This window comes from Electrophorus electricus, chromosome 25, assembly GCF_013358815.1.
Source record: "Electrophorus electricus isolate fEleEle1 chromosome 25, fEleEle1.pri, whole genome shotgun sequence".
Lineage (NCBI taxonomy): Eukaryota > Metazoa > Chordata > Actinopteri > Gymnotiformes > Gymnotidae > Electrophorus > Electrophorus electricus.
In genome coordinates this window covers 5,504,239-5,576,327 of record NC_049559.1, presented here as the reverse complement: position 1 = coordinate 5,576,327, position 72,089 = coordinate 5,504,239, and the positions used below count along the sequence as shown (strand labels likewise).

The following is a 72,089-nucleotide window of genomic DNA, read 5'->3' as shown; positions in this document are numbered from 1 at the left end:
TGCACTATAGTGACTTGGCTAGGACTTTGTCAGGAAGGTTGAAAGCCTGTGACTCACCAGGCCACTCACAGTACACTCATCTGGAACATGTGAACATGGGCAGGTGAACATGACCAGTTTGGCAGCACAGTCATCAGAAATCTCAGTCCTCCACTACAACGCACATTTGCATAGTTGTTCCATTTGTCTCTTTTCGAATGCTTGATTTGGCTGTAGCAGGTATGCCGCTACACACAATGCAATCACAGCGATCAGGCAACTGCAAAGACTAAAACGATGGCCAAGGTGAACATGGGGTTGATTGGACTCCTGAAGAGTGGTTAAAAAAATACTGGTGCTTCCACAGACCCAAAACCCAGCTGTATCATCCAGCGCCAGAAACACATAGGAAATCCAGCTGCTTTGATTCATAGTGGAGTGGACTGGACAGTAGGGTCACCACTGCACTGAATGTCTGAGCATGCACAGAGTACAGTCTTTCCCAGTACTGTCGGGTCCCGGTCCTCGTCCTCGAGTATGTGCAGTGATTTTTTTTTTTTTAATACATCTGACTTGACAGTTAATTAACAAGCCCGTGAATGAGTTTAAAATGGATGTAACACCATGGAACATGCTACAATATGCAGTGCAGTGCTGCTCCAAGCCAAGGATGGGGGAAATGTGATGTAGTTAGTAGGGCTGCACAATATTTCATTAAATAATCATTACTGTAATGTTGATCTTTGCAAGACTGATATTGCAAAGACGTGGGGTATGAAAATTAGCCCTTTAAATTTTTTATTGTGTGCTGAAAGAATGGGATCGCGATGTCAAATGTTCCTGATGAGTGTTCTGTGGGTGTTTCATGAAATCAAGGCATTTACACAATCCAAAAATGTAAATAATTATCAACATAATATTGATATTATTATACTTATTCAACAAAAAAAAAAAAAATAAAAATAAATATATATATATATATATATATATATATATATATATATAAACAAAAAATCATTTGGTTAAAACAATGCTGGCCTGTACCACATCACACACCAAGGGTTCGTCGGTCAGGCACATTTTAACATATCGGAAGTCAAATATCAGATGCAATATGTAGCAATATAATCCCACAGACTATTTTACTCATAACGTTCACCCTGACTGGTGGTGCTCTCATGCAGTCTGCACTCAACACTCAGTCTTCATAACTTCACATACAAACGTGTCATGGAGCGTGTCCCTTGCCGCTGGTCACGTGGCATGGCCTGCCACCTGCAGTGAGAATTCGGTTTGTCTCGTTTGTAACCACACCCATGTTGTTTAGCCCGCACCTGCACCTGGGTTAGTCTCGTTATGTCTGTATGTATTTAAACCCTTGTTGGTGTGTGCATGGTTGTCAGTCATTGTTCATGTTCACGGTTTATTTTATATGTGAGTGCCGTTGTCTTTAACGTATGTTAATAAATGTCTGTCTATGTCGAGAGAGCCTGTGTGTTCTACTCCTTGCCCTGCGGTACTCGGGCCATTACAAAATGTGCGCTCTTATGCTCAAAAAATACTAGTTATGGGTGCACATAAAGCATACGTCAGTTTCAAGTGTGCTTTTGACTATCCTAATTCACCGTTTTATTTACTTTAGAGTATCAAAACTGACTTTCTAAAACACCAAATGCAAGTGATTCTAGTTTCTTTCTTTTTTTTAGAATTGTGAGAAGCATGCTCTGTTTCATTTTTGAGGTAACAGTCCATGGTTTTAGACTAGTACAGCACTGTGGATGCCAGTAGCACGTGCCAGTTGCCTGAAGAAATGGGTTCTGATTCTCCAGCCCATTATCACTCTCCATACGTAAGAGAAGGAAGGAACAGTCCTCGGCTCAGGATGGAATCGCTCAAATCCCTGAATGCACCAAACAGGAAATGTTTAATTCTATGGAATAAATGTTTATATGAAATACAATTGATGTAAGTTAAATGTCTTTAAAAGTATCTTAAGAATGCTAACCATGTGGGATTTTCGAGGTTATTAGCCAGCAGAAGCACAATGGACAATAACATTAGATACTCTGTAAGCCCAGAAATTAAAGGTTTTTTGTTGTTTTTTTTTACATTTTAAAGACAGTCTTACAGTATCATTCTTTCTTTCAACTTGATTGACAGTACTGATATTACAGTAAACCTCTTCCTCTTACTCCAGAGTGAAAATAACAAATCTTCAAAGAGCAATGCATGAATGCAGTGCAGAATGAACTGAGAAAAGCTGCTGTTGTGAAAATGGAAGGTTTTGTTAATGACTGTATGGATAGAGGAGTGGTCATTGCAGGGTTTTAAGATTTCTAATAAGGTTCTGACAGCTGATGGCTATGTTAACTTTGCTTAGATTCATATACATAGAGATGTTAATGTTTGACACACACGTCGTTTATATAAAACGGTTTTAAAGGTCTTTCCCCTACACCTGTGCATGTATACTAAGAACTCAGATTTGGTGAGCATGTGGAACGAAGCCGCTTGCGAAGGTGTTCCCTTGCTGGCAGCCTCCTTCGGACAGTAGTGGCGTTCCACGTGGCTTTTTGTTTATATTTCATTTTCCGTTACGTGTCTGTGTTTTGGTTACATGCCACGTGCCACTCGGGTGGTGTGTGCTGTGTTTGCACATCACCTATGTGCTATTATATTGTTTATAAGCCCTTGAAGTTCGCATTACCGATTGTCAGTCACTGAAGTTACGTTGGCTTTCTTTAACTGTGGTTAGCGCAGATTGGCTTCCTTTCTTTTCCTGCATGTTCTATGCCCATGACACCATTATTTTCTATTAGCCCACAAATATCTATATACTGTAAATTGTCTTGTCGCTACACCCCACCTTGTATATCTACCCTAATGTTTCTATATATATTGTGTTCTTGCCCTGTGCTTGGTGTATTTATCTCATAGTTGTCAGTAATGTCAGTGCACCTGTGGCTTGTCTGTGCTATAAATACTGAGCTGTTTCCATCATACGAAAGAGCATTCCTGTCCTCGCCTCTCGTGAGTCACGTGGTTTGGCCCACCACATGCAGTGGGAGGGTTTTGTTTGTAACCACACCTGCACCTTGTTTTGTTTGTGTATTGAAACCTTCGTCATTGTGTGCAGTGTGGTTGGGCATTTTTGATGTAGCGTGTTGAGGTTAATGTTAACGTCATTGTTAAATGTATTCGTGTTCATCAATTTTGTTGAATGTTAACCGTTTCATGTTCATCGTTGTGTTATGTATGAGTGCCATTGTCTTTATGTATCAATAAATGTTTGCACGTCGATGGAGTCTGTGCATCCTGCCCCTCGGCCTGCGGCACGTGGGCCAACTCGTTACAATTCCTGTACCTGACAAGTACTGGGGAATGAAAGTGGTTCTGAGTCTGATTTGAAATGACCTTTTCATTCCTTTGCCCAGCGGACGTCCATGATGGAGAAGGACTCAAGCCAGTCATGGTGTACATTCATGGCGGCTCTTACGTAGAAGGCACGGGCAACCTGATTGACGGCAGCATTCTCACCAGCTATGGAAATGTCATTGTGGTCACTGTCAACTATCGCCTGGGAGTTTTAGGCAAGTTCCTTATTCCTTCACCTTAGTTTAGATACTGTGGTAACAGAATTATAGCGAATGAGATCAGATTTGATCGAATTACTTTTTCATATGTGTTTAGAAGATTGAATTGCTTAGTTTATATTTAGTTTTAAACAATAAACAAGACTGTAAAATAAGGTCTCTCTAGCAAATAAATTCACCAGATATTAGAAATGCAAACCTGTACTTACCCCTCCCTTATACCTTATAGATGCAAGCTTTTGATTACAGACTGTAGCCCATTTGTTGGCATGCACAATTAATCAGATTTGACCTTCCAACCTGGTCATCACTGGTCAGTTTCTTACCACAGGACCACTGCTGACTACATATTATTCAGGTGGTACACAATTATCAAGTCAGCAGTAACACTGACATGACAGTTGTGCAGTTGTTGGCATTGAGATAGCACAGATTTGTCTGGCACAGAGGTTTTTTACACACATCAGTGTCACTGCTGGGTTGAGAGTGGTCTGCCATCCAAAAATATCCTGCCAACTGCAGCTCTGTGGTCAAATTCTGACCACTCGTGAAGGGATAGAGGATGACTAACTCAGACTGTGCATGGCAACAGCTGGACTATAGACTCTAACTTTACACCTACAAAATGGGTCTTTCTGATAAAGTGACAGGTGAGTGCATCTCTGGGGTCTTTTTCCAATTAAATCATGGAATTATGGAGGATACCAACTCAGTCAGACCTACTCAGAATGTAAATTTAGTTTGTTCCTAGAGGATTTTTAATCTTTTTTGAATGAATGAAGGATCTTTCTTTCCTTTGCCACACTGAGACATATCACTGTAATATATCTGTTGCAGAAACTTGAAATTATATAATTTCCTCAGGGGAAATCCATAACTGGGCTTTAGAAAAATTTCAACAAAGCATATTAAAAATGAAAATGAGGTTCATAAAAGGTATGCACATTTGAAATGCTACACCACCTACAGTTTTTATATTTTAGGACAAAATATGAAAGCGTTTGAAGGTATCTTAAAAATGGTTGAATAAATAAGCAAATGGAGCCTCACAGTGTGGCGTAATTTACTGAGGCACATTATAAAATAACAACACTAATTTGCTTGTTCCACACCTCAGCATGATAGTTTGTTCGTGGTATCATTTTTATAAGCATTTCATGGTCTCCAACATGTAATAATCAAATATGTAATGAAACAGTAACAAACTATCATGGCTACATATCTAAAACTTCGTAGCATTTATCCAGCAACAAAAAACATTTAACAATTCTTCTCTGATCACAGAAAAATATGTTTAGTTTTCTTTTAGGGCATTTTTCTGTAAACTAATGCTAGCAACATATCCTGTTCTATCATATGATGCAATATGATTAAGATATCATACATAATCCAGAATCTTTAACTCAGATTTTAGGAAGGAGGAGTTTGCTGAGATCTGTGGTTGTTTGGGGGCAGGTGGATTCATGGGTCAATGCCTCATTATAAGATTGAAGAAAAAAAAAACACAAGCATGCGACGACCCTGGAATAAATTGTTTGGGTGAAAGTGCTACATCACAGAAGGGGATTTCAATTAACCTTTATCAAGGGCAGGCTTGGGAGGGGTGATTTATGCAGCATGGGCGAAGCTTATACAGTCCTGATTTTATTTGGGTGCTTGGCAAAACAACATCTCTGGAATTACCAACTAAGGATCTGGAATTACCAGCCAAGGATCCACTCAGCATAAGAGCTACAAGCAAGGAGTGGATCATTTGTACAGCCCTTCAGCCTACCGTATAAGTAACATCACTCATGATCACTTGGATTAATAAGAAAGTCATTAAAGATGATCACTAGTATTTCTCCCTGCTGGGTAGCTAATGTTTGCTGGATAGCTACATAAATAAGCATAGAACATGCACTCTCTCATAAGCAGCATAATGGTGAAATAAATATGGCCAGTAACATTATACAGCCATAAATACATTTATATGCCAATGCATCCTCACATTGTTTCATATAAGATACAATCATTCTTAGAATTCTACTAAATAGTACTTAGAAAAATACTGCATACCCAAATCAAACCAAATTTTGTTTCATATAGTAAGACTATTTTGGCAAACTCTATGTGAGTGCATAATGGTACTTACTGGTATTTGTTTTGCTAACTTTGGTAAATTATAGCTTAATCCTTTATCTATAAATCGTTGCTTATTGCTTACTTCACTTGCTTATTTTTTTTAAATGATTCTTTATTGAAATATCAGGGAACAGGGGAAGGAAGTTATTCAGCAAAGCTATAGAGAGAGTTGCCATCTGGTGAGACAGCAACATCCGGCATAATTGATCATACAGTCACATCTTTAAGAGGCAGATTTATCAAACAAGTCACCACTGCAGCAGTGTAGATTACTGCCACTGCACCTCCCTGATTTAGCCTCAAATCTATTAAGGGTTGTTATGCAAATGAAGAGTGCCGCGGCCAATTTGCGGCGCTGCTGTTGAGGAAGTGTCACCGCATTTTACAGCCAAAAAACCCCCCACAGAACTACATTAAGGGCAAATATATGAGAAAATACAACAGGAAATATATACATGGGTTAACTATAGGCCAGAATCATCTAAGCAACCTTTTGTAGAAAAAAGTCTGAATAGCTATTATAATTTATGCATATGACAAGTGACTAGTGTATGACTAGGGTAGTGACTATGCTCAATAACAAAGACTGGCATTAAACACAGATTAAAAACCAAATTTGTATTTATGATTTTGAATAGATAAAAGAAACAATCTCTGGATATTATAAATCAACATGTCACGCTACTTTCACTAAAATTACTATATCTACATTCAATATGTGAAAACATATTGCCAGATATAGTGAACTTGTTCAGTTGTGCAGGGCTTTATTAACCGCTTATAAGCTCTTGAACAAGGGTTTTTGTCATATTGTCAGTGTAGTCTGTATGTATGAAGTCAGTGTAATTCTAGAACCACAGATCTCAGTCTTGTAATAATTACAGGTTAAGATTTTTGAAGAGGTACATTGAATTATTTCAATGTCAACCTTCGTTTTGCATTGTGGGAATATTTGTGGCATTATAGAAATCTCAACTATTTAAAGTTTACAATTGTTCAATTGTTTTTCAGGGTTTCTAAGCACAGGAGACCAAGCTGCTAAGGGGAACTATGGGCTGCTGGACCAGATCCAGGCTCTCAGATGGGTAAAGGAGAACATTCAGGCTTTCAGTGGAGACCCTCGGAGGGTGACTATATTTGGCTCTGGAGCCGGAGCTTCGTGTGTCAGTCTGCTCACCCTGTCACACTACTCAGAAGGTACACTACTGTTAACCTATCTTGGTATGCTTTAGTTCTGGGACTTTACTGCAGTACTTCACAACACATTTGAATCACACCACGTTTTGAGAGATAGGGTTGTTCAGATGTGAAATTTTAATAGAGATTACAATTTTTCCAAAAATGTTCCAAATTCACTCTGCAAAGAGTTGAACAATATTTTGACAGTTTTGTTGAACTGTACTCCAGATCTTTTCCAGAAAGCCATCATTCAGAGTGGGACAGCCCTGTCCAGCTGGGCGGTCAACTACCAGCCAGCCAAGTACACACATATGCTGGCTGAAAAGGTGGGCTGCAACGAGGACGACTCAGCTGAGCTGGTCCAGTGCCTCCAGAATAAGAATTACAAGGAGCTCATCGAGCAGAGCATCACACCTGCCAAGTATCACATTGCCTTTGGGCCTGTGATTGATGGCGATGTCATCCCTGACGACCCCCAGATACTGATGGAGCAAGGGGAATTTCTCAACTATGACATCATGCTGGGGGTTAACCAGGGTGAAGGGTACAAGTTTGTGGATGGCATCGTGGACAGTGAGGATGGAGTTGCCGGTAGCGACTTTGAGTTCGCCGTGTCAGATTTTGTCGATAACTTGTACGGCTACCCGGAAGGGAAGGACACACTGAGGGAAACTATAAAGTTCATGTACACTGACTGGGCTGATAAGGAAAATCCAGAAACGCGGCGTAAAACTCTGGTCGCACTTTTCACGGACCACCAGTGGGTGGCGCCTGCTGTGGCCACGGCAGATTTACATGCTCAGTATGGCTCACCCACCTACTTCTATGCATTTTACCACCACTGCCAGAGTGAAATGAAGCCTGCCTGGGCGGATTCTGCCCACGGAGATGAACTACCATATGTGTTTGGCATCCCAATGATTGGTCCTACTGATCTCTTTAGTTGTAACTTCTCTAAGAACGATGTCATGTTGAGTGCAGTGGTTATGACCTACTGGACTAACTTCGCCAAAACTGGGTGAGTGAGCTATTCTGTATCACTGCAAAGGCAGCATTGAACTAATGACCTATAAAACAGACTGACAGTATAGCAGTGATTTGTCATTCATGCATGAATTAAAGATTTTGACCTAAAGCATTTTTCTCCTTGTAAAACCTTTATGCATGCATAGCTTTTAATATTTCAGGCTCATCCCTTATTAAAGTATCTTTGTTGTACTTTTCAGAGACCCAAATCAGCCAGTTCCCCAGGACACAAAATTCATCCACACAAAACCAAATCGCTTTGAAGAGGTTGCCTGGTCCAAGTACAATCCTAAAGACCAGCTTTACCTGCACATCGGCCTAAAGCCACGTGTGCGTGACCACTACAGAGCCACTAAGGTGGCCTTCTGGTTGGAGCTGGTGCCACATCTACACAACATCAACGAACTCTTCCAGTATGTATCCTCGACCACTAAGATCCCACCTCAGGACACGACTCCTTTCTCATACACCAAGCGCTTGTCCAACAAACACTGGCCGTCCACCACTCGCCACCCACCTGTTCCTCCAGCCAACACCAAACAGGTGCCAGACCAGCAGAAGACAGTAGGCCTGGAGGATGGCACTGTCATCATCGAGGCCAGAGACTACTCCACCGAGCTGAGTGTGACCATTGCCGTGGGTGCCTCATTGCTCTTCCTGAACATCCTGGCATTCGCTGCCCTCTATTACAAGAAAGACAAGCACCGGCTAGAGTCGAGCCGCCGGCCAAGTCCTCCGAGAAACCTTGCAACAGCGGTGGCGCGGGTGCCAAGCGAGGAGCTGATGTCTCTGCAGATGAAGCAGCTGGATCGCGAGCGCGATTATGAATGTGAGTCCCTGCAGGGTCACGACATGCTGCGGCTCACCTGCCCTCCAGACTACGCCCTCACACTGCGACGATCCCCAGACGACATCCCGCTCATGACACCCAACACCATCACCATGATTCCCAACTCTCTGACGGGGATGCAGCCATCCTATCACCCCTTTAGCACATATGCCAACAGCACCCCCAGCAGTACGGCCCTCCCTCATGGACACTCCACCACCCGAGTATAATTCAGCAATGAGGACTGGGCTCTACAAGTGACAAATTATTTAAGTCAAAGAGAGCGCACCCAGGTATTTGAATACAAATGCTCTAGGTGTTATTTTGTTACTGACTCTATGAATAACGCGATGTCATGATAGTTTAACCTGTATAATGTGAACAGTGAATGTAATGATTTTCAAATTTATGGTGCAGCAAGCGGATCTCGACAAAACTAAACATTGTTTAAATAAAGAAATCTTCTTCAGTCTATAGTATACTATATTGTGTAAGAAGACCCACAGTTTGCATCCTGATCTCTTTGGTTAGATTGCAGGTGATGTGGTGACGAGGCGTATATAATGCATTTAAAGCTAAAAGAAACTTCAGTACAATTCAGTAATGCCTTCAGTTCTTGAATTGACTGCTTCTTACTAAAACTCTAATGACAAAACATTAGATCAATAGCAGCATCGGCCATGATTGCTAAGGCTATGGCGATTGAGATGATTGTCTCATCTTTTAATGAAAAAATGTACATACAGAATAACATTTCTTGTTTGTTCTTTATAATAATAGTGAATGATCACTGCTTGTTGTTTCTCATGTCTAAACATCTAAACTCTTTCATGTTGGCGCATTCTGTGATTTGCACATTAAACTCAAGATCAGATACAAGACCCTAAAATCATAGTTATGTTCCAGAGCCATGACCTCACACAGCTTAAATCCTGGCAAAGAGATCAGAGTGCAGTGTAAATATCTGTGCCATATATTGAGCACTTGTACTGTAAATCTTAAGAGCTTAGCTCCTAAGGGTAATTGCCTTCAACTGGCAGTAATCCCATTTCTCAGTCCAAATAGTGTTATTTTAGAGCCTAAAGTGATGTATATAGCATAGGAGAAACGCAAAAAAATACAGCTGTTAGTGATGTTCTGCTTGGGTTTTTTTTTTTTTCTTTCCCCAATTTACTTCATGTGCACACTTCAGGCTGTATACTGACATGGCTGTTCTCTCCCATTCTATACATACAGCTGGTGTTTTCAATTTTATTTCACACCTTATGTGCAAACGGTATGTGTCAATGGACCTCAAAATAGTTTTCATCTTTAAAAAAAATTGAAAATGAGAAATCATTTGTAAGAATGTCAAACTTCACCAGTCCTCAGGAAGTGTCAGCAGAAAATTTATTTACCAATATAAATTCTAGTGAAAACAAGATAGCAGCAGCGTTTCCTAGTCCAGCAGCGTTTCCTAGTCCAGCAGCGTTTCCTAGTTCAGCAGTGTTTTCTATTCCAGCTAATTTTTATTGCCATCCCTATTTGTAATTCATGATATTGTCATAGATTCTATTTAGGCTTGGTCATAATTATAGTTCCAACTTATAGTACTGTATATGCTTGTATAAAATTCCAACAGTCATCCCTGAACAAATTCATTTACAGAGAAGTTAACACGTGATGGTTGTTCATCATTCATGTTTAACTGGGCAAAGCATCACAGAGATGTTTTCAAAATCAAAGATTTTTTTCTTTGCAGGTAGTGTGTTGTTGTCACACAACACAACCCTTTAAATCCTGTGTATCTACTCTGAAATCCTTGAATGCAACCAGTGAAAGCTCAGTTTCAGAAAAGGATCACCATACCTGTTAGTGGATCTGAAGTGATACAGTCCATTTTAAGAAGATTTTTGATGTGTGATGATTTGGGAAAATGTAAGAACTGATTTTTTTTTGTCTTTCTGAAAATGTATTTGTATATATTTATTCAGATTTTCTTTTAGGCTTAGATCTGCTCTCCATACAACCACTCTTATTTTTTATTTATTTACAAAACAACGAAAAAAGAAATATTACTTTTTCTGCAATGAGGTATCAAAAAACTCTGGCACAGAGTGTAACAGCGGCTTATTATGATTAGATGTGAACTCCATGTTGAAGTCATTTGTTAGGAGTACCAGTTAAGAAATTATTTGTAAGCTGGTGTCTGAAGTTTTCAATCAACCACAGGGCCAGCAGGGTAAACTCATTATTTTCAAAGGTTTGCTTTTGGCTCAACATGTATCAGACTTTTCTGCTGTTGTTTCTAAAATAAAGGATCATAGATTTTAGTTATTGGCATTTTGTTTACTGCTATCTAATTTCCATAATAGCTGCAAAAACATTGGTTTCAGATGAAGAACTAGTAGCATTAGTGCTGGACCCATTTGCCAGTCATCTTTGCTCAAACACATAATTCAGTGGTGTCGGATGGTGCAGGAAATCCACTACCATTTATACCTACTTTAGGATGTATGACTCGCTGAGGCACCTTTGCACATGTATTCTAGCACTGAATCTTCGCTGTGGGAAATAAGAAGCCATGAGAATCGTTAGGTGTTTAGCTGGTCCTGTCCAGCCTAGATATTATCTCCTGCCCACAAAAGTCAACACAAACAAAAAACTCCATAGCATGATGGTTTATTTAAAAAAAAAAAACTAGCTCATTATAAATCTACAATAATATCTGTAATGTGTGCACTACTTAGTACTAGAATTTATTAATAATGATGGGGGTGGAAGAGTCACATGGACATTATGAAATGTGTCCAACAGAGTTGAAGTTAACAGTGCTGAAAACAATGCGGATGTTCAACATCAGCATCGCATTATAAATATGTCAAATGGCCTTAGTGCTGAAAAAGTCACATAGCTTAGAGGCCTAGAAACAGGCGGCTGAACATCTAATTTTCTGTATCTTTTATATTGATTTCAGACTGTTCTCAGGCAGCAAGTTGCAAATTCGAATTGAAGCAGTTTTAATTAGTCTGGGTCTGCTGTCCAGAAAGCAAGAGATCACTGCATGATGGGGGAGGGCGTATGGACACACACACACACACACACACACACATACACACACACACACACACACACACACACACACACACACACACACACACACAGATGTGCACTGAACTCTCCAAGTTGCTACATGTTTTCCTTCTTCCCTCCAGATCTACTTTATAGCACAGAACCGACATAAATGAGAGGTGCACGTAAGGTTTCTTAGTAATGTGTGTGATGTCTGGGTTACATTTGAGCATGCTGGAGATGATGTGAATGCGAGGAACATTCTCTGATGCCCGTGGCATTGACTTCTGGGGCAAGGCCTGTTGGAAGGATAGACATAGAAATCAATTGCCATTTCTACTCAGTGGGCGTGTATGCATGCTTAAAGTACCTTCCTTAGTTTATTTCATCTGTCACTTGAAATAGAACTCACTGCTGGTGAACACCTGGAGATGATAATGGAGCTATTTTAAGGTAGTTTAGCTGTGTTGCCTTGAAGAAGCAGTTTTTTTATGGCTCAGATCTGACCTCTCCATTCCTCATTGCAGTATTGATCAGCACTTTGCTATCGATCATCTGTCCAGCAGTGGGCGGAGCTATACATTCACAGGTTCTACACATTGGCGCAAAGTGAAAAGCTGCATTAACCAAAAATGTTTCTTACCTTTTGCATTTACATTTAAGGAATTCGGCACACACTCCTATCCAGAGTGACTTACATGGGTTTCTTTAGTATATCATATATTTTACATCTGCTAGAGGATGTTTTCTTTGTATTTATACCTATTTTAATTCTCATGTATGAATCACAGTTTTATTTCACTTTACGCATAATGACATTTTGCTGAAGCTGTGTCATTTCATGTGTGCCCTTGCTTGAAATATTAATTTAATAATTGGCATGAATGTGTTTGCAGGAATATAATAATAATTTGACATTTTCCATAGCTGCCTAATGTTAAGCCGGCTTTACACTGCACAGTAATCAAGATGATTATGCTCTCAAAGATAACCATCGCAAAACCTGGAAAGAATTCCTTGGTCATGTGGTAAAATTTGTAGTTGTTGAATGACCAATGACAACTGATTTATTGTCTCTGCATCCAAAGACAGCCTGAAAATATCATCTAGCAGTGTAGAAAATGTTACTCAAAAATGTCAGTGTGACCATTGCTAGGACACATGTCTGTCAACAACCAGTAAAGAGCAGTCTGGAGTAGAACTACAAATAAACTACAAGTAAATGGCAGCATGGCAAAAGGAATACAAAGAGTCTTGTGTGGGGTTCAAAAGAAAGTTTTTATGGAATTGTTGGAGAAGGGAAAATGCACTTTTCATGTTTCCCTTTAGCAGAATTGAAAACACATGAACAACAAAGTCTGAAAATCCTAATTATCTAGAATCATGAGTTTATTACCAGAAAATGCAGAAAATGTGAATTTCCAGAGTTTACTTCCAGACTTTGCAAACTCACATAAACATGGATGTGAGAACAGGAATGAAAGAGGAAAGATCTGCTGATCTATAAAACAGAACTAGCTAATTATGTTAATGACATAATCATCTTGAAGCCACGTTGCCACCATATTGGTATGCCTAATAAATAATAACAATAAATGTCATTGATAGCTACCGTGTTTAAAATCCAATCACTCTCGACAATATATCACTTGTCCAATACCCTTTTTTAAAAAACTGCCATATCCACCTGAAAACCTTAGTTTAGCAGTTGAATTTATTTTATTTATTTATTTTGTTGAAAATGTGAGAACATAGAAAATAGAAAATAAAAGCTGCATTTATGATTATCTCTGACTTTATTCTGTTGAAGAAGATGTCAATACAATTCCCCAATGGATACATGTTAAAATGAAAAACTGATTTTTTATTGTGGGGGATTTGTACATTTAGATTGAATATGAATTATATTCCCTTAAAATGTAAGAATTAATAATCTTGCCCAATTTTCTTTGTTTGCAAAACTCCCGAGACCAGCTAGCAAGCTAATGTTAGCTACTAATGAAAATAGAACAAGCTTTCAACATTTTATGTAATATAGCTATCTATCTACCTGTTAGCTTTGATTAGTCTGCTTGCCACATAGGCACAATCAAAATTACAATTATCAAAGAAATATGTCTCTTTAGTGTATGTGTAGAATAGAATTATACATAATTATTAATGATAAAGAACAAACAATTCTGCTCTATACAAATAATCTCAATATTATCTCTTGATAGCTAGTTAGCCAAGTCAGACCAGTTTGAACCATTTTTAAACCAGTTTAAAACTGACAATTGCTGCCTTAATAGCAGAATGGTTGGTAATTTTCAAGTCTGCAAATTAGCAAAAACATAACATGCACATCCATAATAAATGAACAACACAGACATAAATCACCCTCATTAAACTACCACATGTGGACCTTTTTGGCACATCCCTTACAAAAGGTTGATTTGCACTGAAAGACTGCACAGTGTGGCATTCTCCATAGAAGAATCAATGTTAAAATGTTTTTGCATTGGGCATATCAATAAGTCAGACAGATCACTTCCAGTAGCCGCTCCTTTTGCTGGAGAGTTTATAATAGCATCAGCTATCCAGTTATTTATCAGTGTTTTGATCATAATTTAAATTTAAATTTTAATGAACATATGTTACATATGGAGTGATTTGTATGTTGAATTGTAACTGTTTAAAATGTATTATAACTTCTAATGTACTGGCTTATGGCTGTGTAAGATTTTCTGTACTCAGATTTTAATAATAATAATAATAATAATAATAAGTTACATTTAGCAAGTTACATAGTGCCTTTCACAAAACCCCATGGCCACTTTACAAAAAGGACCAAAAATACCAATATACAAAATCAGCCAGTCAAAAATAAATCAGGAGAAGTGGTAGATGGTGATTGGAAACACTGAGAGAAAAGGTTTTTAGGTAGAGGGAAGGGAGTTCCAGAGAGAGGGTGCAGCAGCAGTAAACGAGCAGCTACCCACAGTGGACAGCCTAAACCTGGAGACAGCAGACCAGAACCAGAGCACCATAATGTGCAGGTTGGGATGCAGAGATGGAGTAATTCCGCAATATATGCGGGCGCTAGGCCTTGAAGTGCTTTAAAAGCTAGTAGGAGAATTTTACATTCGACATATTTAACTATTAAGATAAACGGCATTTTTCAGATCAGCCCTAGAGGGCAAGAACATGAATGATGGGTTAAATAATAAAAGCCTCTGCCTCCAGTGCCAGTGATGGATATTAATTGCACAATATTGTAAATTAGAGCAATGGTGATAACTGTGTTTTGCTTCCAGTATCATAATTTCCCACTGATGTTAACTATGGAAATGAGGTGAGCTGAATTCCCATTGCACATTTTAAATTCTTGCACGGTCTCACAGATTCAATGTGATGTTGACGAATTTGGTAGCAAAAATTGCATAACTCCAATCCAAGGGTCCAGAGACTAGAGATTTAGATTGGTCCTTTATTGTATATAGTCTGATTTTAAGTGCAAGTAAAGATGGTACAGTTTGTCATGGAGTTTGTTCAAGATTTAAGCCGCAGCATCTCGTATGGTGTATCAGGAAATAAAGGTTTAAGACTGAAGTAGTTGCACAGTGTAAAGCTGGATTTAATCACATTTTAATTCATCTAACTTTGTGTAGCAAGTTAGTGATACATATGTATCTGTGGTATTTGTTCTCAAGTAGTATAGAGATAGCTATCCAACTCATTTCAATAGTTTGCCAAAATAGTCTTCCTCTATAAAACTAAATTTGGTTGATTTGGGTATGCAGCATTTTTCTAAGTACTATTTAGTAGAATTCTAAGAATGATTGTATCTTATATGAAACAATGTGAGGATGCATTGGCTTGTAAATGCATTTATGGCTGTATAATGTTACTGGCCATATTTATTTCACCATTATGCTGCTTATGAGAGAGTGCATGTTCTATGCTTATTTATGTAGCTATCCAGCAAACATTAGCTATCCAGCAGGGAGAAATACTAGTGATGTGATGATATACATGCATCTTCTTTATGTTTGTGCTTTCACTAGACACTAGTCATTTACTGAATGATCTTAGGCAGAAAAGTGTATTCACAAGGTTCTCAGGTAAGTGTATTTCTGTAGAAATTCTTGTGATTGGAAAGATTACAAATGCACATACCTCTGTTGTATTTTATTTTTATTTTATTTTTTAATTTATACAAGAGGTGCTAGATCCACATAAATACGTTTTGGAACATGGCTGCTCTGAGAAGTACTGGATCTTGTTCCACCGGCCAAACTCTGAGAGCGTCGGACCCACATTAGGCACTGGTAACACCAGGGCTGTCCCAATGGTGTTAGGGGCACTTGGGCTGTGAGCCCTATGATGGATGGGTGGCTCCAACAGATCCCAGGTATGACATCAATCCTAGGAACAGTGAACTTACTGTGCCATACCCTCAAACTCCCAGGCCTTGGCTAGAAGTAAAGCAAGTAGAATGTGAGGAAAAGTGATCCCCATCCACTGGACGGGTGATATAGGATTCCTTTTTCTAGTGAGTCACCTCAAGCTTGTGTTGCAATAAAAGCCTTTACAGCTACGACTTTACTTAGACTTTTTTTTTCTGTCATTTAGTTTTTTCACTGTTAATAGCACACAATAACATAGCTGTCGTCTCACTGTCTTCTGCTATGTCTAATGTCACGTTAGGTCATGAAAAAATTCTTAAAGATTCTATGATTCACAACCAACTGGTCAGTCATATCCATTGCTCATGGAGACTTTAATCTATGGAGACTTTAATCTATGGAGACTTTAATGAAAAAAGCATGGATAAGGACAAACTATCGGTAGAATTTGTCATATCTGTGGGGTCTCTTATGTTTTTAAGATCTGTTAAGATTAAAAAATAATTCTGTAGCGTGGGCACATTGTTGCCTTTGAGGAGTCATTATCGTTCTCCACTTAATAAAGCAATTATGGTAACACTTTATTCTGAGTGGTCCTTTGTAGATGATTAATAAACTCTCAACCGACTGTCAGTAGAATATCAACAACACATCAGTGAAGTGGCTGTAGTGAATCGTCTAATACAAGTTAATATCTTTATACAGTCTCTAGTTGGAGAAAAGTTATGTATGATTAATATACATATTTTTAGATATATTACTTTAAGTAGAAATATTGTTGATAGATTACTTACATTAAGTAGATATATTGTTAATACCTTATTTATATTAAGATGATATTTTGCTGATACATTAGATTAAGTAGGTACATTGCAAATGTACATTGCAAATCATTTACATTAAGCTGATGTATTGTTAATGTGTTACTAACATTAAGTTAGTAAATAACTTTTGTCTATCTACAGACTGTATAGAGATATTAACTTAAATGTTTTAGATGATTCACTACAGCCACTTCACTGATGTGTTTTTGATATTCTACTGACAGTCTGTTGAGAGTTTATTAATCATCCACAAATAAAAAATAAAGGGTTGCTGTAATTAGTTATACAGATAGGACATCCAAGAATTATGTTCACTAACATTAGCTAGGGGCCCAGAAAATAGCTTAGGCTAGTATTCCACCCTGTAGATTTTCACTTCTCAAGACTTGCAAACATGATTCACTATTAGCAGGCCAAAAAGTCCAATTATATGCTTTTAGAAACGTTTAAGTATTTCAAATGGCTTACTGTTGACACATAATCTGCTGTGGATAAGATGTCTGGCAAAATTATGCTTCTCCAAAAAACAAAAAAATATTGCAAAATAAAGAGAAGAAGTAAATCAATTATTTCTTTTAAAAAACACTTCCATTTGAAAGAGCATTTAAAATAGGTCTACAGTCCTGCTCTGCAGGCATGATTGTGGCAATGCAATAGAGCAATTCTGTCTTTTTGAGCCACTTAAAAAATGATTTAAAGTGATGTGGATTAATGCATGTCCCTGTGTGATGGTAGAGGCTAATACTGTGTTCCTCTCTCATGCTCTCCGTCACTCTGTCACACACACACTCACATACACGTCCTATTCTAAAAAGAAAATATCTTTTCCATTTGGAAAAAAAAAGGTATTATGGCAAGGTGCTTGAGTCAAGGCTAGATGATTCGTGACTGTTTTTCATTCAGTAGATTTTCTTTTTTCCTGTTATTTATTTATTTGTTTTTCATATTATTCCTCTCAAACACTGAACCTTGGTTTGTTTTTCAGATGCAGAAGGACAGGGACATTTGTCATTAACATGCTCTAGAACTCCAGTCCTTTATAAGTGCATATCACAATGGTACAGACAAACAGGCATACGTGTGTGGGTGTGTGTGGGAGTGTGTGTATGTGTGTGTTTGTGTCCGCACTAAGAAAAGGAACTGTTTGATCACCCAAATACTCACAATAATACTCAAACCAAAGTAAAAGACAAGTTCATATTTTGATTATTTACTTAGGTATAGAGTCTTATCAATCATCAGGTTATTGAAGTTAAAACGGTAGAAATTAATGATCTTAAGATAAGTATATTAATGCATGTGTTCCTTTGTTCATTTTTCTAAAAACATTGCATACACCTGCAATAGATTCATGATAATATGACATTCCAGGAGATTATTGTGTGTGTGTGTGTGTGTGTGTGTGTGTGTGTGTGTGTGTGTGTGTGTGATGAAATGTCTGAAATATTTTGCTCAGCCTTTAGATTATGCATAACCACCCTTGCAATAGTCAGAAATAACAGAAGCGGATCAACATTTTTACAGCTGATCTGTTGACTTCCGTCCCACCACTGTTACCATTTGTAAGATGTCAGGGTGAAGTTTAGCCGCAGACTTCAGATCAGTCGCCTCTAATGACAGCATGCCAGTCAAACACATTTTGTCATACCTTCCACAGCTGAAACCCATCAACACAGTTCATCATGCGATCAATTATCAAAGATCAAAGCCAGTAGTTCTATTCACATCATATTGTTTAACCTTTGTAAAAGGTTTTGGATCTTAGAGGACCAACCAGTGCCCCTTCAAAGTGATACAGACAGCTTTAATTAAAGTAACAAACACTGATCAAGAGGAAGGACTGGGCTCTGAAACACCTTTAAGTGAGTGAGTGTGCTCCTAATTTCAGCTTCACACAATAGTGTTTGCTTTGGTCTAAGAAGTAGATTTCTTTTTTGTTTGCCGTCAGTTTCAGTTTTTGAGTGCATAATCTAATGAACACGTGAGGTGAAATTTATGAGTCACTGAAGCAGATGTGGTTAGACTCAGTATTAATTACAGTGAACAACAATTAACACAAAATTTATATTAGAGAAAAAACATCTGATGTGGTCTTTTCAGGAATTCTGCCAAAACTAATTTAAATCTGGACCTATTTCCCTTAAAGGAAGAACATGATAACAATTAACATTTAAATGCTGTCAGACGTGGACAGATGTTGACCTCCAGAGGAATAGGTTAGGAGTCTGTAGCATTTACAATTCATGGGAGTTTCAGGTGAAGGAGTTTAACGCCTGCCAAAGTCATTTAGCCTGAGAAATTGCTCTCTGTTTTTTCCTGGAATATGCTTGACCTTTCTGCATATGTAACAAGACCACATCCCAGGGTGCCCAAATGTCTCTCTCAAAACAAACATGGAGACTGGAATGACCACTACACTTTGTGGTTTTGTATCTAAATCATTAGTAGTACTGCATAAGATCTAGCAGTTCTGTTTCTATCTGCAGGTTCAGATCTGTGGGGATTTGTATTTTGCTTTATTTGTATACTCAGTACATGTCCAGAACAGGGATACAAATGATATCGTATTTCATACTCAGTGCAGTGTGTCAGTTATGCAGTTAAATGTTGGAATGATTGAATAGCTCACAAGACCTGACTGATCCCTCTTCTTCCCTGGAAGAGGCATCAAAACTGTTGTCAGATTCCTTGAAGACAAGTGCATATCTGAGAAATTGTCTATTAAATTGATGAGACTGGAGAGTTTTGCCTCAGGCTTTACCTCTGAGCTTCTCTCTCTATTCCATTCCCACTGTAGCTCTGTATTAAATCAGAAATGACTAAGCAGAAACACAGTCCTGTCATTAACCTTTGCCATTAACTTTGATATCTACTCGTCTTAGAATAAAAAATAGATGCATAATTATGTTAGCTATTATGTTTGAATCCTCAGTGGAACTCATCAACGTCATGGATGTTCGATGACAGGAAATCTGTTTTGGATTATAAGGCATAATGGGACCAACACTGTGAGCCATATGTCACACTCCCGCTATAGTAAAAAATAAAGTTAGCAACTATACCTCAGAATAGTGACAGCTTTAATGAACTGTTACCTAAAAGATGAAACACTGAGCTGGGAACACACTGCCCCCTGAAAAATGTATTATCCAAGTCTTCAACTAAATAATTACAAAACCTCTCATGTTAATATGATACATACATGTATACAGTTGCAAGAAAACATTTGTAAATCCTAGATTACTACCTTAATTATATACCCCATAAAAAGTTGGTTTGATTTTGAGTTAGTTCACAGTAACAAACACTTAATTGAATGCAAGCAATTATATTGCATGTTGTCAATACTAAAACATTGACAGTCCAACCTTGAAAAAGCATGTGAACCTCTAAGCAAATGACTTCAGCAAAAGCTAATTGGAGTCAGATATTCCAATCAATTAAATTAATGTGTTGGAGGTGCTCTGTCCTACAGCAAAGCACACAAAGTGTAGTTACTGAGTCTGCTTAGCTCTAGAAATTGGTGTTTTGTTAAAAATGTCGAGGTCAAAAGAAACTACAGAAAAAAAAACTGTTGAGACATATGACACTGGAAAAGGCAGAGTGGGGGAATACATTCACAATATATACAAATGGAGGAAGTTCAGCATTGTCAACACTCTCCCTGAAAGTGGGATTCCTGTAAAAAACACAAAAAGAGCACAGCATGCACTGCTGAAGGAGATAAAAAAAAAAAAGAACCATAATGCAAAAGCAAAGGATCTGCAGGAATCTCTTGAACTTGCCAAAGTCTCTGTTAATGCCAAAGAAACAAATTGAGCAGGAAAGGTATTCATGGAAGGATGGAGGGAATGCATTTTTTTTTTCAAATAAAAGGATAAAAAACATTGCTGGGGGTGAGGAGACAAAAGATTGACCTTTTGACAGATCAACAATACGGAGGGTAAAATCACAGCACACCAACATCAACCTCACTGTGGAGCATAGTGGAAGAATCCTTATGGGCTGCCTTACTGCCTTAGCATGGACAGCTTGTTATCACTGGGGTAAGATTTTAGTCCAAATTCCACCAAAATGTTTTATAGATGTGTCAAGGTATCAATTAGGGATATACATTTAGGGATATCAAATTTGATATTTTAATTTGTTAGTCATTACTTGAATTATTTTCCAACAATTCATCCCCACCCCAATGCACACACACACACACACACACACACACACACTTACACTCACACACACACACACACACACACACACACACACACACACACACACACACAAACACACACACACACACACACACACACACTTACACTCACACACACACACAAACACACACACACACACACACACTTACACACACACACACACACACACACACACAAACACACACACACACTTACACTCACACACACACACAAACACACACACACACAAACACACACAAACACACACACACAAACACACACACACAAACACACACACACACACACACTTACACACACTCACACACACACACTCACACACACTGTAGGTTTTGTGTGACGAAGCTTACATGGAGTGGGCAGTCTACAGTAGCGAGGACATCGTATAGAGAGTGGTCTAAAAGCTTTAAGAAAAAGAAATGCATCTTTTCACCTAACACTAGTGTAATCTCAGTATAAGGTCTTACTCCTCATGCTTTTTAGCTTGAAAAAAGCCTATCTGATACCAAACATGACAAATTCACACAATTATGTTGTTTTGTTTAATTCAATCTATATTGATGAAAACTGTGCTTAAGGTGAATGTTTACAGCATTTTTCTGTGATACCACATGCTATAGCTTTTACTGGATTCAACTCAACACATTCCCCACTTTTTTATGTTAGTAATCATTTAGTAATGGATAAAATGTAAAATTCATGTTTCACTCTTCCTTCTGGTTGAGAATAAAGTTCATACACTTATAAGGACATATGATTTGAGCAGATTGCTTATCATAAACCAAATAACTATTTGATTTTAATTAATATTCTTTGGGAGGTTTTTTACATGTAATGACTATTTGAATATTCAAAGATTCTGATCTAGTAGCAGTGAACTGAAACTCAAAATAAATCAACAGCAGAACAGTGTAAAGAGAAGAAAGTTGGTGTTCTGGAATGATCATGACAGTCTAGACCTTAACCCAACTGAAATACTACAGCATGAACTGAAGAGAACTACTCACATCAATGTCTGCAAGAGTTTTCTAAGGAAAGATTGTCTAAAATTCCTTCTACAGATTGTAAATCAAATCAATTTTTTAAATATATACAGCGCTTTTTACAACAGATGTCACAAAGCAGCTTTACAAATGTCCAAGTCCAAGCCCCCAGTGAGCAAGCCAAGGGCAAGAGTGGCAATCAAAAACTCCCTAGAGCACGAGGAAGAAACCTTGAGAGGAAGACTCAAAGGGGGGGGGGGGGGGCAACCACCTCTGGCTCTGACCAGCTGCGATAGGAAATGGTTGAAGGTTATTGCTACTAAAGAATTAATACTGTGTTTCACATGATTATCCATCCTGGACTGAGTGCTTTGAATGTGTTTAGCACTGACAATGAGTACGATTGCTATTCCTGTAAATAAACTGTGTATATGTTGTGAGAGGCCAAATTAAATAAACAATTATGCAGAAGTGCAGGTAATTCAAAGTTGTTTACAAGCTTTCTTGGAACTGTATAGTTGCTGTACATGGTATGTTTACATTTTAGTGTCTTGTAAACCATCTAGAACTTCAGATATTGCTGATAAGATTACTTATTTTGCATATTACTCAATGTACTTTAAAGGCCTTGTCTGAGACTTCAGTTCAATCTCTTTTTCAAACCCCAAGAACATACAATGTGCAATGAGTAATGTTAAACTCAACTAATTTTGCTTTCCCTCAAAGCTAAACTCACATGGATTTGTCAAAGGAAAAGGAGTGACATACTGGCTTCAGTTTCATCTATGAGACAAAGTATTCAAAGCCAGTCATACATGATTATGGAGATACACAAATGTCATAAGCTAATTTCAAAAGGCATTCCATGTCCGTTGGAACTCAGTGCAGTCATTGTATAAAACTGGAAAAGAAAATATGCACCTTCCACAACCTTATTTAGAATTGGATATTAGATGATGTAATGGAATGTGCTGTGGTGTTTGGATGTCAGATGAGAGTAATGGAGCGTGCTGTGGTGTTTGGATGTCAGATGAGAGTAATGGAGCATGCTGTGGTGTTTGGATGTCAGATGAGAGTAATGCAACGTGCTGTGGTGTTTGGATGTCAGATGAGAGTAATGGAGCGTGCTGTGGTGTTTGGATGTCAGATGAGAGTAATGGAGCGTGCTGTGGTGTTTGGTTGTCAAATAAGTGTAATGGAGTGTACTGTGGTGTTTGGTTGTCAGATAAGTGTAATGGAGTGTCCTGTGGTGTTGGCTACACTCCAGGCAATACTGGTTGTGGATGGGAGAATCATACATGATCAGTGCTAATTTAACACTAGCTGGACACAGCTCCACTTTGTAAGTGTTACAAAGAGTAAAAAACACCAATTAACTGTTTACAAAAATTATTTCCAATAATCCCATTGCAGTGTTGCAACATGTTCATCAAAAGGTTTACCCATAACAACAACAGACAAACAGACATCTGAGTGTTTAAATATATTGTTATTCTGATGCTACTGGATTAACACAGATTAACACAGAGTGTCACCCATCTTTTTCTGGACTGCTGTACTCAGTCCACTTTCATTTATTCCATAAATGAAGCATGAAACATTCGAAGAATAATGACAAGTAGGTGTAGTCAGTTCCAGTCATTGGTGGTTTTAGCTGCATACTCAATTATATAGTGTTAGTTTATTAGTGGAATATTAAACTAAACTATATTAAACAAGGTTTCAGTAGTGTGGAATGTGCACACAATTGAGCTTGTGTTTGAGTGTGTTTGGCTCACAACACACTCAACCTACAATGCACAAGTTTTCTGATTCAAATCAAATATACCATATTCAAGCATCAGGAATCTTAACGCACTCCATGATAGGTCCTGTGGGAGAGAAGGAGAAACCCAGCCTCACTAAAAAGACAGCAATGCTGAAAGTTCTGATAAATGTTACTTTGATCTTCAAGAATCCAGTGAACAGGAACTTAAGTGGCAATGGTGTTTCATTTCTCCAAATGACGCTTTGGCGATGGCCAGTGGATTTACTGAATAGGCTGTTATCAGAACATGAAGTGTCAGTTATGTGATTTCCACACAATTTAAAACTTATGCTACACCTGGAACACACTTCTATGTTTTTACAATGGTGACAAACTTGTTTTTGCCTGCTATGATAGTCAGTAATACTGTCAATAAAGCTACAATGGTCTTGTCTGCAATACTTTGATACATGATACAATACCACGACATAGAAATTTGACCCTGTAATTACAGTTTGATGTGCATTCAAGTATTCAATTTAAATAAATCTTTCAAATGTATTTTAAATGTGTAAAACTTACCATTTGTTTTGAACAATACATACACAAGCAGGAAAATACACTTGTTATAGAGATTTCCCCTTTTTTTGTTTCACCAGGCTCTGATTAACATGCCGGAGCATTTATTCTGTTGGACCACAAAACAATCCATCTGCATATTTGAATATTCATATTGCTGAGTAACTGAACAGCATAGTTACCAGTCTGGATTATGAAAAGTGAAGGTTTTTAATATTCAAATCCCTACAAGAATATTGTCACAAGAAAATCTATGTATTAATTTCTTAAAGTCTACAGCATTAAAAACTAATGAAAATATAAGGAGGAACATGTTAGATGTTGTATAATTGTTTAACGGTCTATTCTGCATTGATTAACATATGTGAGTGTAGCATATTATGCTGCCCATTTGTAAGATCGATTTGGGTTAAAGGTCGCTGTTTTCAGCAAAAGCCAGCAGATGGCGCTCTGAGTCACTGCTGATCTGTTAGAGCAGATGTGTCCTTCCATCATTCATTATTCACTCTCTCATAGATAAATACATAGATTGATTGATTGATTGATTTTGTCACAGTGTGGCCTGTCACATTCCTGTTTGTGTTTTATGGTGATCTGGGAGCCCTTCTCTCTATATGAGTTCTGTTTATAGTTTTTTTTTATGTAAACTAGTGAGCCTTATATATATCTGTGTTGACGCTAACCACTCCATAGCCCTGTGCTGCTCAGAGATCTTCCAGTCAAAACATAGTTTATTGGGCTTATTTGGGTGACTTTGGACAACCGCAGTATTTCCTTCAAATGGCCCTGCAGTGGTACAATTTGAGTCTGCCTTTACATGTCGTTGGGACGGAATCCTCATTAAACTGCATTAAGAGTTTGTGCAAATTTCATTATTTGCTTTGAATACAAACGCAACTAACTCCATGATGCTCAGTTCAAGCACTGTACGAATGGCAAGTCAGACAATAGGGAGTTAAATGTGACCATAGCCCCATGAAGCAACCTGTGTTCATTGTAGCCAACTGACTTGGACATTGTGACATCACGTTATATGAGTATTTGTATAGTGTGTGTGTGTGTGTGTGTATGCACGATAACTACATAACTCCTATTAAACAAATTCTCGTAGACTACAGAACGACCGCGGCTTTGATCTCAGTGGAGGCTAATGCGACGAGTTGGTGGCCAGTACCAGTGGGTTTAAAAAAACTGAAGGAACGCAATCAACAGGTGAGAGTGATTAGTGGTGAATAATCGGTAAACAGTTGATTGGGATCGTGGTGCAGCTGGGTGCTTATCCGAGCGTGACAGACACGGCATTGCATCATTAGCACGTTTTACTGTGCTCTAGCATAAGTAGGCCTGCTTTTTGCGTTATTTATCCTTTCATCTCCTCTAACTATCCCATTACTCTGCCCTTTAGTATAGTGAGTCATGGAAACATATGTGAAATCTGAATTGTTTGGTTTTTTCTGAACATAGCGATTAAAACGACTAAAGAACAGTTACTGGCAATGTTAACTTTTATTAACTGTTAACTGGGGGTCTCTTCACTACTAGCAGTTGACCAAATGCAGGGGAACAAATGTGTTAAATATACTGGTTGCATCGTTTTACTTCCAATTTGTCATAAATATCAAGGTCATTTCTTGCTGGAATTAGTTACTGAGCCGCCAGATCTGGTCTTCCTTCATCCCCGTCCCACTCTGTAATTAGGAGAAAGGCGACAGCGCAGTGTTTTACATTCCTCTTCTTCCACGGAATAAAGAAATGCACACTGGGGATAATGGGTGTCAGTGGCTCAGCTGTCGTGAACGCGACGTTAACGGTGTGATTTATTTTACCCTGTCTCCTCTTTCGGCTCGCGGCACTGACCTATGCACTTCGCTGTCGAGCGAGCGCGCCGTCACCGCCGACCCTAAATGCACGAGGCGTGGTATTGGACAAATGGGTCTCGTGACTGTTATTCCCGAGGAGACGTTGTTGCACGGAAGGGTTGATCTGCAGACCGTCGTGGGAGCACGGCTACAAACGGAAAACGGCACTGCCGTTGATGCAGAATGTTTGGCTCTTGCAGACAAGCGGATCACGTCTGATCCAAATAAAGTGAGACACCGTGTGAAACTCATATCCCTTTTTTCTGCATGTTTTTTTTTCTGTTTTTTTTTTATTCAGTGACACTATATCAGACTAGTGATTAGTAAAACCCAGCGAACAACCCTGTGGGCTATCAGTACCATCAACTAATCTGCTCTTTTCGCCACAATACGAATTAATTAATTCTGACCGTCATTCATCATTCCGCTTTGGGCTTTAAGACTTCAGATATACTCGTACTCATTTCCTGGCCATTTTTATACTGTAGCCTATGTGGAAGCAAAGAAGAAAAAAATTACATAGGGGGCAATGAAAAAGGTTCATTATTAAACTGGGAAGAACAGATCTACTGGCAGCTCAGCCTGGAAACAGCTCTGACAGGAGGTGGGGAATCGATCATAATTAGCTGTCGTGGACTGCCAGCAAAGCATTCTAGCAGGGTGATGAGTAAGACATGTATACGTCTCTCCGTGTTGTAGTGATCGAAACAGATGACAACAGAAGGCAACATGTGTTCAGAATATCGTATTTTATTGTTAAAACAAAAGCCCCCGTGTGTATTTCATAACAGTATGTAAGCAGTATTATATGTGTAGTAGGTGAAAACGTGTGCTTATCAGAGGATGGCCGATTGTGTAACTGACCTTGGGATTTTCAGAAAATGTCATTTATTCCGGTCCTGCATTGTCCAATCAGGTTTAGGCAGAGCCTGTCTTACTGCTTACCCCACAGTTTGTGCATTTGCACGACTGCAATCAATCACTAGAAATGTCCATGGAAACGGCACTATAAAAAGCTCAGTGTTTGGGATCAGGATGGAACTGTTCCAGGGTGGAGATGGAGGCTTGTTGGAAGTATTACAGAACAATACACGGAAGCACATCTCACAAGTAGTTAGCCTGCTATTCCTCTAGTCCTCTTATCTAAGGCCCACATCTTAGTTTTCACCTAACAAACACATACTTTTAACGTATATGGTTAGGTAAATGCCAGCAAGAATCTGTTATGTTGGCTTACACTGCCACTAAAACAACATCCAGTAGGGTGATTTTGATTGTTTATAAATGAATTCTTCATGTCACACTAGTCCAGGAGGAGCAGTACTGAATGCCTGGTTATTAGAATGTGAAAATGATGAGTTATGGTAAAAATAAATATGCTGTGAGCATGTCTGTAATATAATACATCACATTTGCTCAAGATAAATATCAAGTACAGTATACCATAACATCAAAGGTGGTACTTTCCTAAGGAAGGTTTATTGAGTCATTCTTGAGAAGCTTGCTGCTGTCCAGGGTCCTGAAGCTGCATTGTATAGAAGATTCCAACACCTGCATGTTGTAGAGCGTTGCGACATGTAGCATCTGGGAGAAGGTTAAGAGCAAGAAGTGGCACTCAGTCACCTGCTCACCAAGGCTACAAAAGTGATGCACTGGTGAAACATTTATATCTTCTTTCTCTCCGATTTCTTTGTCTCCCCGTCAGAGATGACAGAGAATTGGAGCCCAGCTGACTGGGGGGAGACATTCAGCCTGGCTTGGTGAGAAACAGCAGTCTTGCTGCCAGAGTTTGATGAAAAACCCAGTAGTGAATGTGGAAGGATTAATTTCACTTATGTTCGGTAGTTACTCATAGGAGTCACAAGCAGACAGCAGCAATAAATTAGACTCTGTTGGATTAATGCTACTGTTGGATTAATGTTACTCTACTGGGCATTTCATGCCTGCAGGAGGAGACACATTACACAAAAAAGTAGATGCAGAAACGAATCTGATTTTCAAGTCTGTCAGAAAATGACATCTGTGTTAGACTAGAAAAGAAGCAGTTGCTTTGCTTTATGGCTGATTTCAATAAGGGGGTTTCTGTGGACGGACTTATCATATTTACAACTGCCTTGACTTATAGTCAAGCTCAAAAGTAAATAATGATATTAGCACTTATCATGTAGTAGAGGAAACTTTGTATCTATTCCTCCAAGATAAATGATAGAAGAATTTAATGATATGACGATGTCCTTAAGTCTGAAGTTAAATTTGGTAAATTGTCTTTCTTTTATATACTTTCATATACATATACTTTGGCCTACCAGAAATTATTTACATTAAAAAAAAACTATTTGCATGCACACAAACACAAAATATAAACACTCAAATGTATGTATTACTACAGGGAATGCACATTAGCTATATTGATCATCTCATTTTCAATAATTACCCATGAGGCAGTTCATGTCTGCTGTTGTCTCTCCACAGCTGGCCAATAGCCCTGATGGAGGAGAAAAAAGCACTCTAAGACTGAAGTACTAGGCCTCCTTAAATATTTATGTTCAACACTTTTCTCCAGCTGCAATATTTAAGGCTTACACAAATGTTTAAATCCAATAAAAATAACTGATGTAGTATTTTAATGCATACATGAGTTTTTTCCAGTGTAAAATATTTCTTAGTACTACAATATAGCATGTGATTTATGGCTTAAGTTAATTATCAAGCATGATCTGGCTGTAAAAATGTCTTCCCACCTCTGTCTCTCTGGCTGGCACTTGTAGGGTTAAACCATCTTTGCTCAGTTTACACAGTGTTACCCTCACACACAAGCTCCACCATGTGTCAACCGTGAGAGCGAGTATGTAATACTGATATGTTGTCGACATTGCTATGGAATGTAGAGGTGTTTTGATATGATGAAAGGGTTTGATATGAGTTTCACTTTAGATCCACATATTGGCTCTCAGGTCACAGCCACATCACAGAGCAGATCAGATCCTGACTTCATAACAGTTCAGAACAGACACAGACCTCCAGATGCAGCCATGCCAGGCCCCTACACTGTCCACACCTACGGCTGCCACGTCAACCACATACCTGTCCTGCCCAAACATACAATAGGACAGACTCACAGGAGTGGCAGCAGACGGACGTAATTTGGTTGCCTAGGTAAGGTCAGAGGAGGACATCACACTGTGTTAACATACTGAGCTGTAGATCACCATAGGCGGGAATCTGACAAAATACAACTGCAGGTACAAGCTGTTTCCTCCACAGAGATATTGTAAGATAGGTTCCAGAAGATTTCCATTATCGGTTTAAATATCACACTGTTTAAAAGGGGAAATTTGCCTATGTGATAAGAACTTGGTAACACAAAATGCAGTCCTAAGGTTTTTTGGTATTTGAAGTTATGATGTAAGCACTACTATGAACATCTGCTTGCAATCAGCAATATAAAAATATGTATCAACTCTTGATTTGTAGGTGTAACGATATACCAGATTAGATTGTGGATTCCACAGCTCCATCTTCTGACTCTATACTCAGTTGTCTGAGTAATAGACATTCAGTCTGTGCTACCGCTGATCTTCTAGATAAGCTCCTCTGAATACTGTCTGAGTATTTTGAGTATACACTTATAGTACTGGGTTCAGTGACGTCAGGATATCAGGAAATTTGATCTTACCTGGGATCACCTTTTGTCACTTGCCATACCTGTTATTTATTATGACAAAACCATAAAGATGTCTCAGTTCAGCAGCAAAGCTACCGATGTAGCTCACATCAGCCCTGCTGACACATGCTAATGTTCAGAGAAAATGCCTACGACATTTTCCATCATTGCCGTCACTGTAGGGTCTGAGATTGAAGTTTTATACTGATATCTCTCTCTCTTTCCCTCTCTCTCTCTCTCTCCCTCTCTCTCTGTGTCTCTCTCTCTCTCTCTCTGCTGGAAAAGAATGTTTCAGCATTTTTCAACAGCAAAGATTGCTGTGCATTTTCAGTACTGCTGGCTCTCAAATCTTCCCTCTCAACATTGAAGAAGTGATTATATGACAGTATACATCATCAATTTCAAACCTAACAGGAAAATCAAGCACAAATCATCCTCCTCCATAGTTGTTTGTGTGTGTGTGTGTGTGTGTGTGTGTGTGTGTGTGTGTGTGTTTATTTCCAACCAGTGGTTTTCTTTGTGTATGATACAGACTGAAGCTTCCAGGTAACTAATCATATATATTTCAGACCTTACACATGTTCTTCTTATCTTTCACACACCATCTGAAACCAGGGCATATCTTGCTGGTGATCTGCTTAAATCAAGCAATCTATCTATCTATCTATCTATCTATCTATCTATCTATCTATCTATCTATCTATCTATCTATCTGTCTGTCTGTCTGTCTGTCTGTCTGTCTGTCTGTCTGTCTGTCTCACATGCTCTGTTAATGCATCTTATACCCTACAAGCACTGCAACTGCATGAAAACGCTGAGCTCAGATGCTGAAAACACTGTTCCTAAAATAGCTATGACCATTACTGTATATTTCATGTGAAAATGTAATGCACAGTAAAAGGGTAATATATGGTTGGATTAAACCCCTACTCTTAAGAGTTGCTAGCTAGTGGTTTCTGGGAATGCCAGTTCATTATGTAACACTACACAATGTACTTTTCACTGAGCTTAAAAAGGAAAAAAGCAATTGATTTTGCCTACTAAGAAAAATAAGATGAAAAATAATATTAATCTAACCATTTTGAAACAAACTAAATTTCAATTACTCTATGGTGAAGGAGCAGATTACCATTAACAATTTTCCATATAAATGTATATTTTCCACTTTTCTCACAGTGATTATGGCAGGGTTTTATTTTTCATTCATAGCATAGATGGTTTGTTAGTGACAGGCCACTTTATTCTGTCACTGGGCTTAACGCTAATCTTTGAAAATGTGCCTAACTATCAGATCACCCCTTAATGATGAAGACAAAACGATCACATGGGCTGGAAGGATGTAGCTCATGTTATGTTACGATTGCACACGCGCACACACACACACACACACACACACACACACACACACACACACAAGGGAGAGGATCCAATTGCAAGAGGTTTTATTGATGAAATTGAACAGATTAGAGGAGTCAGGCAGGTATTCGTAGTCAGGTCGGTCCGAGATCGAAAACACAGGGCAGAGCCCGGGAGGTGTCCAGTGGTCAGGCAGGAGACGAGGTCTGAAACACAGGAAGAAGTCGAAAACCAGGAAGACATATCTGGAACACATATCTAGAATGCTCAGTATGCAGCATAGGGTTGGCAATACATACGTAGCTTAAGTAAGGGGCCAGTAATGAGGAGAATGGTTATCAGGCATGTACTAGTATTCTGGAAAACTGGATCGGAGGCATGTGTGAGAAGAGGTGTGGGGCAGCACATGGTTCCTGGTGTTTGTAACATGTTCCCTGAGGTGGTTATTGTTTGTTTTGACTTGCTTTTCACTTAGATATTTTATCATTTCAAAAAATTAATTATGAAAACAATGTAACTAAAAGGTAGTGTCAAACTTCCGAGAACGTCCTTGGATTTTAGCCGCATGCAACTGATCTAACATTCTTGCTGCGGAGCTGTGCAGGGCAAGGCTCACACCCAAAGCTAGCGTGTCTTTATATGAAATGGAGGGTAAAACATTTGCAATATGTATGCTTATGAACAGAGTAAAGCCCAGGTGGATGTGATTGATGGATGTGTGTGTTTGGTTCAGGCAGTCTTAAAAAGGATCTAATGCTTGTTGTTCTCAGCTCCTCTGATTTGTGGTGTCGACCTCCTGCTCCTCACAACCACCTATGGAAGGAAAGACAAAATCAGCCCTCTCGCAGAATAGCAACCTTTGGTCAGTATGCAACATCATCTGGCCATTCATAATATTTTACTGGTATACAACAGAAAATTCAGCTTTAAAGACTTCACCCTGATCTAATGAATGTGCACTCTCGGAGTATACTGTGGAATGTAACGCAAATGTATACATTATCGGAGCAAGTGAGGTCACTGTCACTTTGTGATGTCATTTTGTTAGTACAAGGATTCCTCAGTGTTATGATGGCAGTGAGAAACGGACAAACAGCAAAGAGCTTTGGAGTCTGCACATTCAGGGCAAAATTATGCACTGGTCATTAAGAAAGCTCTGTGGACATTTGTGTTTATTTATTTTGAATATAAAAATGTTTCTGAATTAGGCTGTAACTGGAATATAGGGCTGGTTTGCTGGGTTCTATCATGTCCAGGTGTTTAAATTATCCTGAGGTAAACTGTCCCAGTGTATTTCCATCCATATGACTTACACAAAACAAATGCAATCATAGGACCACAAGGTGCAGGTGATTTCATAACAGCGCTTCAGTGCAGCACTGGCAATATAAATGGTATCTCCGTCCTAATCGGTGTCATGAGCTGCAGGTGTGGTTGAACAACGGGTGGTGAAGTAGGCAAAGCAGGTCAAAGATGAAGAGGCCTCTGTGAGTGGCTACGTATCCTACACGTAGCAGGGCAGCCCCTGACAGAAATGTGTGCATGAAAATATGCATGTAGGGAAGGTTCAATATTTAGTCAGCATTCTGATAATCTACCTTATGATGTATAGTGTAAAACATATAACCTTACCATTACTTCTAAATCACAGCTGCTCACTCATGCCAAGCAGACGTAAAATGGCAAAAAGAAAATCTAATTCTAGGCATAACAAATCAGGGGTTTGTTGCTGTTGCTTCTTGACATGAATACATTTCTCAAGGAAAGCACGGCATGTGGGCTTATTCGGGACACCTTACAGGAGCTTAAAAGATTACAGGCCCTGGCATAGATGGTGGTATTTTTAAAAAATATGATTATTACAATATAAAATAATCTTCCTCATTTAAACATAAAATAACAGTTCTTCCTTGGGCATATGGAGGATGCCAGCTCAGCTGGAGGGCCAGATTGCATTTGATCCATGCTTGCATCGGCCACGTTGTTGGAATGTAAATGACGGCCTGTTTTATCCGTGAACTTCAGAGTCGCCACATTTATCAGATAAGGACAACACACTTTACATCGCCACAACACTCTGGGTGTAATGCAAGCTGGAATTATTTCTTATAAAAGATGTTTTATATATTTACTGCTGTATTTTGGAAGAAAGTTAAGGCTTCATCTACAACAAATTAGAGCAGTCAGTTTTGTCGTTTTCTTTAAAAAAAAAATGTATTCCCTGTGTTTGGAATTTTAGATTAAGCCAAAGTAGATGAATGGACATTAGCTATATTGATCATCTCATTTTCAATAATTACCCATGAGGCAGTTCATGTCTGCTGTTGTCTCTCCACAGCTGGCCAATAGCCCTGATGGAGGAGAAAAAAGTACTCTAAGACTGAAGTACTAGGCCTCCTTAAATATTTATGGTCAATCACCTAAATTTGGACTAATGGATATAATGGGTAGTGGACAATTAAACCAATATAATCTTAGCCTGCATTGGTCTGCCTTCCTCAAGGCAAAACAACCTTTTGATCTGGGTGCAGTGTTGTAGGACGCAGGAATTTTACAGTTCTGCAACTGCTGAGGTTTTAGCAATATAGTGGGGTTTTCTGGCATTTGAACACCTCCAGTACATCTTTAGAAAATAATAGAAAGACATCTTAACACCCTTTTTAGAGAAGTGTCTCTGATGAACTCAAGACGTTAAATAATCCAGACGATTTCTGACAGAATAGCATCTGAATAATATATTCAAATAAAAGTGAGATGAGCTGTTTATAGACAAATCTGTGGCAAAAGCCTGTCTTATAAATAGCCGGAATCAGAAAACAGGCTTTATCACAAGGGCAGAGTTTCATAACCATGATTCTGAGACTGAACCACATATTTGTTGGACCGATGACTTTCTTCCAGTGTAGTCAGATTGAGAAGACTGGATTGTAATGCGTTATGCCTTCTCAGACTTTAGTAGAAGATTATTTATATTTATTTATGCATTTGCATCTCCTGAGACAGTTTATTGTCGGTTCCAAAGTTAGCTGATCGCTGGTTTGTGGTTGGTGCTTGGTGGGAATAGAGGTTAGCCTGTTTGTGAATTAAAGATTAGAAATGTGAGTATGTAAGACAATATGAAAACTTTTGGCCAAAAAAAAAGCAAAACTAAACCAGAAAAAAAAAAAAAATGCCTTACAATATTCAGGGAATGTCAGAGGCAGCACCATTATATCAAATGTGGATATTATTATTATAAGAATATATATATGCTTGGAAGGTAAGTAAGTGGGAAGTATAGGAAAAGAAGCTTTTAGTAAAGTCAAATGTACCATAAAAATAACCAAAGTAGCAGTGCCAGATATACCATATAAACCCACTTGCACCAAAACAGATTGGTTTTATAATATAGTTTGATCAGCATAATAATTAAATACGTCATTACACGATTGCCATCAAGATGGTACCTAAGTGATCTAGAAAAATGATGTGTGTCAAATTAACGTTGGAACAGTCTGAGGTGTGAACAGTGTAGATCTCTAACGTACACTCACTGTGTTAACACGGGTGATCTTACTGTGTGTTAATATTCTATTTATATAATATAAATGAGCATGAAAAGTCAATGCATAATTCATGCATTTCAGCAACTGGCCGCTGAATAGCTCTCTAACAAATGGAGCTTATGTTGGAGTTACTGCAGCAAGAAGTGGGGAGGATTTTAAAGAATAAAAGATGAGGGGCTCTCTTAGCGTAGGCCATTAGTAACACTTCACCAGGCATGCACCTCAGTCCTGAGGCGAGACTAGGCCATCCTAGCTCACAGTGGAGCTCACTTACAGCCTTCTCAGGTCATGGCAAAACTACGGGACACAATTGTGTTAAATTTTGTTTTCGTTGGATGTGGAATTATGATATGCCTGCCTTCCTTTTTACCCATGTTGATAGACTAAAATACACAATACTTCTTATTGATCAAGGGGGAATACTATTATGTATTAATTCAATCAAAGAATATTCACGTTAATTTAGTTTTCATTTTGTTGCAGAAAATTAGCTGCGTAAGTGTGCCAATAAAAAGCCAGCCGTGTTTGCAGTGCAGAAGCCCTGGCAGACTCCTCCTTGCCGGACGTCCTGTCTCTTCAGCAGAGGTCCCAAATGGAGCTCAGGCTTCCGACCTGAGGGGAGATATGGACGAGGCTTATTAACCATGAGGCAGGGGTTCGTTTACATTAGATGCGTTGGTTAAGAGGCTCTTTATTTTGCAATAATTTTAAAGACAGCCCAACGCGCAGTGAGGGGTTATTTTGCTCTGGCTTTGTCTTCACGGCTGCAGAAAACAAAACGTCTCTGCCCCACTTGCGCGCACAAGCGCGTTTACATAACCGTAAAGCTGCCCCACGGGCTCCGGCGCGCGGCGACGTGTTTCTTTGATGTTATGGCGAAGCAAGCGTGTGGCGCGAAAAACGAACGGAGGTTTTGCGTTTTACGGTGCTATGGACACAGTTTGTAGTGTTCCGCCATGCGCTAGAAGATGACAGCGGCAACAACATCGACAGGAGGTGGCACAGACTCATCTCGGGATGATAGCAAGAGGACCGCAAACTTACCGGACGGTGCAACCTGCCAGCCCCAGGCCTGCGCCAGAGACTTCTCCTTGGGCATCTTGGAGTCCATTGCCACTGTGGGTGAGTAAATCCAACCCGTAACCAACCTGACAATCTAGTAAATCGATACTCTGAAATGATGCATCTAGTTTAATGTCTATAGTGTACTACCAGAATTTAACCTCCAGCAAAAGGAAGAGGGATAAAGCCACGAGGTACAAAAAAAATATTTCAATTTGGCTTTATGATGACATGGGGAACCCAAGGAGTGAATAGATTGCACATTAAGGTTATAGATCGAGGAACATGGAGCAAGCCTTTACACAGTAGAAGCCTTTGCTCATTCCCTTATTTAGTACTAAATGAAACAAAGATCAAGAGATGCATTTGCATCATGTGAATTGAACCTGACTATGAGATAATTAAAAATAAAACAGTTGTTTTAGAAACAAGTTACAAATTTGCTTCTGGAAGTCCATGCATAAGAAAAAAATATCACTACTGCTGTTTTGACTGGGATGACTGTGGGTGTCATTCATTCAGCTCTTGCTTTATTTCTCTGCAGGCACGGGGACGTTTGGCAGAGTAATATTAGTTCAAGACAGGAGAACTAAGAGCTATTTTGCGCTAAAGTCTATGAAGATAGTGGACCTGATCCAGCTGAAACAGCAGCAACATGTTCATAACGAGAAGGAAGTTCTCATGGAGGTCAACCATCCCTTTATCGTCAAGCTGTGAGTCTCGTTTCTGTCTTTATTTCTTCTTTATGGCCGTTACATTAGAAGCAGCAAAAGGTGGCTTGGTGGGTTCGTAAAGGTGATTCAAAGCAGCAAAGGCTGAATCTTAATAATGTAAAATAAGCCACTATGCTTCTGGCCAATTGGAGCAGGTATTTTCTGGATGAAACAGAGACTTGTATGCATTTGTCACTGTTACCTCTGGGCAGCTCATCGTTTCCTTCCACATTTTAACCTTCGTTCAAGATTTTGAATGTTTTAGGGATGTACAAGAATACTGGTGATTTTGTATAAAATTAATGCTGATTGATCATTATGTTTTGACTTATATTAAGAGCTGGTATGATGTTGAATTAGTTTTTGTTCATATGTTCTGAAACACTTCTTGCTTGTTATGAAACTTATTTCTCAACACTAGTAAAACTGGAGTTAATCTGCACAGTATGCTTAAAGGTTGTTTTTTCTATAATTTGAAAGTATTGTAGATATTAATGCTTAAAGGTGTTAAATCTAAAATATCAGCAATAGTGGCATCTTCTCTGGCTCATGGGAAGGAACGGGTCCAAGCACTTTATATGCATGTTCTTAAGATGAGGTGTTGATCTGTGTGCCCCGACTTTGGATTTGAAATAGCACAATGGCCTGTGGGAATAAAGAGCCGATTCTCAGCTTTCTGCTAAAGGTACTTTAACCCAGATCGGATGATGCAAAGACACTCCAGACGCTGGCTCTCTTCCCTATGAATGGTCTGCCAGACGTGGATGTGCTCGGTGATTTGGTTTCAGTTTATTTAGATGCTTTTAGTTTCTGATCTTATCTTCAGCAATGGAAATGTATAAAGCGCTTGATTTAAGCATTTGATTTTATTGATCAAGAATTTTTCACTCTTCTTGTCTGTTTCATATTTCACTGAGATGTGTCCAACTGCTTCCTCTTTTCATGTTTTCAAGTAAGAAAAAGTTATAAACTTAAAAAAATATTATTCCCAATTAGTCATGGGTAGTTGAACATAAAGACAGTAGATAAGAGTTATAAAATCAGGGGTCAATTTAATCTCAACAAACAGGATTAATGGTAGGAGTCCTTCCTGAAAATGTGCTTCACTTAGTCACATGACATAGATTGATGCAGATTGAAGGAAGGAGGTTTGGCACAAGCCACTGCCACTGGCACAAGCTTCTGTATTTTTAGCTTTCAATAAAGCATTGGTCTGCCACTTTTTCTTCAGAGCAGTTCTGAGGATTTCTTGAAACTCTGTTACACATGCTTTGGACATATTCTCAGGTTATTGTCCGACATTGCATTCCAGAAAACGTTAGGCAAAATGAACTTTACTTAGTCTCTGAGCATTGCTGCATAGCAACACATCAGAGCAGAAGCCACTGAGCTGGACTTTGGTGGTTCTTTATGAGTGCCTGTACATCTCAACATGTCTAAAGTCAAGCCATTGATCAAAGAGTTCCTTCTGCCCAAATTAAAACTCTTGCAAAACTGCATCTAGGCACTGTAGGACACTATAAACCTCAGACAGCCTCTCCTTTGAATCTTGTAGTTAACATTGCCTCTGTCCACTCCATCTGCATGTACTAGAAGCCTTGGTAACATGTAGGTCAGGGTTAAGAGTTGAAGATCCTGAGGAACCTTCTGATGCTTCGGGGCTTGTATCCCGAATGCTCAGGTTTTGGACGTGGCATGACGAACGCTGTCTTTTCATGCTGATGGAGTATGTGCCGGGTGGTGAGCTCTTCACCTGTCTGCGGAGCAGGGGCAAGTTTGCCAACGACACGGCCCTCTTCTTCTCCACCGAGATCGTGTGCGCACTCGAGTACCTTCACTCCAAGGACATCGTTTACAGGGACCTGAAGCCAGAAAACGTCCTCCTGGACCGGGAAGGTCACATCAAGCTCACTGACTTTGGCTTTGCCAAGAAAGTGGTCGACAGGTAGGGGACGATTTAAGCGTTGTTATCATAACTAGGAATAAGGGACCTAGAAAACATGTAGCTTTAATGCACTCTTACCAGTGATTGATTTGTCTGTTTCCATTAGTTGAAGCATTTAAAAATGGTATGCAGAGATTAGAATACACCTTGCTCCTCTGAGCACACAATATTCATATACAGTGTGGCTTGCAAATACTGTTCTAAAGAAAATTACGAATTTATTTTGCCAGAAGTTCTCCACTGATGTTGAATGGGTGCTCGCATGTTAAAGCTTATGTAAGACTGTTCTCAGCTAGTACTGAGAGCTTTGTTGGATTTTGACCAGTGCTTCATCAAATTTCTGTTCCGCTTCTTTTTTTTAAATTAAAAACTTACTGAATGTTAAATATAACACTCTAGTGTCTACACTTAATATTATACAAACATGTTGATGCTTTATAATAGATTCCCTGGAATTTTAATATATAGTGATGTCATTATTGATTTATTTAATTTTCACTGTTAATTCTGTTTTAGATTTTGGAATTCAGTCAGGTTTGTAGAGACAGAGCCATGTAAGCCCGTGTGTCTTTAATTTAACTGAAGCATCTGTTTCAGTACCATTAGCTAGATCAAAATCATTATGCATCCTATCACAAGCTAAAAGGGGAAAAAAAACATTGGTTTCCAAAATGGATGCTTAGTGCATCGGAACACTGCAGACATGTAAGAGCAAATGTGTCCCATGGGAAACATGGGCAAATATTTCATGCAACAACCATAATGAAAATGACACCTCAAACACATAACAGAGTATATATAACAGTGTGTGTGTGTGTGTGTGTGTGTGTGTGTGTGTGTGTGTGTATATATGTATATATATATATATATATATATATATATATATATATATATATATATATATATAAACTGCAATTTTTTAGAGGTCAATTCATTCAGTTACTGTGGTAAAAAAAAACAAAAACACTGAATCCATTTCTAATTGTTAGTTGCCCTGGAAAATCAACCTTGGTCATTTGTTTGAACATCACGTAGTGAATAAACAATGCCCCCCAATGGCTATGACATGTAGTGCCTCTGCTGTCTGAAGGAAATACCAGTGGTGCAGAAGTAGTCAGACTGAATACAGATTAGGGGTGGATAGGGTCTGGATATTCACCTGCAATTTAGCATTTCAATGTAACATTTTTAACAAAAGAGCACGAAACAGTTATTACAGTTTAAATAGCAATATCCCTCTTTACTAGTATAACCCAGGGCAGGCTTTACTAATTATAACAGCAAACACAATTTTGAATACATTTGGGTTTATTACACAGATAACTCTGAAAAAGCTTTTTTCTTTATTTGTTGTGGCTGAATAATAAATAACAATCTTATCATGAACTTGTAACAGGAGATTTGAACAGGGCCATTTTAAAATATGACCTAATTGGATTGGAAACCCAGAATCATTTATCAGTAGCTGGGGGGGGGGAATGACCAGATGTCTGCTGAGTATTTTATCACTTTGATAGCAGGAATAATCAGGAGCAGAGTGACCACAGCAGTGTGCTCTGTGCTATTGTACTGCATACGTCTGCACTTAATGACCTCTCCAGAGAGAGAGAGAGAGAGAGAGAGAGAGAGAGAGAGAGAGAGCGAGAGAGAGAGAAAAGGGGGTGGGGGTGGGGGTGGGGGGCAAGAGAACAAGAGATAGATGAGTGGGTCAGAGACGGATTGCTCACCAGACCCATCTCTGCACTGGAGTCATTCTCCCTCTGAGAGCCTGGTGTCTTTATAATGCAGCCTGGGACCACTGTCACACTTCAGAGAGAGAGAAACACTTGGTATATAAATTGGAATTCTATATTTGTCCCATATGTGTCCACAAGACACCATCAGCTCTTATTTGTTCCGTGGGGTATGAATATAGAAACCAAAACATGGGGGTGATCCTTTGAGACTACAAAATCAGATCTATTTTTTTATGTATAAACATGTGTGGTTCCACGATAGCCACCAAGCCTCGGTGAGAACCAATACATACATATTTCCTTCAGATCAGCCAAACAACACATCTATTATAGGGCTTATAAGGATATCTTTCCAATCCTGTATATGTCCTTATAAATGCTCACAAATGCCTGTCATCAGTCTGAATGGACAGACAGAGGGAATAAGCCCTCCTACTCAATTAGGGCATGGCTGACTGTGCTCTCTTGCACTCCTTTCTACGGATAGCTTACAGTAGCTGGGATGTATCCAAGCAGCCAGACAGCAATGTCCTAGCCAACTGCACCAGTCAGGAGCCTCAAGACCTGGCATAGTGTAGGCTCAAAAACGTCTCTGAAACGTCACAGCACTCTGCTCCAGTCTGGCAGAGCCATACTGGCGTTAAGCTCGGGTCACCCTACTGAGCACCTCCCCAGGCTCGCAGGACTTCGAGAGTCTGGCCAGCCATCTGCTCGGAGCTGGGAAGAGCCCCAGCCACAGAACTGCAGCACAAATGAGTCTGATGCATTTCAGGTGCCAGCTTTCTGGCTCTGGATGGATAGGGCACTACTATAAAAAAAAAAAAATACACATTCCTATACATTCAAATATACATCTGTATACATTCAAAATTTAATCTGTGTGTAGATTTGTGTGTATCTGTGTGTGTGTGTGTGTGTGTGTGTGTGTGTGTGTGTGTGTGTGTGTATGTATATATAAATAGATAGATATAGATATATAGATATATATAAGAAATGTAGAGATATTCAAAATTGTAATGAAGTACACAGACTTTCCAGAGAAACACTGAAACATTGTTTCAGAGGTCCTTCATCAGCTGGGCAAGAACTTTGTCCAATATGTCCTGTTTCACTGGAACTATAATACATATTCATTCTCTCTCTCTCTCTCTCTCTCTCTCTCTCTCTCTCTCTCTCTCTCTCTCTCTCTCTCTCTCTTTTCTGTGTATATATATATATATATATATATATATATATATATATATATATATATATATATATATATATATATATATATATATATATGTTCACAAGGTTTCCAGAGCCTTGCCACTAGAAACAACAAATCTTTCTAATTCTGAGGGTCTGAAGGTGTTTAACAACCCAATCAGCAATCCTCTTGGTTTCTCCAAAATAAGGCTGATTTCATCTCTTGGTTTCTCCAGTATAAAGATCTCTTGCAAGTAATACAGTAGATATCTCCCGTAGTAATGCATGACGAGTAATGGTTAATGACAATTGATCCTTTTGTGCCAGTTATTTTAGTGGCTGTGTTAATAAATGTATACGTAGCACGTCTGGAGCGGCTACAGTACCACAGTTGTTATCTGAATGGTCATTTATCTCGCTCTTGACGAGCACGTCTTAGAGGAGGAGTAGTGGAGGATCCTTAAAAAGGGATGTGGTCTCTGCATCGTCCTGGAGGATTCTGAAGTGTTTAAGTATAATATCAGCCGCTGTTTTATTTGTAGGATAAGTCAGCAGCAAAGGAATTCTTGTTGTCTGAACAGTAGGACAATGGGTCCATAGATCAGTGCGTCCACTGTCTAAACAGGTAAAACACAAGCAAAAGCATCATCTATGACTTCCTTTAGAAACCCACAGTTATGAAAATATTCACAAATTTTCATACATTCCTGGAGGACATATTTAGGTTTATAATAGATACATGATTATATACCATTCGTGTTAGTCATTTATTCTTTCAGTGTTGGCAGTGCTGTGAAGCGTGTGTGCTGATTTTAGTGTCAGCCACTCCAGTGTGTGAATGTGAGGCAAATACAGTGATATGACATCAGCTACAAAAATGTGCGTGTGTGTGTGTGTGTGTGGGGGGGGTGTTGGTGTGTGTGTGTGTGTGTGGGGGGGTGTTGGTGTGTGTGTGTGTGTGTGTGTGTGTGTGTGTGTGTGTGCATGCAGGACATGTACATTGTGTGGAACTCCAGAGTACCTGGCCCCTGAAGTCATCCAGGGCAAAGGTCACGGCCTTGCTGTGGACTGGTGGGCGCTGGGTGTCCTCATCTTTGAGATGCTGTCTGGGTGAGTGCATGTCCTGTATCTACCAGTCACTTCATTTAAACATATCCAGAAAATTGGAATGATCATTGGCTATTTTTCTGCAGCACCGGTGCCTCTGAAGCTGTAAGATAATTTGTCCAAAATCTAAGTACTGCCTGTTCAGTAACACTTCGATCTGATAGTACTCTTCTCTCCAGTCTCACTAAACAGGCATCCTTGAAAGAGAAAAACCTGATTGTTGCTGATGCTTCTGTAATTGCAATTAAGCAGCGTTGGTTTGTGAAACACTCACCTTGCCTGTTCTCACTCACATGACCCACACCACTGCTGCACACACTGCCAAATGGATCACGCTTCACGCTGCAACAAATGCGCTCACCTTTTCTCTATGAGGTGACAGGCCTGCATGCTGCCATAACAGTCTAATCTAACTGTCAGCACTCTGCCCTCCTGGCAATGGAACTGTCACAGCGGTATTGGCTCTCTGATGTCAGACGTTCAAGGCAACACTGGACTGGCTGGCACTCAATATGGGACACAGTCGTCTTGATGCTATTTACTAGCCGCAACTGTCTACAGCTGAGCGATATTGACTTCAGATTGCATGTGTAAGTCATAATGGCAGTGACAGTGACTACTACTACAACAAATGTTTTGAACAGGTTCCATAAAATATGAGAACTCAAAGTGAGAAAATTTTATTCGGGCCGAGTGAGATACCGACTGTGCAAGGTTGTGTGCACATGAGCCACCACTAGGGGTCAACAGAGGTCTTGAAATATGCAACTGTAGCACTAAATTCTGTCTAACATAAAATATACATATAACAACATATATGTATAACAATCACTTTTAAATCAGACACTTTCTTACCTACTATTTTCATCATTTGTATCGATGACTACCAACTACTTTGCTCAATAAATATTCATTGTATGTCATGATTAAATAGGAAGCAGAGACTCAAAGCTGGTTGGAGATGAGAATTGGCCTAGATTTGGTTTTTGGTTGATCAGCAAATTAAATCCAGTTGTGTGTCTGAGATGTTTGGGCAGCTGGGCATATCATGTTGCCAATACTAATAAGTTTGGATCTGAGCTGATACTTTAAAAAATAGAGGAACGGTTGTTCTACTGTTCCCCTTTTGCTGTAACTGAAATGATCTATGATATTTTAAGGGCATGCTAACAGCATGAGCCAAAATAAAGAACAATGCATTCACCTCCACAAATATTAATTTGATTCAGTACAGATGTAGGGTTGATAAAGCTACAGAGTAAGCAATGCCTTGAATTTGAGGGAGCTCTTACCTTTTTCTCTGTACATAGAAGTACACCAGATCTGACTCCATCCTACTGTGTGGGTGTAACTGCACTGCACACAACTCTAACCTGCTGTGGGTGTGTAATTGCTCTAGATCAGACTCTAGCGTGCTCTGGGTATAACACTGCTCTGGATCTGACTATCTTACTCTCTACTCCTCTAGTCCTCTGGAGGTCTTGCACATCTGCTGCATGCACTTTTCTCAGGTAGCCCACAATCTCCCAGCCTTCCTGTTTCCAGCTGGGTGTTTGTGTGCGTGGGTAAGTGCATGCGTATATGTGAGTGGTTGCGTGGGTGCATGTATGCGCATGTATACTTCAGGGCAAGCAGTCATGTTATGGTTGGCGTGTGTTCTCTCTCGGAGACTGCGGATAAGGAAGGAAGTTGGGCTTTCTATCGTCTACCGTTTCCTGAGAACACATAGTATGGCCAGCGAGTCAGGCTGGGAACTGACTACCATGTAGCCTGATCCGGGGTTTTCATTTATCTGTGTCCATTTTCCATGGTCAGCAGTAGCCTGCTGTGTTACTGACTGCTTGAAATCCCCTCTGCTGGTTGACAGTTTCACCTTTTGGGATCATAACTTTCTTTACCTCTTTTTGCTGTAAGAAGGCAGACCCCATCCTGACGTGCTTCAGTCTCAGTTAATGCAGTTTGAGGTTGCTAACCTGTTTTCCATAGTGGGGCTCGGGGGGCTGTAAATCAGAGCAGGCTTTGAAGTCCTGACCCCTGCAGGCAAAGCTCCTTTTGCCCCTGTGGCTTTTCTGACCATTCACGAGACCCTTCCGATAGGGAAACGAACATTCCCTGCGAACATTCCCTGCGAACATTCCCTGCGAAAGCCGCCTGCCTCTTTCCAGCTTGTTTTTGCCCCAGGACCCACATCTTCAGGTGCTGATCCGTTCAGCTGTCTCTTCCTGAACAGGTCATTTGCAGCACAGAGGACAAGGGACTGGGATATTGTTTTTTTCAGACTACGTTATATAATGGTTAAACATCTGGGCCACCTGTAAGCCTTCAGTGATGTTTGAGACTGCTCCTTTTAGCTTTTAACCTGCTGAGCTCTGGGGCGCTAGACTGCAGGGAAACGTAATCGCTGGAAAAAACCCACAAAATTACTCTTTGAGCAGTCCATTCATTTGAGGTTTGAGTTTCAAAAGTACTTCTTCTGATGTTCTCATGTCAAAATACAGCATTTATTTGTTGATGTTGGATGGAGAACAACTATGCATATGCACCCTCTGAAGATGTCAGCTCTTATCCCTGTGGAGTTGGTGTTGAGTGAAAAAAATGTTACATAACCATAGTAGCAGTAGGACTACAATACCCAAAGCACTTCAACAGGCCAATCTGTTTTTTCATTAGTGAGAAAAAAACATGAACAGATTGTTGGCTCTCCATGTCTCCATATCACATCCTGTGCACATGTCCATCTGAGGACGTAAGTGCTATGTCACTTAGTCAGGTCACTTTCTAACTACTAACAATTGCTCTGTTTAATCCATCAGTGTTCCATTACATTACATATGCTAGTTAGTTACACTCATTTTCTCATTCTTCATAGCTGACCTAAATTTTAACACAATGCTTTGCTTTGTGTTAAAAAATATTTATATGATGTGTCCTATGTACTCTTTTACATAAGCATATAATACATTGTATTTATATATAATCCAATATATAATTAAAAGTGTGTATTTGGAATACTTTAGAGATGATCAGTGTCCTCAACACATTTTAAACAGTACCAACTTAATTAAACCATTTACATCAATATTCAGTTTTGAAAAAAATTAAAAATTCTCAAACCTGAGCCAAAGGCATGAAACATCTGAAAGGACATTTCAAATTCTGAGAACAGATGATGAGTAAAGATTTTGTGTTCACACTGTAGTTTTGCAGATACAGTTATATGAAGCTACATATTGTGCACAGTCAATACAGGGGAAAAAAGGCACATATGGGATAGTCTGATGGTGATCGATGTTCCATACAGACACCATAACTGTCATCTCTGACAGATCACTCAGCCTTTCTGGGCCCTGTCTGCTTAGGAATACAGCACATGACCTCACACTGATAGCATCCGGTGAATGAGGATCCTCACATGGCCTTGTTGGACTGGGATGGATTGGGATGAACTAAGTTAGACTGGGCCTGAGCCTGAATGTTCTCTCTTTGAGTAGACGATCCACTAGAAACAGCGAACTGATGGCAAGACTCAATTTAAAACCTGCTTTAAGTTGACTTTCCAGCTTCCAGGTTTGGTGGCAGTTTGGTATTGTCTGTGCCATACAGAGCCCAAACCTAACAATGTCTGCAAAGAATTCTAGCTATGTCTTTAAAATCTGTTTAAAATCTCAAAATGAAACAATGCATAAAATGTTTTATTTTCTGTTTAAGGTATCCACCATTCTTTGATGATAATCCTTTTGGGATCTATCAGAAGGTTCTTTCTGCGAAACTGAACTTCCCTCGGCATCTGGATTTCTATGTAAAGTAAGTATACATTAACAACAAAACAAAGACCATTAATATAGCATGCAGTTTTAGACTTGAGCTTTAGAAACAGAAACATTTAGAATACTTTTTCAGCTTTTTCTCTCCCTCCCTGGGCTGTGACTCTCTCCCTCCCTGGGCTGTGACTCTCCCTCCCTGTGCTGTGACTCTCTCCCTCCCTGTGCTGTGACTCTCTCCCTCCCTGGGCTGTAACTCTCCCTCCCTGTGCTGTGACTCTCTCCCTCCCTGTGCTGTGACTCTCCCTCCCTGTGCTGTGACTCTCTCCCTCCCTGTGCTGTGACTCTCTCCCTCCCTGGCCTGTGACTCTCTCCCTCCCTGTGCTGTGACTCTCTCCCTCCCTGGGCTGTGACTCTCTCCCTCCCTGTGCTGTGACTCTCTCCCTCCCTGGGCTGTAACTCTCCCTCCCTGTGCTGTAACTCTCCCTCCCTGTGCTGTAACTCTCCCTCCCTGTGCTGTGACTCTCTCCCTCCCTGTGCTGTGACTCTCTCCCTCCCTGGCCTGTGACTCTCTCCCTCCCTGTGCTGTGACTCTCTCCCTCCCTGGGCTGTGACTCTCTCCCTCCCTGGCCTGTGACTCTCTCCCTCCCTGGTCTGTGACTCTCTCCCTTTCATTTCTTTCTGTAGTGTACAAAAAATATTGTACCTGGATACACAAAATGATAAAACTGCACACACTCTAACTTTCTAACTCTCTAACTCTAACTCTCAAGCTAACTTTCATATGTAATTCTATTAACTTTACAGCATATATCAGGCTCCACACATAACCTTTGCAAGATTACAAACAATATTTCAGTGAATAAATAGATTTATGTTTAAATTGGTACGTTCTAATTTAGGTCTTATAGCAAGTGTCCTTATCATTAAGAGAACCTGATTTCAGAATGCTTTCTGAACGATGTCATGGGAAGAAAAAAAACCAGTGAGTAATGGTAAAACTTTAAACTTCCCGCTTTATGTTGAATCTAGAGACCTCATTAAGAAGCTCCTAGTCGTTGACCGAGCAAAGCGCCTGGGAAACCTGAGGGTAAGGATCCAAGCCTTCACATCTCCATGCTTGGAGGCATCCACACTCACACCATCCCCAAGCTTTCACATGTCAGGATTAAAAAATCCCCAAAAGCACCATATATTCCACTTAGTCACCAGGAAGGAAAGATACAGATATATTTGTGTCCCTAATGAAATCTGAAACTAATGTGAAATCGTCTAAGCAAAGTGGTTCTAATTATAATCTTTATCAGCAAGTCAGTGGTTTCCTCACGCTGTCCTGGGTGGCCGATATTGGCACATGGGGTTGGCACAGCAATAGCGTAAGCTTCACTGTGCTGGCAGTAAAGGTTTGGTTCACCACTACAGAGAGGACTAAATGGGAGGCTTTTATTTTGTAGAGCGTGTTAAATATAGCCAGCAAACCCACAAAGCCGCACTGCCTCTGATCTCCCCCTCCATGTGTCTTAATGAGCTCCAGCAGGTTGGAGGTTAGTGCCACTTAACCCTTTACTCACCCCACACTCCACACCCAAGCTTGGCATTCTCCACCCATGGAATTTTACAAGGTGGGGGGGGGGGGGGGGGGGGGGGGGGGGGGCAATAAAAAGTACAGAATGTAATGGCAGAATGTAATGGTGGGTCAGAGCTCAAATGAACACTGCTGTTGTTTGCTCTGAAAAATACTCCTTTGTTGTGGTTGCTATTGTTGACTTTGGGTTAGGCTCCATGATTTTCACTAAAGCCTAGTCTAATGCCACCCTGACCGAATATTTTCTGACTAGGGTCAGATCAGCAGCTCATTTTGACCTTCCAGTTCCAAGTCCATGGACTACCAGAAGCTTATTTGTCCTTCGTTTCCAGAAGTTCTACATTTTTTGCTGCTTCCTGACACCTCTTAAAATCCACACTAATGGGTCTTTTTTTCATGTCAGTGATTGGATTCACCTTCTCTTTGAGAGCTACACTGGTGTCAGGTTAAATGAATGTAGCACTTAACAAGTGGAATTGTTTATTTTAGGAGCTGTTTGTAATTGGTTTACACCATCTCTTAAATGGCCTTAAAGATATAATCCAAAGTATACTTGTGCTACCTCTCTCAGTGACTGTATGGCAGATCATTCATTTCCTCCTAATCTTCTGTCATTTTGGTTTAATGTTTTTTACATACCTGTATATAGGCTTATCCAAAAGGTATTGACAGAGGATTATATAAAACCTCAACGCAATCATCTTGATCATTATTTAAACTGGGACAATTTCTTTCTAATGTCCTCCAGTATACGTATATTCTTTGTATCTATGTTAAAAGCTAACTGAATAATACCGGGGTCAATAAAAGGATTCAGTACTTCTAGTGTTTTGACTGTCAGAGTCAAATTCAGAGTTGAATATGGAATACGAAAGTGACAATAATAATAATAATAATAATAATAATAATAAAAATGCTAATAATAGATTGAACAAGTTAAAGTTTCTCAAATGGTTTAGTGGGTCAACTTCATGTACCCATAGTCACAATCAAAATCTCTCATATGTTACCTTATGAGGCACAAACTTGGAACCTGTTTTCCGAGGGCCTAGAGAATGAATTGTATTTAAGCACACTGGCCGGACAAGACAGTATTTTCTCACACTTAAGCTCTTAAAAACTAAACTGTTTTAAGGGATACCAGCTGAAAATTGCCAGACAGAAGTGGCTGAACTATCCTGTGTGTGCTGCTCATAACTGCGGCTGTCTGGTCATTGTGGGGAACAGGGCTTCAATCTACTACTAGCATTTGTCTCTAGTTAGCACTGACACATTTCTGGGTCTGTCCAGTGCAAAGTAACAACCTAGAGCAGCTTCTTTCCCATCTGTTTGTTTTAACAACTGCTTCGCAGAATAAGTGTCCCTTAACTGCTGTGAACACTTTGTTGACCTGAAAATCAGTCCTCCCAAAAGGTTTTGGTTTAAAGTTAATTTTATAAAACGAAAGTAACAAAGTAACAAACGAAACAAAATGATAAGCTAATTTCAAAATCATCCTTGTCTTTATTACAGGATAAAATATACAAAAAAAACCCAGGAAAAGAGGAAAAAATATAAGATAGTGTAGAACAAAAATAAAAGACACTTCAAATTTGTTAAACCATGTGCATGTTTGACCTGTAGAAAAACAAAAACTACTACTACTACTAATACTACTATTACTAATACTACTGCAAAGAAAAAGAAGAATTATCATTAAAGTTTTCTCATCAGTATTCATTGTTGTGGAAATTGTAATGTTCCTACAGAAACACAGCAAATGTGCTGATTTACATGCTATTACAAAAGTAATCAAACTGCTGATGTAAGAATTTTAACAGAAATGTCTAAGATTTCATTATTGTCAAACTTATCCACCCTGTTAATGATGTAGTAGAGCAGTGGAAAAGATGAACATTGTGTGCAGATTCCAAAGGGCTGCTATTATATCAGAAGTGTACTGGGCCAACTCTAGGCTCGGTTCACTTGTATGAAGTAATAAGTCATCATGTTGAAACTCTGGAGACAACGCCCAATAAATTAACTTAGTCCCTCACCAGATATGCAGAATTCTTGCAAAGAATTGTTCAACTTTTTCCTTGTTGATCAGTTACGTGTGTTAACACAGCTCTTTGATGGCCCTATGCAACTATAGCATATACAGAGATGACAGCCAATTTGAAAGATATTCTTTTACAATTACAGTGACATAATTCATCAGTTATGAGCTAAATTGACTAGTTGAACTTAATCACTGATCTCAAGGTGCCACACAAAGTATAAATGTCTTATTTTCATCTCCAACACTGCCTGTGTGAATGACCTTATGCCAGTCTATAAAAGGCAGCTAAAATATACTGATCTTGACAGGTGTTTAATTTCTGTACTAATATGTAAGCAGACAGCACTGGCCAACAGCACTAGCCAACAGTGCTGCAGGCTTTTTGCTTTTGTAACAAGAAAAATGTATTCCTGTGAGAAAGGTTGTTTTTTCCAGGCTCTTCACACTGTTGCCAATTAGAAGCCTAGACAGAAGCAGTGCTACTGTTTCATTTCAGCTTGAAATATGTTGAGTTTATTGGCACAATGGATATTTTCAGGTATGAGATATTTCTGGTCAGCCACTGCCCCCACATACCGCAAGCTTCTGCAGTGCAAGTTAGACATGAACCCAGGACACAAAGAGACTGAGCCTGTGTGCTTGTGTGTGGTCTTTCTATTGGTTTTTTTCATGTCTCTAGGAAGAAGCAGTCCTCAGACTGCTGCACCGTGCTTTCCCATGCGCAGATATTGCAGAGTGTTTATACAGTTTGGCTAGTGTGTGGAGGTGATTCCAATAGCAGCTGTGTTAACACAGAGCTCCCCCCTTAGCTCCCTCTCTAACCACACAGTATCATAAGAAACCAGTTGACCCAGTAGAACAGAATGATGCATCATCATCTCTACTGGACAACATGTGTTTATTTAACAACAGAACATCTGCTTGCATCTCATGTTTCTCCACTCTGTCCCCTGTTGCTGAGGTTATCCCCCCCAGAGAATCCACACCCAATCGATTTTGTCTGCACATGACGCATGACTTTGCCTTAGAAGTCTGTTTAATACTTTTTTTAAATACATTGTTCCATAAACATGTGCGGACAAACTCCGGCACATGATTCATTCTGTACTTCATTCACATGAATCTGTATTGGTTAAGTCTTATTTACAAAAAAACTGATGTGCCCAATGAAACATCAATGCAGAGACATGTCAAGTGCAGTTCTGTCCCATATTACAATTACAATTACATTTACGACATTTAGCAGACACTCTTACCCAGAGCGACTTACAAAAGTGCTTTGTCATTTCCTCATAGAATACATCCTAGTACAGTGCAGTAGGTTAGAATCAAACATACCAATGAACTAGAATACTGTAGAATACAGAGATGAATGCTGATACCTAGAAGTACAAAATACACAAGGTCTATCTTAAACAATGATGAGTGCTATAAACAATAAGTGCTAGAGTTTGTTAAACAACATAAACAATATCCTACAATAAGTACTAATGTAGTCAGTCAATATGGGAGCAGTGTCAGTTGTCCTTTAAATATTCTGCAAATAGATGGGTCTTCAGTCTGCACTGGAAGACTGCAAGAGACTCTGCTGTCTGGACAGCAAGTGGGAGTTCATTCCACTATCTTGGAGCCAGGACAGAAAATAGTCTCGATGCTTGTCATCCATGAGACCTGAAGCACGGTATTTCAAGCCGAGCCGTACTTGAGGTTCGAAGTACTCGAGGTACGGATCGGGCTTTGACCATTGACCTCATGTATGAAGGGGCTGGTCCGTTTTTGGCTTTGTCCCGCAGTAGGGTTGTCCTCTGTTCGGCCAGCATTTTTGCTGTTGCATGCGTGTCCGCCAACTTGCTGAAACGTGTGGCTGTGGTGAAGCTACGCTGATGGTTGATCCTCCACGTCACTCCACAGGCCTCCTGCGGGCTCACACGGGTTTAGGAGGAAACACAGAAAATCTCAGGCAGATTTAGTTTATTGTTGCCTCATGCTCCTCTCCCAGGAGCTTTCCCCCCGAGACCCGCTGGCTCAGTGAGGAGAAAGGGCAGTCTTTTACAGATGCTAATCAAGCAGGCCACACTTAGTGTATTTCCTATATGCACAGAGGGATTGTTTGGTTTGAAGCTTTGATCAGGACTCTTCAAAGAGGCCCTGTTACCTTTGCTTTCAGCAGACGCTTGCCTCACACGCTTCTGTTTGACGTTCACTGCAACATTTATGTGAATTTGATCTGAGTGCCTGAAGGCTTCAGATCTACAGATGCATTTTTTTAATATAATATCTCTGATCACCACACTGATCCCCACATCCTCTCTGTTTTTACAGTGTATATATTAGGGTGAATGGTAGCAAATTAATGATTATGCAGATTTCAACTGCTAAAATAGGAAACACAAAACACTGAAAACAAACTCCTGGCAATGATGTTGAGATTATTATATGTACTTTGCACTGTTTTGGACTGCAAGAGTGGAGCAGAAGATGTGAAGAAACACAGATGGTTCAGATCTGTAGACTGGGATATGGTGCCACAGAGAAGACTCAAGGTAAAACCCTTTGCTATGTACTTTTCTCTGATCAGTTACATCTGTGCATCTGTGCAACACTATAAGAATATAGGTTCTGATGCTGTGACTCATCCCTCAGACCCTATAATTCCCCAGTATATCTTCACGCTTTCAAAAGGTCATGACTGTTGAAAATGCAGGTGTCACAGCTAAATAGTGATAGGCTCATCTGGTGGATCTTTTGTGATGGTGTACTTTCCCTGATCTGGTAGGATAAGACACAGGCACTGAAACTGGGTCTTTGTACCTTTTCTTTCCCTCTACGGTCCACCGTGCTCTTTCTCTCTATCAGCCAACTATAATTCCTGAAGTTGCACATGACGGTGATTCGTCAAACTTTGACACCTACCCTGAAGAGAAACGGAAAAAAGAGCCTGTTGTGTCTCCAAAAGACTTGGAACTTTTTAAGAACTTTTGAGTATGAATATGAAGTAAAATTTATTTGATAATCATTTTGCATCTTTTCACCTGACCCAGTATTGTTCTGTGTTGTCTATAGACTTGTAATGTACTTAAATATATGCACTGGTTAAATCTTTGTTATGCAAATGCACATAACCTATATAGTATGTTATTGCAAGTGCTTCCTTTCATATCATATCTCTTAGTTCTCTGGGAAATTATTATGCAACATAAGCTATGCAGTTTAACTTCATGGTAAAAATTGATCTGTCTGAAATTGTAAGTGCATCTCTAAAGCTGTAATTGTATGTATATGATGCAAATAGGATCAAAGTGGTAGCTGCTTCTTCATTTGTCTGACATTATGATGCTTGGTTGTGTGATAAAGGCTACATATGCCATTTTACAAAACAACTTTGACTGGAGTGCTTTACTAAGATTAGTAGGTATTGTTCCCTAACCACCCAGAATTCACTAGCAGGTCATCTCTTTGTAGCATCTCTCTGGCTACAAATTTTAGAATTATAATGTTTATATATGGATGGGTCTTTGTGTTGACAGCGTGGGCATGGAAGGACTGCCATCTTTTAAAAGCTAGGATAACATCAACGGGCTCAATTTTAAAACGCACAGACATGAACAAACGGCATAAGTCTTTATGAAGCAACCAAGACTGAAAATGTCCAAATAACGATATTTATTGGGTCCATGCCACTGTATTAACGTAATATTTTAAATATATCATGCTTATAGGCATGCATTGAGCCAAGACTGACTTATGCCAAACAATGTACAAAACTAATGTTCTGCTTTAAATGTTTTTGTATGTTCCAACATGAACCTTCATTCACAATTCTCCTATTTGCCAACATGGGTTGAATTGCATGCAGACTTATTTTTAGGATGATGGAAGCAGTTCTGGTAGTGACAATTGCAGTCAATTATCTGTTTTGGCTGAAGGGCAATTGTGGTGTGCCTCCTCCTCCCATCCATTAAATACATACAGATTTTTCTTTAAGCCCAGTGCTTTGTGCTTCCTAAGAACTAAATGTATTTCCAAAAAAAATATGCTTTGTTTTCACCTAAAATCTTTTGAAAAACTCATCATCCCCTCAGAAACTTTACTTGGCAGGAGTCATAGTAGAATAACACGTCTGCCTAAACGTGTGTGTGTGTGCGTGTGTGTCTCTCTCCCTGGTTGATAGGTATTATTGTATTTTTACTCACAATGCAATAATTTGTGGCAGGTATGTATTGCACAGCTGTAAGATGTAGAGCCAACTCTGGTTTAAAATTAACATCACATTGCATCTGGTCTAACTCTTGCGTGTGTGTGTGTGTGTGTGTGTGTGTGTGTGTGTGTGTGTGTGTGTGTGTGTTAGCATTTTATGTGGAAAGCCTTTCACTTTGCCCTTTCACAGAGGACATATTCTTTGTGACTTTAAAGTGAGTTTAGTGATGTGTGAGAATCGTATCAAATCAATAGCGGAGCTTTGCTATACTTCTGCTATGACTGCAGTGTTCCTTCAGCCTGCTAAACAGGCTAATGCTAATGCTAACACAACTCATTCATGTCACAATTCATTGTGCCTCTTACTTTTGGAATCTCATCGTTCTATTTGCATGTGTTAAAGTAAAAATTATCTTCTGCTTAATGTTGGCTTCTTAATATGACCTTTGCTTATTTCAGTGAATTTTTAATAGTTATTTCATTTATTATTACAGTTTTATTATCACTCTGTTTGATTTCTATAAATCTGTGGGTAGCACATAATGCTCAGAATTTCTAGAATTTATTCTAGAATAATTAATTGTTTATTATTACTTGTTGATGTTAACACTGTGTGAAGGATTGCTTCAATGGCAGCTGGACTTCACCTCTTTCCAAGATATCCTACTGACTGTGAAGTGAGCCCAGGGGTCCAAAGTAGCCTAGTTCAGGCTAGTCTGCCACAGCACCAGCATGTGCTGGCCTTACTGGTACTCCTACATGACCAACCATTACCAGGAGACAAATGCAAAGGTTTACAATTGATTGAATATAAATACAGTTTCTGTTCATGGTTGGTTGTAGTTTTGAAACTTTTTTTTTTTCAAGAAGTATGGAGCATGTGCTTGGAGCAAGCCTTCGTGCAATGTTATGTAATCAAAAAATAACCGATTATTTGGAAACCTTCCTTAGGACTTCTCCATGTAATGTAGCTCTTGACAATTGGAATGGTGCTAGATGAAACTTCATTAAAGAGTAGCATCTTATTGTGATAAATTGTGTTCATTTGATTGAATCCATTGTTTGTTTGTTTTTCGGGGGGGGGGGGGCTCATGAGTGAATGTATTTATCTGAAAACACGCTCAAAACTGATGGACTCTGTATAGTGGATAGACTTCTTAAAACTGGGCATATGCTTGGTGAATGTCCCTGTCTTATAGTGCTTTTCTGCTGCACAAGAATTACAGGAAAAAGAAAGTTCAGTTCAAGTTTCTTATTTTTGCAATATCTTGGCCATATTCAATTTTGCACATAATTTCTAAAAATTGCATAATATATTTTATATGATTTGTCATAAACAACAGTAAAAGTGCTGAATTCCATTTAGTTATTATTTATTTATTAAGCAGAAGTTCAAGTACTATCGTGTTGATTGATAATTAAGTATAAACTGCAAAAGCAGTTTTATGTTTAATTTGTGCTGGCTAACGTTGTGAATGCAGCTATTTTCTTTAATTAATGATGAATTAGAAATACAAAAAGCAGTGCCATGGCCAGTATGACATTACCAGTGCTCGCATAAACACCTTTAAGCACCATCAGTACTGTATGTACCTGGCTCAGACCAGCCCGCTGCTGCCATATTGGCTAGCTCCATGTCTCAATTGGCAGTCTGAAACCCATCTGCAGATGCTGTCCATTTTCCACCTCTTACAGATGGCTTTTTCAGTTATTCTTGAAACTACTTTGATGCAATCTGTAAAAGAGATTGTTGGTCCAAAATAAATACTAAAAATGTCATCTGTTGAGATATTAGAAGTAGGAAACAGCAATATTATCCCTTAATACACTGGCAGAAGAATTTCTGCTTTCATGCAGAAAGCCTCCAGCCATCTTCTCTGATCTTTTCTAAAGGCCCTTCCTGACATTGGTGTTCTATAGACACATAGTGAGGCCATAACTGAACAGATAAATATGTTAAGAGAATCAGACATCCACTGACATAAAAGAACAAGTACTTTTTGTGGGGATCTGTTTGTTATTTCTGATCAAGGTTCCTTTTCTCACTGTGCTTGCCAGTGCTAAAATGTGTCTAAGAAAGAACAGCTCACTGTGTTATACGAGGAGGGGTGTTCAATAGAACAATACAACCGACATATCAGCACAGGATTCTGAGGAGGTTCTGAGGAGTTTCATGCAGTGACTTCAGGAATTAGAAGAAACTGCCACTACAGGGGTCTTGATAGATGACTTTTCTTTTAAAGTTCAGTTTGGCTTCTTGACCTTCAAGCCAATAAAAGACCTCTGTTGAGAAGATAAGAGCAGTAGGAGAAGATAAAACCCCTATTTTCCACTGACATTCTGTTCACCAATTAAAACACTTTGACACCACGATGGTCTTTAGAGAGGGCACATCTTATCTTTGGGTTAAAAATCCAGACCAAGCCCAGTGCCTGCTGATTGCTTTACAGGACTCAGTGGGGGTAGTGGATGCTGATGGTCATGTCTAGGATGTGTGGTTAACATGACTCTGCTTTCAGGAGCAGACATTGTCTCATTGGAGAAAGATGTGGAGCTTTATCCATTCCACTGTATCCCACATAGACACCTGAGCACTTCCCACCGACGCTGTATCTGGGCTAACAATTTTTCCTACCCGATGAATTCGCATGCGGGTCAGAAGCCAGGTTATTTATCAGAATGTTCTGTTATCCATCTTTTCTATACATCTATATCTCCATCTCTCACCCACTGAGAAATGGCAACCTGCTACTTTTAGATATGTTCTATGCTTTTGATTTATTTCATCTTGAAGATAAAACGAACGCTGATGCCATTAATGAAATCGAATAGCTCATATTATGACTTGAGAAACAAAGTTATTTTACTCTCAAAGCTATGGTTTTCCTTGAGTGAGATGGGATTCTATAGGACACGTTTAAGAAGTATTTGTTTACAGCAGAGTATTTATTTTACAACAATTATAGCAGAGTATTAGAATCCCAAAGGTTTGGCTTCTGCACGTGAATTATTATTGTAATGTGAAAAAGATGACAAGGCATTGGAAGCCAGGGGGTTGAAGCCTCTGAATAGTCTGTTTGGAGCAAAGTTAATGGGTGGTTTGGAGGAAATTATTCTATTAGGAGACAATCTGAAAAAGTCTTCTAGGCGATTCCAGAAGCCAGGGCCCTTGGCTGTGGGCCTCGAGAGCTAATTTCCAGGTGGTTGCCTTTCTCTGTGGTTCTCTCAATAACCTTTATTACCCATATATCAGAATCTTAGAGAGCAGGACAGCCATTCAAACTGACACTCATCTTTCAAACGTCATGGAGCTTCCTCCTGACCTTAAATACTGTACCAAGTGTTTCTTGGAAGGTCTGTACAGGGCTTCAGGCTTTAGGATGATGAGCATTCATTTGTACTGTCCTGCTAATGTTCTGTACAGTTCATTCTAAAATCTACTTTGAGTTGCATTGGTTGGGTTTTTTGTTGTTGTTTGTTTGATTTTTGTTTAGAATAATGCTCTTTTAATTCCATGTTTCACATGCATTCATAATAACTGCCTCAGGATCATCCAGATTATCCAGTCAACCAAAAGTCATAACTTGTACTGAGACCACACTGGAAGAGGTACTGAATCAGGATAATCTTGACTGGTTTTCCACATGAGTAGGACTAGGAGCTCGACTGTCTGGTTCCAGTGCCAGAATATTTCAAGCAGTGAAGCAGATGCTGCTTCCTGTTTTCGAAACTGTTTTGCAGCAACACCACTGTTTAGGCATACTAGCCCTTATGGCTTTATAACTGTTTAGGCATACTAGCCCTTACTGTTCTCTAACTGTTTATCAGTTTTTTCCTTGGACTTAACTACATTCTACCTGGAAATTGGCAACTTCCACTAGACATGAAAGACTACTTTATCACCAAAAACTACATCCAAAGAACTACCTAAAATGTAAGTAACATTTCCATTCTTCTTTCATGTGCAGAGTGCAACATGTTTAGCTATTCTTTGTCCGGCATTAGTGATAATTTTATTTGTGAGAAGTGTAGATTAATTGCTAGTCTGACAGAGAAGATTCTAGCGCTAGAGGTGCATATCCAGTCCTTAGAAAGTGCTAGACCTATCGAGGAAATTTGAAGCACAAGCTCTGGATTCTTTAGGCGAAATTTAACAAGCCCTCACATCCGGCACTACAGGCCTTGGAGTGGGGTGAATGGGTGAGGTTATAGCAAAATAGGTGAGCTTCAGCTCACCCACGGGAGCACCACACCTCTCCCGTGTGTCCAACAGATTTGCCCCACTCAGTGAGGCACCCACTGAGAAACCTGTTGAAAGAGCACAGTTTATAGGGGACTCTATTTTGCAACAGGGATTACTAAAAATACTACTGCAGAGGTGTGTCAGTTAGCGAAGGCAAAGTCCAATGCTATAGTATGCTCTGGTCCCATCCCAATGCAGCATGGCGTTATAATGTACAGCTAGTTATCTTTGCTGAACTGCTGGATGTCCAAGCAGTGCTCACAAAACAGTGAGGGGTTTAAAGATAATTGGAACACATTCGAGGGCAAGCCTGGCCTTTTAGGGCAGGATGGTATCCATCCTGCTAGGGAGGGCGCTCCTCTCCTGTAACATAAGCCACAGTCTTATGTGGTTTATCTATGACCAGAGCAGAGGCCAGGCAGCAGACAAATGGGCTAAACCAACCATCTGCTGGTCACTACCTGACATCACCTGAGGTTCATCATATTGACACATTCGAGGGCAATAATTTGTTTAATCTAATAATCAGGTTTGTTTTTTATGTTTTACTTGTTTAGCCTTTCAAAGCGTTTACACAAAAAAGAGTTTGTTGCTGGATGCAGCCAACACCAACAGCCTTGGTGTTGAGTTCTGTCAGAGTGTCCTCACTGCCTCTTCAGTAACACTGTAATTGTATTTGTTTATGTCTGCATTAAGTCTCCACTGTATTATACAATAAATCCATATAGTGCTAGTACCTCCATTAGCATGATTACTCTCTGTCTAGCCACTTATTTGCACTTAAAACATAATTTAATTAGCTTCAGAAAAACATTAAAGTAAATTCTACCTTTTATACTTTTATACAAACATTTGAATTTCAGAAACTGACTCTACAACAGCTAAAACAAGTCAAAATGGAAACATTTCAGAGTAAGCTTCTAAAAGAGAGAAGATACACTATAGTTGCTTACAGATGAATATCAACTACGTCATATGCTTTGGCACTGGACTTGTTTAGGGTGATTATATTAGCAGTAGGTGCAGAAGTTGGACAATATTATGGCCAAATGTAATTAGGGCTATAATGAGTGAGACTCAAGAAAATGAGAAGGATCCATATGCAGGTAATAATTTAACAGAAAAAGAGCTAGTTGAAAGGGCCAGTTAAAGACTAATCCAAAAAAAACCCCAGCAAAATCAAAAACCAGAGAAGGCAGAGGGCAAAAACCAGCTAAAGTACAAAAGGGCTTGGCAGGGATTGGAGACAAAACAAGACAGTCAAAGATCAGTACACCGAAAGACAGTCAAGGATCAGTATACAGAAAGGATTACAGAACAAGAATCCACATGGTATTGCAAACTATGGCAATACCTTACTAGTAGTGTAGTTGGTGGTTTAAGTAGGAAGATTGATAGCTGGTGATGGAAATCAGGTGAGTATAATGTAACTAGGAAACAGCACTAGTATTCCGGTTAGGCGGACCTCTGGTGGCCAGAAGGGGTAATGCTGGAAAGGGCATTTTAACTATAAAAATCCTTAATTAGACTGAATTAACTAACAGTTGCAATTTGCACTTAGTGATATTGTCACACAGTAGACTGCATTTGTTATTGTAGAACTGTTTAAAACTGTTTTTATAGGTAATAGGCTATATTTTACTGTGGACTACATAATGTTTTGTGGTACTTCCAACCAGACAGTGAAATGTCTGACATACCATCTCCACACCTTAACTGCCAATAACTAGTATGTGTGGGCTCAACCGTAGGCTTAACATTCCATGGTCATCTGGCAGTATCCACAGACCCTACATTAGGTTTCAGTCTTAATGGACCTTTGCTTTGATCTGTCAGTCTTTTTTCTTTAAGCACAAATGAGAATCTAAAAGTGCCTTCTGTAACATTAGGTGAATTCCCCAAGCTATATAATTCAGTTTAAATGCCTTACATTTTGTAGTGATTAAGCTGACACTAGTGTAAAGGTTTCTCTCCTTCTCTCGCTCCCTGGCGTGTGTGTATACACAAAAAGGTGTACACATCTGTTAAAGTGGCAGGTTTTTGTGATGTAAAAAAATATTAAACCATGAGAAAACGTGTCAGAACCTTTTCTGCCTTTATCGTGAAATTGTAACCTTGTTGTTGTTATTAAAAAAGGCTTCTTTCTTGCCACCCTGTCCTGTAGGCCTGACATATGAAGAATTCAGGAGATTGTTGTCACATGTAGGGAGCAACCAGTACTTGCCAGAAATTGCTGCAATTCTTTTAATGGTCCTTGAGGCCTCCTGCCAGCTTCTCTGATCAGTTTACTCCTGGTCTTCTCATCAGTTCTAAAGAGACATGCAGTTCCTTGCAATGTCACTGTTGTGCCATATTTTCTCCACGTGTTGATTATTGTAATTACACTGTTCTCTTCGTGTGTTCATATGCTTAAACAACATCATTTTAATAATTTTTCATTATACTTATTTGAAATGTCTTTAATATATTAAGAGCAAAATGGACAAGACATCAGGCAGCCTTTCTGAAACATGGATCTTTATTCCTTAACACCCAGAAGTACAGCAACAGACACAGTAAAATAACTACTTACCACGGGTCCCATCATGACTCGCCATTACAAACCACATGATGACTCAAAGAGCAGTGCCCATCACGCCACACTGTACACTGGAAGGACGTGTATGTACATAAAAGTTATATGCCGACAATAGACTTCTACTAGCCAAGTACTGTCAGCAAGACATAAGCAAATACCCTGCACTAGGTTACCCTATATTAGCTTATTGTATGTTCATGCCCAAACAATACTTTGTTAAAATCTGAAACCCATTTTTCAGAAAAGATGGCATTGTAAACAGACTCAAGGCCTAAACATCACTGTGATTATTGCAAACTTATTGTGTGCTTTCATTTTTCAGGCGAGAACCTACCTGCCCACTTGTGTCATCCATTATCTCCATGTGTTTGCAATTTTTGTCTACCTGTGGCTTCTTGAGCCAAACTAGTACCAACTGTTTTCACAATTGGCTGCAGCTGGTCAGACTCCATTTCAGGAAAGAGGAATCAGTAATATGTGATTCCAGAATGCGTTTATTAATTACCTTATAGACAAAGTCAGACAAATACAGACAAATACCTTACAGGAATAAGTAATATGTGATTCCAGAGCGTGTTTATTAATTACCTTACAGACATTACCTGGCAGATTCACTTCCTAGAACTACAAATGCAATGACTTACAATGTTACCAGTATAAGGGCTGCAAAATATGTCCATCAAAAAGGCTAGCACATAAGTTAGTGTTACTGAATTAGTACCAAGATAAGTACTACATTAGAAGGCTAACATAGTACTTATAATAATAAGGCTACTTTCACATCACATTTTCACGTGGTCCTATATTGCATGTGTCCGATTCTCCGCAACATGAATAAGAACAGTCAGATCAGAATTCATGCGACGCATGCTCAGTATTATCATCATTAGCCAGCACCTGATCATGTACAGAAGAACTGTGCCATCCTACTAAGCAAAACGCAATGCATACATTAGCTACTATTGCATCCGTTTTGCTGGTTGTAATACCACGAGTCATCTCACCAATGACTTTTTTTGTTGGTGGTAACTCATGCAAAAACATTAATATGCACATGCATGCTGTTTTGGAGGATAGATGCATTCACACTAAAGACCCCAACCCAGATTAAGCCAGCTTCCAAATGGTGCACTCACAGTCCTGCAGCTCACAAATGCACATGACAACTGTGAGACTGTAGTGTATCCCATGTCACATTTTAGTGAACAAAGGGGTGCTCACGAACACCTAGGCACCCTGACTGAGGTCTGCAGCAAATACAGCAATGCTGCGGCTCCAGCAGCTTATGACCCAAAACTCCATGAGATACTGATGTTCACCAATCGGAGTGGATGATTTTGTGTCATGCTGTCTGAGCATCATTGCAGAGAAGAAAATATTCAAATGCATTTCTCTAACATTATTTGTCAGGGGAATTTCTAGGGCATTTCTAGGATTCAGCTACTATGGTGAAAACTGCTTCACAGACTATCGCTGAGCGGACACACAGGTGTAGTGACATTAACGATTATGGAATAAATACACAAAGGGGGAATGGGGCAAGAACACCACAATTAATACCATGTACGTAATAACATTAGAGACAAATAGGTAAGAAGTATGCATATTTACATATACAATTTATAATATATGTGTACAAAGACTCAATTTAGTACAGATTTCTTTCAAAGTGAATTAAAGTAAACTAAAAACTGTGACATTTGAGAATGAATTCATTAGTGCAGGCTGTGTGAGGCACTTGTTTAGAGATTACACTTCAGTGTTTTTCACTTGACTGTTGTTTTCAGGGAAGGATGAGGCATACGCTAACTATAGACATACTCTTTTCTCTGGCAGGAATGACTTTACTTGTAGTAACATACATGTTTGAACTACATCCAGATTTGCATTGATGTCATGTCTCTGCACATTCTAGCAGCAAAACACACTCAAACACTCTACCTACACACTGCAAAGCGTGCCCACTTGCCAAGTTATAGACGGATGTAAAGCATGTTTTCCCCGTAGCACAACATGCTAACTTCACCAACCCCTGATTACTTGAATGGAGCACAGCTGCTTGCTAACTTAGCTTGGTCAGCTAACTTTGTGTCTTTTACTCTCATGTTATTTACCCGTTAAGTGTAACGTTGACCGATCACGAGGCGGATGTGATCAGTCATAGTCCCAGTCCAGGGTCAATTTACCAACATGGAGGGATCCAGGAAACATGATAAAGTAAAACACTAACAGGAAAAGGACTACACAGACCAGCTAAGAGCACTGGCAGAGCAAACATGACAGGGTGTAGTACATCCAACTTCAGAGAATAAAGAGGCATGTTTACAAACAGAGACTTTGATTCACAATAACCAACAAACACACAGGCAAAAAGCCGTGTTTACATATACGGGGTAATGAGGACTAACAATGCACAGGTGATACAAATGAGCTGAAAACCCCCAAAAAAGGACTGAAACATGATTGGAGAAAATGAACCAATGACAATAGGATACTAGGGAGTGGCCAATCATGACAGTAACCCCCACCAAAGTGCGCAAAAACAAGACTAGGACAAGACATTGACAGCAATAGAATGGGCAAGCCAACGGGCAGGGACAGGAACTGGATGAGACACAGGGACAAACAGACCAGAAACAGGAGCAAAATATCAGACGTGATGAGGAGCAGAAGAAACCGAAGACAACAGGAGCAGACGTGGGAATTGGAGCAACAGGTGCAGACAACAGGGCAAGAACCAGGAACAGACGTGGACACAGGAGTGGGAGCAGCAACAGAACCCTTACCAGAAACAAACCGAAACGACAAGAGAGCCAGGAGGGAGGATGAGGAAACACAACAAAAGATGACAAACATTAATATTATTGCAGATCTGAAGCAAGTAGCCCAAGTACTATAAAACTACATGTAATGCATTACCTTATCCATTGGCATTAGCTAATGATAAACGGCCAAAGAATCACATAGCTGCCATGATTATTTTTTAAATACTTAGCTAGACTTATTTCCCTTGTCTGCAGTTGAGCCTTGCAAAGTTGGCACTGAGCTCTCTTTTCGGAAAGGTTTTGTTGCCAGTCTTGCATTGTGGTGACCCAGGTTGGGAAAAGTGGTTAGCACATATGTAACACTGTAGGTTTTTCCCACTGTGTGGGCCTTCGTTGCCAACAGAGCTCTTAGCGTCACCATAATGATAGCAATCATGATAGTCTGCACCACACGAGCACAACCAAAAAAAAAAGTGCAATTTTGCAAAGGTAATTCCAGATAAGTGTTATATTAGAAAGTCTCTGGTAGTTCTCCAGATAGAGATACTCCATATCACGGAACGTTCCCCTTCCCATTGATCACATGGTATGACCTGCTGCGTGCAGTGGGAATTCCTCATTGGCTGTTTGTGACTTGTCAGCACACACCTGCACCTAGTTCATTCTCATTTGTGCATGTATTTAAACCTCTGTTGCCATGTACTTCATTGTTCATGTTATGTGTTTATGCTATCTGTGGCAGTGGTCAAAGTGGGCATGCTCGGTGTGTGCGAGTGTTATTGTGTTTATCGTATGTTAATAAATGGATGTCACTGTCAAGGGAGTCTGTACGTCCCGCTGCTTGCCCTGCGGCACTCGGGCCGTTACACTCCATAGATTGAGGACAATGTAATGCCAATGACTCCCCTCTTGACGTGATAAGGGGAGTCAAATCTGAGGTTTCTTTTAGCATTTGTTTTCCGACCTAGCCCATAAAAAAAAAAAAAAAAGTCTGGGTTGTCTTCAGTTTTGTTTCAAATATATGTTTGCTTTTCAAATATATGTGCACAAGCGCATATATATAGTGTGTGTGTGTGTTTTATTTATATGTCCCTTTTAAAAACAGTTAATATTCTACCAAACCTTTGGACTGAAGAAAAAATATTTGGGGCATGATCACCTAATGAAAATCTCTAGCAATGCCCTGTTAGTTGTTAAGGATTGTTACTTAAGTATTACAGTGAAAATAAGCAGCAGCAGCAGCATGCAGCTGTCATGATATTTGAAGCTTTCCCACATGCACACATTTCAACCAACTGCTCCTGAGGACTAGTGCATCACTTGCTGTTGCCATTATTGATGGACCATGGGACTGGGTTATGTGGGTCACCTGCAATTCTGAATGTGAACCATCAAGATAGGCAAATCCAATCTGAGCAAATTAAGCAATGAATTGAACAATGAGGCTGGTAAAGCGAATATATTCATAATAATCTTTTGCAGCACACCTCAGTCAGATTTACATTTAGATCCTATATTTTCTTCAGTTATAGTCTTAAGTGTTCTGTTTAAACCACTTCAGTAGTATTGATCTGCAAACATTATTTTCATGGTGAGGAAACATTTTAGCATATCTGTCCACAGACTATGGAAGATGTCCATTTTATCAAGCTTGGCTGGGTTTGTACTCTTTGCTAGTGAAAGATGATGTCCTGAAGACCTGACTGTTTTGATGGCCTTCCTGTTTCTATTATGGAGTTCTTCAAGCCAGGACATTTCAGACTCATAAACTGGTGGAGATAAACACATAATGTCTCATACTTGTGTGACTACAATCTCATGTTAAAATCATGGTAATGAAATGTATGTCTTTATCAAGAATCTCAAAGTGGGATGACTAGAGCAAGAATTCAGATTTAGTTTTGATTTTTTTAAATTATTTTTCAAACACTGTGGTAGCCATGGCATGCAAATTTCTGATGGAATTTCAAAATTCTTTAGAAATCAGTGAAACTTCATGCCATCCTGGCTGAAATGAAAATCCATGATGCGTCCCTGGGCATGTTCCAATTAAAGGCTTTATCCAATGGCTGAATGCTTGTCAGTTGTATATAATAACAGCAATAGTGGTCTAGCAAGGACTACGTCTGCCAGATAGATTACAAACGTGTCTGGAATACAAGAGGAGTGAAATAGCACTTATGACATCTTATTACAAATGTGCTTCAGAAAATGAAAGACCCTTCTGGAAATTCCTGCATCCAACAATTTCTTCTACTGGAGTCATTTGTTAAGGAACTGCAAAAGCACAAATATTTATAATCCATTTTAGAGTCTCCTTCAATTGCCAGCACCTTAACACTGGAAGGATACTTGTCCTCATTCATTGGGGCAATGCTTACTTTGAATAACATTAAGAAGTACGGTCTGTGTCTTTTAAGAGTAATATTCATGCATCAAACATAATTTAGACTTTGAGATTAGGTTGGTCAAGATCTGGCTCATAGCATAACATTTAAGAATAAACCTTAAAAGTATAGGAAGATGTCAGGCCAGCGATGTTCTTAAAGATCTATTAGACAGACAGCTTGAAGTGTCCTTAATCCAAGTTGTTAACAGTATCCAAGTCATAGGAAACTCATTTAATTAGGAATAAAGAGTACACAACCACCTGAAACCAGATGTTTCATTTGTGATTGTCCTAAATCATGCATTGTTATAAATCCAACAAATATTCAGTCCCTGGTTGTGGACATCAGGCTGCTTGGCCAGATAGGATCTTCAGTGCTTATGCTATTCTAATCTAATTCTGATTTATGCCATAACTAGCTGGCAAATTGTCAGGGAGCAGCACAGATGGGAGGAAATCATTTCCTGAAAAAAACAATAGACAGGCATGTCTTCTTTGCTTGTTGATGCCTTTATGGTCTGTTGGATGCCTTTGCTATTGCGGCTGTGGGCAATTCTCAATTAAGGACTACTTAATCAATTTGTCAACATCATCTAGATTGTTTGTGCATGGATAGTCAATGTACCAAGCCATACGAATTGCTACTCAAAAAAAATCACAGCAGTGACAAACTAATCACATTGGGAACACTGATAAAATGCTAATTATGACAAGAACAGAGATGTCTAAATACTGCCAAGGATAAAACATCTTTAGAGCAGCCAAGACTTTTTCCATGGGTCATATCTACCCATACAGTCTAAAACGAATTGTCAGTTAACAGCCCTTATAAAAATGTTTAGGAATAGACTATATTTGTGTTTGCAGAAAAATAAGACATTGAAAGTTCTCCATTATATTAACAATCCTCAATTCGCAACACCAAAGCGTTCACAAGGGAATTCTGGCAGGGCTAGCCCACTGCATCAATGAGGGAAGTTGCTTTTCTTAAAACTAGGCCATCCAACAATGACTGGCTGTGAGGCCTGGGATGAGGTTCATTGCTCCAGGATGTTTGGCTCACACTACATGGATGACACACGTCCAAGGGCAACTTGGTGGAAGCACAAGGTCACTGTGCACATCAGCTCTTTCTCTCATTAGTTTGGGGTTGTAAAGGTCAATCATGCCCATGAACATGCTTGATTCTTTGTACAGCTATCATTCAGCCATCTCTGAGTATATGGCTCTCGGCAGTTAAAGATCTCTATGGATTAATTTTTTTTTTTTAATATATTTATTTATTTTAATTGTATTTATATCTATGATGTAAATAATGTATTATTTTATGTATAGAGCTACCTGCAAAAGTTTAATAAAGCCTGCTTTGTGCTTTGTGTATAGACAAAGTGAGAGATTGTCATTCGCAGGTGGTGCTGATGTGGATGACCCATGTGTATGGTTTTCCAGAGGGTGTGGTGACATCTGCTTAGTCTCAGAGACAAGGCTTGTCTTTTAGCCATGATGTCATGGCAGATGTGGGCAAGAAATCTTAGTCAGTGATTTGCTTGCTTTTCTCATTTCTCAACTTAAACAGCCTTCCAATTTCTGCATATATATATTCAAAATTGTAGTAAAGTACACAAAGTTTGTGTGTAGCACTTTGCTTGCACAGCTGATGAAGGACCTCTGTCTGAAACATTCTATTTCTCTGGAAACTCTGTGTACTGTATAACAATATCTCTACATCTCTTATTATACTGCACTATAAAGGATAATATATATATATATATATATATATATATATATATATATATATATATATATATATATATATATATATATATATGATTATTTACTTAAAAAGATACCCATTCTTATTGATGATCTGGCTGAGAGAATTAAACATCTGCTGTAAAAGGTGCTGTATAAATAAATTTAGATTGTTGATTTGATTTGAGGATTCAGGGCTGTACAGTACCGCAGTAGGGACAGAGTATCTCCTTGATATGTACCACACTTTATTGTTACCTGTGCAATTCTCTTTGAGTTTGTTTCTAGTGCTGTCTTCCAGTATTTCGAGTTCTGAATGAAGGCCCTTACGGTCTTAATAATTTTAAACAGCTAGGCATTGAAGCAGCCATTTGTATGGCATTGAGTATACTTTCCTATATTAAGTCCGAACAACACTCACTCAGATTTGTCTGTCTAGTTTTGCAATCCTGGTGGGCAGCTCCATCTGTCAGTTGGTGCTATGGCCCTGTGGTGATATTTCCATTTGCCTCCTAGGCTGTGCTCATGTACTTGCACATATGCTCATTAAGGACAGGTACTTCCATGTTTACCTGCAAAAGGACAGCATGGTGGTTAAGACCACCCACCTGCATGAAGTAGATTGACATTAGATTCCTGGGTCAGACAAGTGCAAAAAAAATGCTACTACACCCAATAAGGGTCCTTGCACAAGATTCCTAAAACTAATGATCACCCTTCTGTTAATGATTAGAGCAGGAATAAAGAGTCATTCTAGCTTGGATGTCAACCATATTAAAACAGTCTTTCTTAAATGTTGAGGAGTTGACAAATTTGAACTAACTGCATTTAAATTATAATTATAATTATTTTGCAGGTGCTTTTATCCAAACAACACATAAAGTGGAAGCAAAGTACAGTGAATCAAGAGCAGACACTAGCTGCAGTGTGTGTTCTAAGGGACTGTTAAGATGCAACACACAGTAAAAAAGATTAAGTATATATGAACAATACACCCAAGATACAATATACAAAAGAGGGAAACTAAAGAGTCTAAAGGTGATTCAGAAATTCTAAAGTTTGGAGAACACCTGTTAGGAAGACAAACCCTTGGATACACCATGATTTCAAAAATGCAATGTGCTTTTCTGAATTTTCCAATCTGAACTGAAATGTTACAGCTGAGAATAATATATTTTATAACTTAAAAGCTTCGACAACAGAAGTCATGTTAAAAGATAAACTGTCTGTATCGCTCATTTAACTCCCATCTGCAAACTTTTTTTTAACGAAAGTGGTAAAACTGAATGAAGCTATTTGAACTGAATTATATGTAGCTGGATCAGATACGCAGCAGATCACAAAGTGCAGCTTGCTGGAGACTTGTAGCCCACTAAGGTTGTCACTACTTTAGTAAGAGCGCAAAAGATTTCAGCTGTAGCCTTGCATTTCATCTGGAATGTGAAAATGTAAAGTGTGAAGAAGAAAAAAAACAGGTATGGTAGAACCACCCTGACCTGCATTAGGTATTCCTTGGGACTCAGTACAGAAGTTTATTTTTTAAGTGTGATCTCAACAAAAGTTTGCGAGAATTACAACAAGCAAGACAGTCATTTGATTCAGTAATAATGATATGAAACCTAACACCAGCTCTAACATTAAACATGAATTCCTGCTCATGCATCTTAGGTTGTGCAAATGTTCGATTGTGAGATCATGTTGATTTTATCCAGCTTTATTTCTGGGTAAAAGCATGTCTACTAAGGTCCCCCAGAGACCTTGTAAAAGCATTCCTGACCTCCAAGTAATGAGGTCGTCCTACCTTTAAACCACTCAAGGTATTTGGACATCACTGTTTTGCCTGCAAAGTAAAGCGGTTTACTGTGCTGTTGCTCATCCCCTCAGGCCTAATGGGTCTCCTGAGTTTCTTCTGAGGGCCATGTTCTGCGCTTGTCTCATGTCCTTTGTCATGTTTTTGATTGCTTTTATGCCTTTCCCCTGAAAATACAGAGACTTTTGAAAAGTAGCATCCATCAAATGAGACTGTTAGTGTCTCTGCTCTACAGTTCAAATGCCATATAAAGGTGATTTTATTTGTTTTTAAGGAAATATTAAAGCCATTTTTATTAACTGTGATGTGTCCTTATTGGTAAACATGTAAAACATTTACTAAGTTTGAAAATATCGCAGAGATGGCATGTGAAAGAAACCTTCATAGGAGCCAAACTTAAAAAACTCAACCCATCCAAACTCAACTCCATGATAAAGTTATACTCAGAGATGTACTTTACATAAATGGGATTAACTAAACTTCCTCCTTTATTACACGTTGTCCTGTAATGAACAAAAAATATCTACTTTTGTTTAAGTTACAAATGCAGGTAGGATCTCTCAGATTGCTGTTTTAAGTATCAAATCATTGATCCACTATACTGTGGAGTCAGGCCCTCTGTAGTCATTTGCTACATCTGGAATTTAGTATAGCTTCAGCCATGTGGTTTTGATCCAAACATATTGCTCACACTGAACTATTTGAAATGTGATTGGTGATGTAATTTAGTCTACTTTACAGAAATGTTAAGAAGCATGTGTAAATCATAATAATATTTCAGTTTTTGTAGAAAGAAATTATTTAAATCTTACATTTTTTTATCAAACTTGATTTTAAAAAGCAATAAATCAATCAGACAAATCTATGATACAGCAAACTATAATGTTTAAAACAAAGGACTGAGATATGGGTAATATGTTACTGTATGTTTAGCATTCTCACTCACTGTTCAGTGTTTAGATAACCATGTTACAGCCAGTTTTTATTATTGTATCTCTGGTTCTCTGTAATCAGGCACAATGAAACATAAGCTTGAACATGTTTGCCTTACCCTGCATGTGGCTTTGACTTGTTATAGGTTTATTATAGGTTAGGTTTACTTATAAGATATGAAACACCTTTCCATTGTGCTTTTTAGAGAACGTTACAATATTATTTTTTTCAAAATATACATTTTGTTAATTTCAGATTGGTCCCAGCTACAGATTTGTTTTGGGTTTTTTTTTTTTTTTTTTTTATCTTTCATTTTTTTAATATTATTTTTTCTGTAGTTTTACAGGTAAAAATATAATAATAATTAAAACAAAACAAAACATAAAGTCACTTTTTCTCCAGTGAATCATTTTGTCAATATACAACTTTGTCTAAGTATCTTTTGTGTACTTATATGTACATAAATAAGTATAAAAATGTATCGGCCACTAAAATGCTTCCGGTTCATTTGTAATTCCTACAGGTGTTGTTGACAGGGTCTTGAAGGCAATGTGCATATGTCACTCCTCCTATATTTACATGACGGAAGACCTGATGGTGCAGAATGTGAAAAATGTGGTTTCAAAGGTGTCATAGATTATGTTTGAACCCAGATGAAATCTGGAATTCCAGTTTATCACTTGGAACACAGAACACATGCAAACCAGAAACAAATCAACATCCAAATCATATTTTATTTAGAATTGGATAGATATGTTATTATTTTAGGATATTTATGTTAATCCTGCAAGCCCACTACAGCTGTAAATCTTTTTAATAACATTTGAAACTATGCAGACCTTAAAAGTTACAATGTGGAGTAAACTCAAAAATCCTATATTAAAATGGTCTCACTAGAGTTTATGTACCTATGTTCACTGTTTAGTATCAATATGCTGAAACAATTCTACTTTGCTTGTGGTATATTGAGGGTATACTGATATTGGACTATACATACCATCCAACTAAAAGTACCGGGACACCCTTGCTAATTATAAATGTAATTCCTAAAAAAAATGCAAATAATTCTCGCTGGTGGGTTAATGGAGGGGTTTTCTATGTTTTGACAGTGGAAAATGTAATGTGGCAAAGAACATTCAGAGCAGCACAATTGTATAAAGTGCCATTTTAGAGTGAATGTTAAAATATGTGTGTAATGTCTTGAAGAGAATGAATGTGTGTAATGTCTCAAAGAGAATGAATCTTGAAGAGAAATTCTTAATAACCCTAGACAACACACATGAAGAAACACAATGCTCATTTTGCTCCCATTCTGATTACCTCCAACTCATATCATGCATTTTATATGTG

The 72,089-nt window shown here is 39.0% G+C and overlaps 2 protein-coding genes and 1 long non-coding RNA gene across 3 annotated transcripts in view; all 3 read left to right on the top strand.

Annotated features, from left to right (window-relative positions):
• nlgn4xb (neuroligin 4 X-linked b) overlaps positions 1-11,046 on the top strand; it is an 18,630-nt gene extending 7,584 nt beyond the window's left edge. Inside the window, exons 3-6 of the mRNA XM_027025083.2 lie at positions 3,414-3,569; positions 6,708-6,893; positions 7,104-7,893; positions 8,102-11,046. Of these exons, the coding sequence (XP_026880884.1) occupies positions 3,414-3,569; positions 6,708-6,893; positions 7,104-7,893; positions 8,102-8,960 (1,991 nt within the window). The 3' untranslated portion in view covers positions 8,961-11,046. The remainder of the gene's footprint in view (positions 1-3,413; positions 3,570-6,707; positions 6,894-7,103; positions 7,894-8,101) is intronic.
• A 15,446-nt stretch (positions 11,047-26,492) lies between these two features.
• On the top strand, positions 26,493-28,897 carry LOC113586731. Its single transcript, XR_004775608.1, has 3 exons — positions 26,493-26,598; positions 28,075-28,129; positions 28,842-28,897. It is a non-coding gene; the product is annotated as an uncharacterized LOC113586731 (long non-coding RNA).
• A 6,469-nt stretch (positions 28,898-35,366) lies between these two features.
• Positions 35,367-55,304, top strand: LOC113586730 (cAMP-dependent protein kinase catalytic subunit PRKX-like). Its single transcript, XM_027025074.2, has 8 exons — positions 35,367-36,056; positions 36,541-36,709; positions 38,391-38,654; positions 42,569-42,688; positions 46,394-46,489; positions 47,479-47,536; positions 52,538-52,615; positions 52,929-55,304. Exons 1-8 carry the CDS (start codon positions 35,903-35,905, stop codon positions 53,052-53,054), a joined length of 1,065 nt encoding a protein of 354 aa, XP_026880875.1. The 5' UTR covers positions 35,367-35,902; the 3' UTR covers positions 53,055-55,304.
• Positions 55,305-72,089: the final 16,785 nt, after the last annotated feature.

Excerpts from the sequence above, each read along its gene's own strand:
- LOC113586730 (XM_027025074.2), top strand. The coding sequence starts at position 35,903 with ATGACAGCGGCAACAACATCGACAGGAGGTGGCACAGACTCATCTCGG. Across the intron at positions 38,655-42,568 it reads GCCAAGAAAGTGGTCGACAG|GACATGTACATTGTGTGGAA; the intron begins GTAGGGGACGAT and ends GTGTGCATGCAG. Across the intron at positions 47,537-52,537 it reads AGCGCCTGGGAAACCTGAGG|AGTGGAGCAGAAGATGTGAA; the intron begins GTAAGGATCCAA and ends TTGGACTGCAAG.